Raw genomic sequence first — 70,731 nt, 5'->3', positions numbered from 1 at the left:
AACAACTCTAGTGCCAGGAATCATTGTTCCAGGGAAAAGAACAACTACTTGATGGAGAAGCGGGGACGCTGCCTTCCTCCGTTGCCTCTTTGCTTCCTTGACATGGTCGTTCTGGAAGATAATTATAAAAATGAAATGATGTTCTTTCTTCCTCCACCCCCAAGAATCAAGATGAAGAATAGATGATAGTACTTTTGTTGTGCTGTCAAAAATAAAAAAGAAGATGATCTGTGCCGTATGTTTCTCATACGGCTCTATTCTTAGAGCAAGCCGGCTTTTCCTCGTACGGTCTTCTCATTCATCAAATAGACGTTAAGATGCTTTTTCGAAGTGAAGAGTTGAATGATGAAATTTACATGGAGTAGCCAGATGGTTTTGTTGTAAATGGTCAAGAAGGATAGATGTGCAAGTTGTTGAAGTCTATATATGGTCTTAAACAAGCTTCTAAGCAGTGTCACAAGAAATTCGAAAGAACTTTGACTTAACGAAGCTCACAAATATGTATACTATTGCTATGGTGGGGCGGGCGAAGGAGTCATTCTTTGCTTGTATGTCGATCACATATTGATTTTCGGAACCAATTAAAATGTGATCAAGAAGACTACGGATTTCTTATCTCGGTGTTTTGAGATGAAGGATCTTGGGGCAACTGATGTAATCTTGAACATTAAGTTGGTGAGAGATGACAATGGTGGATTACTTTGGTTCAATCTCACTATGTAGAAAAAATCTTTAGTCGTTTTAGGTATAGCAACTGTAAGTCTTCTCCAACACCTTATGATTCTAGTATACTGCTTCGAAATAATAAAATGGTCGCTAGAGTTAAACTGAGATATTCTTAGATTAGTGGCTCTCTTATGTATTTGGCTAGCGCTACCAGCCCTGATATCTCTTTTGTTGTGAGCAAATTTAGCCGATTTGTTTCAAATCATGTTGATGATCATTGGCATGCTCTTGAAAAAGTTATGCACTATCTGAAAGCCATTACGAGATATGACATTCACTATACTGGGTATCCGAGGGTACTGGAGGGTTATAGTGACTCTAACTGATGCCGATGAGATTCAGGCTACTAGTGGATATGCATTTACACTTGGTGGTGGCACTGTTTCTTGAAAGTCTTGCAAGCATACTGTCTTAATAAGGTCAACAATGGAAGCAGATCGAACTCACATCATTAGACACAACCACTGTTAAAGCAGAGTGGGTTCCTTAACTCTTGATGAACTTACTTGTGGTTGAGAAACCAATACCCACTATCTCAATGAACCGTGACAATCATACCACGATCATCAAGATTAACAACTCTAAGGATGATATGAGGTCATGAATGTACGTGGAGAGGAGGCTAAAATTTGTGAGAAAAACGAGAAACTCTGGAGTTATTGTGTTGGCTTATATCCATGCATCTAGGAATTTGACAGACCCCTCCACACATGGTCTATCACATTACGTGATTGATAATGCATCAAAGGTGATGGGTATGAGACCCACCATATAAGTTGTTCAAAGCGGTAACCCACTCTATATGATTGGAGATCCCGTGAATTAGAATTGGAAGACAAACTATATATCAACTGAGCGGAAAGTATCCTTACTCTTTTTATGATACCACTCCGTGAAGATGCAATATTTTACTAATCTGCATGGTAGGATGATTTTATCTTAATGTGTTTTAAGTGGCTCATTTAAACACAAATGTTGTCCTGCAGAACATACCTATATGAGTTTGACTATTAAACGTCACAATCTATTAAAGTTAGGTGCTCTCAAATAAACTCATAAAAAGCCAATGAAGTATGACACATAAGGTTCACCCACGGGGAAGCCCTATTGGCTGACACGAAGAGGAGTTGTTCTTCTGGACAGTATGTGTTATTACTTTCTCCTAGCAATTTGTTTAGGATCATTGTTAGGTAATATATTGCTATTACCAAATCAGTTTAGACTTATCGCTTTTCTACTCGGCGGTGCTTTGCAGGACTAGTTTAATCTCAATCTTTTTAGTCATATTTTATCAACTATTTTTATCGATTAAATTATGGGGAAATTGCTAATTTTCCAACATGTCTCTTTGTAAACTCCTTGTACGGGCTTCCCATTCTCTCCAATATTTTGTCTATCTCCGCAGCTCCCCTATATTCTCTTCCCTATATCATATTTACCTATATTTTCACAATATTTCATACCTAACTTCCTAAATAAAAGAGCATTGAGAATCTAAGTGGGCCTTAACGGACATGGTGTTTTGGCTCATATGTCCAAATACATCTATTATGAAAAGTGCATTCTAAATGTTTTTTGAAATGTTCAAAAATTCTGAAAAAGAAACTCTGGATGTACATCTGGACATACTATATTTGCACATAAAATTTCGTAAGAATTTTTTTTGTGGGCTGTGTAAAGAAGACAACATAAATCTTGTGAGAAACTATTTTGGATTTTGGAACACTGCAAATTGTCCTTCTACACAAGTCATACATTTTTTTATTTTTCCGCGAGAGTTAATGTGTGGACACAAAATGTCCGCATATACACCTGGATTTTTTTTTCATATATATTATTATTATTATTATTTTGAAATATATTTTTTAGCGGTAGGTGCATCTACACCTATGAGCCAAAATGTATTTTCAAGCCTTAACTCTACTTGTATAGGGGAGGCCTCCACCACCCCAATGTGCTGGGGAAGAACAAGGTGTGGGTAGGGGCATATCTGGCCATGGGTAGCCGAATGTCTCAGCCCGGCCTGAAATTGCCGGGCCTAGGCCCGATTGCCAGTCATGAGTAGTGTAAAAGCTGCATTTAACGAAGAAGCCTGGCCTAACAGGCTATTGGCCATGCTAGGCCTACTTTTGTTTTGTAGTAGAGCTTTCCTCGACCTGGTCTGTCCTGGCGTATGGCCAGGTATAGGTAGGGGCAGCGGATTTGTAGGGGGCGTGGGTAGGGGTGTTGATGGAGGCTCTTTCTTTTTTTCCTATCTCACCCCTATGTTTACGATTGGGGGAGGGATGCGCTATTGTATCCTCGGGGACTTGCTCTACGTTGGAGTTACAACTTGAGTGTCTCCAAAAATGCAGCCTTGATTATCACAGAAATAAGAGTTCTTTTGTGATTAAAAATAAATAAGGAGAATCTTGTTTTTGGCTTATTTTATTTTGTTTCGCATTGACAAAGCAAGCAGGAGGAGTACACCATGCTAATGTGCCTTGGATGATCACATCTTTGGGTCATGCGCTGATGAGCACGTTGAACTATCCATCTGGCTGAGAGCCCTCATAGCCCAGGCACAGCGACAAAATTATTAGAGGCGTGCTCTACCACTAGGCAAATAGCCCGTCACACGGGCCTCCAAAAAAAAGAGAGGCATTCTACACTAAAAGCGAGAAAAACTTAATCCCTTTCCTTTTGACATCCCCATGCCGCCATGCGAGACCCTTGGCCAAAGCGAAGGATATCCAAGAAAAATTTCTGATTTGGCACAAGGTGGCATCTTTTAAATGCTTAGTGGGCTTGTGATTGTGGGCAAAGGGAGCGACAAACAGGGAGATAAGAATTAGTGGGCTTAGCATGAACAAGAACTTTGTGAGATTTAGAGAGCATGGGTGTCAGCATTTTTCTAATGATAGTATGATACACTATACCAGTTGGCTCTATATCCTTCATAATTCAATGGCAGCAGGATTATTTGCTTTTGCTAGAAAAAAAGCCCGCACAAAAAGCACATTTCTTCAATTTGATTTTGATTTTGATTTTAATTTGATTGTTCACCTTGGATCTTGCCCATAGAACAGATAACGAATTTGGTCATGGCATATCCTAAAGCCAATAAGCCATTGCCTCCAGCCAGTAGTAGTGGTAGGTAAGCATCTTAAGTTAGGGTGAATAAGAGCATCTCCAGTCGCGTCCCTCAAAAAGCGTCCGGCACAAATGATTTGGGGCACGTTTGGGACCGCGCCAGACAAAAAGAGACCAAAAATCTGTACAAAAAAGAGGCCCTTCCCAGCCGCGTCCCTCAAACAGCGTCCGGATGCATGCATTTTAATAGAAGGGACCACCCCATGTGAAAAAAGTAGGTGAGAGAAAGTGTGGGGAAAGAGACTAGCATGTGGGGACTAGGGGCTGCATGCATGCGTCCGGACGCTATTTTTGTGTCCGGCGTCCCCGGTAGAGACTCTATGTATAGAGTCTCTACCGGGGACGCCGGACACAAAATGGGACGCTAATTAGCTTTGGGGGACGCGACTGGACAGCTTTTTTCCCCATTTCTTGTCCGCGGTCCCCCAAACCTCATTTGGGGGACGCGACTGGAGATGCTCTAATAAAAGCTAAATTCACGGAGAGGAGGGGAGGATACAATAAATTAAGATTAAGTGGTAGGAATTAACGGGCTAGTATTAGGCCCGATCTAACCCTTTCAAATAAAACATCAACAATCGAAACGATTGTTTTTCTTAAGTTTCGATTAGAATTATACTTTCCAGTTGTCTATTTGGAGACGTGGTAATTGGTCACCGAACGGAGCTAGTCGTGCTACCTGGTTTCTTCTATCGAGAAAGGCAGTGCTAATGCCAGGAAAGAAAACGCAGGGCGCCAATCAAAACTCTGCCTTTTTTATAAGTAGTCCGTGGTGTGTGGTGGCTACGGAGGATTAGTGGCAGTAATCATTTCATTCGCATTTTGCGTGCGTGTACGGCTGGAGGTGAACACCGGACACACGGTTTCCTTTCAGGACGCGCCGCCGAGCCGAGCAGGTTCGCCGCCGTGAGAATCCGTCGTCGCAACTTGCAAGTGGAGGTGCGTGACTGCGTGGACCGTGATCAGGCGCGAGACCGGCCAACAGCGCGATCTAGCGAGGAGAACCATGTGTACGTTTTAGCCCGGTAGAAACACCTACACGTACACGTACGGACCCAGTCCACCACCCAACAACAACAACAACAACAACAACAACAACCGGTCATCAACTGTCAACATCTCGTTTTCTTCTCTTCTAGTAACCGGCGGAAAAAGCCTCTACTGCCAGCCTCAATATCGCAATATGTGGTCACAAGATTTTAAATTCAAATTCAATCCATGGCTTTCCAAAGAAAAAGTCAAATCAAACTACTACGTATGAATTATTGCTATCCCGGCCCAATATTGGATCATGAATTTTTAGATATCCAACTCGGCTCCCAAGAGCACATGCGTTGTTTTTTGTGTGTCCCTTAGTTGTCTGGATTTTTTTATAGAGAAAACACAAATATTGTGACATGTGTTAAAAATACAAGTTGAGTGCCGAATTTGCTTCTTATTTAGACCACCGATCTCCAGGCGAGGCATACATAGTACTAAAATTTGCACAAGACAACCCATATTAATGAAAACAAGCATTTAAATTTTCAGATTTTTTTTTTTAAATTTATTTCGAATTATTTCAAATTTCATATCATCCGCGAGCATATGCTCGTTGGAGATAAAAGTCCATGCCCCATAAACTTAGCTTATTAACATGATCAATACCTAGTTTTTAAACTATGTTTCTTTACGTATGGTTAATATTTGGAACCGATATATAGTAACATGTCAAATATGGCCAGTGCTTCCATAGACCCCCAACGTCGAACGGTTATCTTGAGCAGAACACAAGGACGACCCAGATTACTCCGCGGTGAGGGGCAGGATCGTCTTTTCAACTTCGATTCGGGTATAGAAATGCCCGCTCCAAAACCCGCAGGACCCGTTAGCCGAGGGGGTACGCGTATCACCGCGAGAATACGTACGCGCCCGTACCTCTTCCGCGTACACGTACGCCCGTACCTCTTCCGCGTACAATACCGTCCGTTTCTCTTCCGCGTACACACGGGTCCACACAAGGGTCCACGCCCACGCGCACAGTCCAAAAGAGTCACCTATTTTAACCCCACTCGGCCTCATCCCCTCCCCACCATCCCCATTTCTGGCAAAAAGCAGAGGAGAGCAAACCCTAACCCTAGTTCGACCAAAGCCTCTCTTTCCACTCCCATTTCTTAGTCGAAGCACAGATCCGGCCATGGACATGAACTTGGCCGCGGCTGCTGCTGGTTTGGACGGCGGAGAGGGAGCGGTTGTGGCAGCGGGGGCGGCTGCCGGAGCGGGAGCCGGAGCGGCAGCGGGAGCGGCTGCGGGAGCGGTTGCGGGAGCGGGAGCGGGAGCGGCTGCGCCTGCTGATGCGGTGGTGGATGGCGGAGCGGGACCGGCTGGTGCTGATCTGGGCGGTGGCGCTGATGCGGTGGCTGCTGCGGTGGCTGCTGCGGAGAGGGAGGCGGCGTACAAGGAAATCGACACCTTATAGAAGTCAGCCAGTACGTCGAGCCCTGCGAGGTAAAGCCCTGTCTCCCCTCTCAGATCTGGTAACCGCTGCTATGTCGATGTATTAGATGCTATGTCGATCTGGTAACCGCTGCTGTGTCCGCGAGTTCGTCGAGCCCTGCGAGGTAGATCTACTCCCTCTGTCCACAAATAAACGGATGCGCGTGGTTTAGAAGAGACCATAAACTTTTTGTAAAAAAAACCCTCATTCGTTCAATCATTTACCTCTCCGGAGATTGCTGAAGCTTTGGATGTTCGACAAGCGGTGCTGATAACTAGAGATAGGGGTTTTTCAAATGCGTGTTCGTCACGGATTGCTTCGCCTTGATCCAGCGACTAAACTCCACTGTGCATGATCGGTCTCAGCTAGGTGGGAGTGTTGGTAAAGGACATCAACCTAATGGCTGCAGACTTCTCTGTTGCATCTTTTAGCGTGTTAAACACTCCAATTATGAATTAATCGTCGGCACACATTTTAGCTAGATCCTGTAATCTAGCGTCTTTAGGTTTTATTTCCAATTATATGCTCCGGCTTGCATCCGGAAGACCTTTTGTATTGATATGAGTTATTAATCAATAAAGTGCCGTATTCTGTCAAAAAATTTGCTCATTAATCAAGAAGATGCTTTAATTTAGGTGCTTATAAATGTTGTGCATGCTAGTAACCAATAAACAACATTAAGAAACCACATAACAAATAAGGCTACTTATTCTGGGCTCCAGTGAAGAACTATTTGTTCCAAAACACATAACAAATAAGGCCTGCTCGCCTTCATTTAATTTGCTAATTAATCACATCCTATAATTACTACTTGCCCCAATGCATGCCTCTCTCCTATTTTTTAGGTTGGGTGAAATGCTTTCTTCACATGCAGTGAGCTAAAATGACGATCCACTTGCCCTCTTTAATAGATGCATTTAAAGGAAAAAAATCAAAACAAGCTGTTGATTGGTTAAAGCGGTTCAAAAGTGAAAGGTTTCTTTTTCTAACAATGTTTTGCAGAAATTGTCACGGCATGAAATGTATGTATAAATGAACTTTGGGAAAACAAAATTTACAAACAACGAATCATGGGGAAAAATTGGAATCTATGGGCAGAGCCAATTCGGTGTTGTGTCCCTGATCCTGCAAAGCTAATAAGGAACACACATTTGTCTGTAGTACTATGATGGGAATTGTTAGCTACCTCTCATATTATTGTTAGCTACCTCTCATTATTGGCGACCAATTGTAATAGTTCTATGTTCCAGATGAAGTATGTTCCAGGTGAGGCATATCCAATGTCTCATCGGTTCTAATTTTCTTGTACGATTATTCCTCATGTGTTGTCTGTTTTGTTCAATGAAATGAATACTGTCCTTGTATTGGTTTACTGTCCTTCCATGTATATATGAAGCACATGACTAACTAATTTTATTTGCAGTACAACACAGATGATGACGTCGACGAGGACAACTTTGAGTCCTACGTGCAGAGGCAGGTCAAGGGTTTCGAGTCTCGGATTCTGAAGACAGTGCGTAGGGGAAGGCATGCTTGCCCCTTCTGTCCCTGCAAGGTGAAGGACGGCTTGCTGAATTCCCTTGAGATGCATGCTATGGACACTCGCCACAGCGCCCCCGAGTGGCAGGGCAAGGCTGACCACGAGGCACTTGCAAGGTTTCTGCTGGGTCCGCGCCTTCCCCGTTCCGGCAGGATCCTCAAGAGGCGTCGCAACATGTGAACCTACCATGCATGCCTCAGCCCGATGCCTCGCCGCCGTATATATGTTATGTCCCTTTGAGCTTATGTCTGTCTGGTTGTAATGGATAACTAAGAACTTTTAGGTTTAATGTGTGTATGTAGAACCTTAAGTTCTACTTATGGAATGTCTTAGTAGTAAGAACTTAATTATATCTCCAGTGCTATGCATGAATGCCTTGTTTAGATAAATGCTAGTTATAACTGTTACGCATGAATGCCTTGTTTAGATAAATGCTAATTATAACTGTTATGCATGAATGCCTTGTTTAGATAAATGCTAGTTATAACTGTTATTCATGAATGCCTTGTTTGTTATTCTTTTATCTAGATAAATGCTAGTTATAACTGTTATGCATGAATGCCTTGTTTGGTATTCTCATGCATAGATTGTTTTTCACATAGACTGCTCAGTCTCCGTAGCCAATCTTGTTCAATCCCTCGATAACAAAGTCATTGCCACGTAGAGATGTTAGCTAAAATCAACAAGTTTGATTACCATAGAAGCTACGGGTAAGAAAGGAGTAAAAAATAGTCACATATTGGTAGAGTTGTGAACCCTTAACAAATAGTCACATATTTGTGTACTTGTAATTATTTCGACGTTGACTAAATAGGCCATATCCCATTCTGTGTTAAGTCTCCTAGGGTTCTCACATGAAATAACCATGCACTCAGTTGGACTCACCCTGGCAACCCCATCCACATCCACATCCATCCACTCGATTTGGCATCCCCATCCACTTGATTTGCCCCAAAAGTGCATGGTTTTGGCCTAAAACCCTATATTTGGGGTGTCTGGGTGCAACTCACTATGGTCTACCCCATATTATTCATATAGATGCTAAGGGTAGAAGTGTGGGGCATGCAATGGTGCATCCATGTGCCAAGTGTGGCCTCACCCTGCCATCCCCAGCCACTTGATTTGCCCCAAAAATGCATGTTTTGGCCTAAAACCCTATACTTGGGGTGTTTGGGTGCAACTCACCATGGTCTACCCCAGATTATTCAAGTAGATTTCAACTTTGTTTTGGCATTTTTATTTCAATTTCCACAAAGTAATATATAATTGGGAACGTGGTTTACACGAAGACATAATTAGGAACATGGTTTTCCCCAAACTAATACATAGTTTGAACCATGGTTGACACAAACAAAAAATATTGCAAAAAAACTAAACCTAACTAGGCCGTGCATCGAAGGTTTCATGTGTTCGCTGCCAAGAAAGAACACTCGAGGGCACACCCAGTCACTGAAACTGGAAAATCCAGCTGGTGACGGTGCCCCTGTTGGTTCTTGCGAGGGAGAACAGACAGAAACCTCGATGCACGTATTCGCTGCGAAGAAACAACACTCTTCATCAGTCGTCCTCCTCGTCGGTGATGTCGCCGTGGTTGTCATGCTTGTCCCGGCAGCAGCGCGTCTCGTCGAAGACCTTGACGCTCATGTCCCTGTCGCCAAAGTAGGAGAACAGGAGGATGAAGCCGGCTTCGAGGCTGTGGCGGCGCGCGAACTTCTCCCAGCCGATGTGGAGGTACATCATTCCGCGCGCGTCGTAGATCACGTCGACGATCCACCGGTAGAAGCCGGACGAAGCCTCCCGCAGATGCATCGTGCCCGGGCGGTCGTTGCCGGCGACGTAGACGGCGAAGGAGTCAGGCAGCCTCTGGATACCGCGTGGGTCGCCCTTGAGGACGAGGAGGAACTCGAACAGCACGGGCCCCTCAACGTCCATCTCCGGCGATGAAGCCGACGGTGTGGCAGGCGACGGCGAGCGTGCAGCTCTGCCGCGGCCACGACCACGACCGCGAGCTCGGCCTCCGCCTCTCCCACCCATGGCGTCGACTCTTGTTGAGATGGTGGCGGCTAGGGTTGGGCTAGGGTTTGTGTGTGAGAGGGACGATGACAGGCGGCCCTTTTTATAGGCCGGAGTGAGCCGCGGGAGCGGTGGCGCTCATTACCGCCAGCACGCAGTGCTAGGCACGATAGTTGGATAATATTCCGAACATTTAATAGGCCGGTTTGTACTAAGCCCATTAACATGGAGCATGGACGCGGGGAAGGAATACTCATGGCCCATCCAGCAGGGTTCTCTAGTTTTCTTCTGTTTTTTTTTCAACTCGAATTTAACTGAAATTTAATAGTTTGTTTTCACGGAAATTCAAAAACTGAAAAAACCTTCACACTTCGTCCTAGAATGGATACGAGAGTGTGTGCAAAAATTTCTGGAGCGTTTCTCGAAGGTCGAAAAATCCACATTCTTAGAAACGGAACCGTTTGGGTTACATCAAACCACTTTTTCTAAGCTAGTCGATTTTTCGATCTTCGAAAAACAATCCAGTTTTTTTTACCCAATATGTCACACGTTTTTGTGAACATAATCCGTTGGTTAAAACTTTTTTTGAATTTTTTGAATTTAACCAGATGTGCTGCAGATTTATTCAAATCGAAACTAAAAAACTTATCAGTTAGGCTGAAAGACATGTAACGCGGTTTCTACTAAGCCCATTAACGTGAAACATGGACGCGGGAAAGGAACACTCATGGCCCATCCATCAGGGTTCTCTAGTTTTCATTTGTTTTTTTTTTCAACTCGAATTTAACTGAAATTTAATTGTTTATTTTCACAGAAATTCAAAAATTGAAAAAACCTTCACACTTCGTCTTAGAATGGATACGAGAGTGTGTGCAAAAATTTCTGGAGCGTTTCTCGAAGGTCGAAAAATCCACATTCTTAGAAACGGAATCGTTTGGGTTACATCAAACCACTTTTCCTAAGCTAGTCGATTTTTCGACCTTCGAAAAAAAATCCAGTTTTTTTTACCCAATATGTCACACGTTTTTGTGAACATAATCCGTTGGTTAAAACTTTTTTTGAATTTTTCGAATTTAACCAGTTGATATGCTGCAGATTTATTAAATAAAAATTAAAAAAATTTCAGTTAGGCCGTCAGACATGTAACGGGCCAATACAAGCGGGGAACACTTCGGGCTTGTAATAGGCCGATTTGTACTAGGCCCAATAACATGCGACGTTGTGGATATTGGACGCGGGGATGGAACTCATGGGCCATGGCTTTATCTGTCAACTTGTTTTCGCCTGAATTTAACTGAAATTTAAAAGTTTATTATCACAAAAATTCAAATAAATATTAAACTTCACAATTTGTCAAACTTCGGAAACGAATAACTTTTACCTATTTTTTTCTCTTTTTCGTTTAAACACAGATGCGAACATTACACAAACCATTACATAGTTTAAAACAAGATTAGAACATTGCAAAATGAGGAAACCTAACTAGTGTTGTCCTCGGGTGTTTCCTGTGTTCGCTGCCAAGAAAGAACACTCCCAGGCACCCAGGATGGAAACGTACACTAGTGGTTCTATTGGTCGGTGGCCATTTTCGCTGCAAAGAAAGAACACTCGAAAATCTCTAACTGTCGCCGCTCGAGCTTGACTCAATGATGTGGTAGTGTCTGCGGCAGGATGTGCCGTCGAATACCTTGACGACCATGTCGCCATTCCCCTCGTACAAGAAGGTGAGCAGGCAGCCTGGCTTGAGATCGAGGTAGCGGGCGAACTTGTCCCAGCCGGTGTGCAGGTACATCTTGCCTTGCCCGTCGAACAATACCTCGACACGCCATCGACAAAAGTTGCTGCTGGCCTCCCGTAGCTGCAACTCGGCCGGCTCGACGCCATCGACAAACTCGGCGAACTTGTCCGGAAGCCGCTTGATGCCGAGAGGGTCATCGTCGATGCGTAGGATGAATGCGAAGCACGTCGCCTCCTCCGAAGACGACGACGGCGCTGGCGACGGCGAGCGGCTGGGTGATGCTGCTCCAGCTTGCCGTCCACGGCCACGGCGACCGCGGCCTCGATGGCCTAGCCCGTCTCGCCGGCCACCAGAACCAGCCATGGATTCCCTCGCGGGCTTGTGGGTAGCTATGCTGCGCTACGTTGCATGTTGTGCGGCAGCTAGGGTTTGTGCGCGCAGGAGATGATGTAGCCGAGCGAGCGACCCTATATAAAGCCGCAGGCAACCGTGTGGTGGGCGGCGGCCGCTGGGCACGCGAGGCGTCGCCAATAACTTCATTGGCAGAGGTGGGCGGCGGCCGCTGGGCACGCGTGGCGTCGCCAATAACTTCATTGGCATAGGTGGGCGGCGGCCGCTCGAGAGCCGAGGAATCGCCATTAACGTGGCGGTCGAAGCGACTACAGGCGGGCCCTACAATACCTAGCTCTACCCCGTTGGATGGACGCCTTCTATAGGGAGGAGACGTGGTTTGGACCGTTGGGTTGCGTCGGTGCACGGTTTTGTCCGTCGCAGACTTCGCCATGCATGCGCGCACCATGCAGGCTAGCTCCCGTCGCAGACTTTTCCATGCATGCGCCGCACCACGTCAGATGTGCATGCATATGCGAGCGCTCAGCGAGGCAGACGACGCAGCCAAGCCATTTACGGTCGCCGATTCAGAGCAATAAAGGAAGACTGATTCAGGCGCACCGCATTGACACGGATACACAAGCGCGTCGTTGGCCTTCATTGTAATTGATCGATCTGGCCTATTTGTACCCCCGTCTCTTCCTCTCCACTCGCTGCGACACACAGTCCATATAATATTCTCCACTTGAAGCAAATCCCCAGCCAACACCTTGCAACGCACCGGTAAGATGCAGTTCACCGCACCGGTATTCCGTCGGCCTCCTACCGTGCCCGAGTGGCGCTACCCGGCGGGCGTCGTTGTGGAGAACACACTCCGCGTGTGGGCCATCTCCAGGTGGAGGGCACCGGTCGAGCTCGCCCGTGCGTTCCTCACCGCCGGCTTTGCCCACCTCCCTTCGGACGCGCCGGTGATGTTTCACCTCGACGAGGCCCGTGACCACACGCGCGCCTTCCTCTTGATCCTCACGGTCACCTTCACCAACCGCTACGACGCGTACGAGCTCCTCGGCCAAGTGTTTTGGTGCGGCTGCGAGTTCATAGCATTCACTACGTTCAACGTCTACACAAACTTTGAGTGCCACTTCCCCACACACAACATGATGCACACCCTTCCCTACAACTTCGACAAGGAGGAGGAGGAGGAGTGAAGTTGACGATGGCGGTGAAGCTGCCGGGGCTAGTTGTTGAGGATGGTCATGTTTTAGTTTCCATTAGTTTTAACATGTGTTTGTTATGTTTCCCACTTTTTCCTATGTCATGTCGTGTGCTACTCGTTTGAATGTGCGAAAGGCTGAATTACTTTTCTATGGCATGTCGTGTGCTACTCGTTTGAATGTGCGAAAGGTTGAAAGTACATGAATAAACAAAGTACTTATCTCACTGTGGCACAAATAACCACAACCCCAAATAAGTTCACCCCCCAAAGTAAAAAAGTTCTACAGGTCTATCAGACCTTCTTCCGGACACAAATCCACCCTTGCATTACAACGTCAGATGTGCATGCATATCTGATACTTAATGTTTTTCAGGCACGTGCTTTCGCCGCGATATCTAGGACATCCTTCTTCGTCTTCTCGAGCAGGTTTGATTGTGCCATTATAATTTTGGCAGCTGTCCTTTTTCTATTCTTGTTTATCGTTTCCTGCAACAATTATTATATAGTTTAGAATTGCGGGAGATAAACATGTGTGTAACAAAGATACTACAGATCAGAGGTAACCTGCGAAAATTCGGCCGTCAGTTCATCTCCATCCCAGTGCTCCATACATGCTAACAGGAAGAGTCCACATGAGTTCCTGCATATAGATCAGAGGTAAACTATCAGCAATAGGCATCAATAGTAATGACATAAGATTAACGGTGTACTCACGTATCTCTTTGCTTTGGTATTGGATAGCTTTTAATTTCCCATTTCGAAACGTCTGGATACTTCTTTCTCGATAACTCATTGTTCGCAAACTCGATGTCCTTAGAGATTTCTTCTCTCTGTGAAGCATAAAATTTATGTACAGTGCACTGAGTACCAAGGTGGTCTTACATTCCGTGATCAAAAGTCATACCAGCATTTCCACAAATCCCTTGCTCTGATTAAGGCTCCATAACGAGTCTAGCACCTGAAATTCCTCCTTGTCATTGTGCATGACGACGGTGACCCGGTGGCAACCGGAGATGTTAACCGAGAAATAAGCCTACCAAAAATACAGAGATAATAATTAATGCATTAATAGTTAATTTTGAAACCTCTCAGTTAATAATGTACAAGACATCATTACCTTGTTAGTGGCAAAATATTCCAGCTCGCATCTTTCGTAGCAAGTTGACATCTCTGCAATATCCGCCGTGTCAGGGTTCTTACTGCTTTTCCAATTCTGCCTTTTAGGTTTATGTTCGACTATAGAATTTGCCCTCCATGCAGGGCAAATTGTTCTATCCTTCAATTTTAATCTAAGATCACCCAAGTAACACTCAATGACCTGCATATAATTCAAACAGTTGATCACTCCGGAGCATATATGTATTCAAGCCTAGGAGAAATAAAAGAATGACATCGGTTGTTGGACTTACAGCACCGCACAGCCATCCACTGTCAAGGATAGGTTTAAGCATTCCAGCACTCGCCCCAGCCCCGTCTGCATTCTCGTACACACTCTTACCAAATCGGCCCTTTTTTGTACTTTTCATTGATATCCGAATATACTCGACAGCTGCGTCAATTATCTCCGGTGTCAGCTGATTTGATCCATCCGTGGCATATTCGTTGTTGAACAAAGCTTCAGGACCTATAGACAACCATAGTTAATTATGTGAACATGAATACTTGATATAGTGCAAAATATTTCACAAAATATACCTTTTCTGACTGCACGTCGAATATGTTTAGGACATTTGGAGGTCATCACAATGCTTGGGGAACTTAATTTGCGAGGAGGTTTGCGTGTGCGCTTCCCACAGACATCATCCTTTCTCTCCTCTTTTTTCCCACATACATCATCCTTTCTCTCCTCTTTTTTCCCACATACATCATCCTTTCTCTCCTCCTTCTTCCCACTTGCTATCGCTTTGCGGCAGATCGTGTTCAAGCTTTCAAATTCTTCTGATGCATCTGGAGGAGTTAAATAAATAGTTGCCGAGCAGGACGATTCAGGAGTAGCCTTGTCGTCGATGATTATGGGTATTTCAGGAGTATCTTCGTGCTTAGGCGCCGGGGTCGTGTACCCAGCACTAGCAGTCTTCTTCTTGTCGGTGGGTGTCACGAAGTTCAAATCCTCCACCGGCTCACTCTTCTTACTTGCATCATCCAATTCATCGTCCTTTTGATCCTTAACGGAATTCAACCATGATGCACTGCCGTCTGAGTTGGGAACGTCTTTGTCCATGAAATCTTTAGGCGGAAGGCCTCCATGGCTAGGTGTGGAGGCCACTCCTTCCTTTTTGGCTTCCTCCTCCTGATCTTCGTCATCAGACATGTCAGCCTTGCCTGCCCTGTATGCAACTCCCTTCGAGTTAAGCATTTTTAGGAGTTTCTGCAAAACAAAATTCAGAAGGTAATTAATGATACGCTGTGTAGAGATGCATTTCAGCAAATAGAAGCATACAAAAAATAGTCCATGTCACCTGAGCAGATGCGTCTGCATATTTCTGCATATTTTTTCTTAATGTTGTGTCTATGTGATTGGTCATTTTAATCAGAACCTGCTCAAACATGACCTCCATTCTTGAATCATCCACTGGACCTGGCGTGCTCATGCTAGAAGCTGCAGCTTTAGCTCTTTTACTTTGCTTCCTCTTTGATTTTGGAACAACGTCAGGTGTGTGGATCACCTCCCTTCTGTGCTTAGCAGATATGTCGTCGTCAATCTAGAAGGCATGCACATGAAATGATGATGTAAGTCCACATGAAATGATGAACATAATAGTACATGAGTAAGAGAAAACTTACCAAGCCTACTCCTCGTCCATCATTGTAATCCATGCTGTCTCTCTTTTTAGCTTCTTCTTCTGTCCAGTTCCTCATCAACGGCCTTGATGACGTCAATTGTGAACCAATTGGGCGCACTTTTTCATAGTAAATATACTGCATATGTTGGCACAACAGTTATACACCTTTATAAATTGCTGGATTTTTTTAAGACAATGGACGTGGTGAGGAGAAATATACCTGCAGCAGGGCTAGGTTGCCGCATGGCCATTGCACCTTCTCATATTCACTTCCCAGTTTCTTTATATTGGTAATCAAAAAATCACGTGTGAAACGATTGAAGTTCAATTTTTTCAACCGTGACACGTACTTAACGATTGCCCAATACTCCAACGGAACTGTTGCCGTGGACGTTGGTGCAAGAACTGTACCAAGGGCCACAAGAGCAGCTCTGCGAAGGAAGTCATCGTCGTCTAATCCGCTCTTGATGGCGTCCGAGATCAATCCATCAATGCTGAGACTGCCGGTGCACTTGTTCAGAAAATGAGGTGGAATCTCATTTTCTGCAAATTTCCCATCCTCAAAAAGGATGGTGTCAATATCCAGCCCATCTGCAGATTTGTCCTTCAAACCAAAAATCTCCTCCACATCGACTCCTTTTATAGTAATCGAGGGTTGATCTAATTGCAAGTTGAATTTTTCTGACTCTGGGTCAAATGCCTTAATCATGAGGCTAAGTATAGACGATCGTGGACTTATACTCTTCATGTGAATCAAGCTTTGTAAATCAGCCTCGGCGAGTTTACATCGCTGAGCTGGTGTCATTCTTGTTACAAACCCCACCCAACGATCCACATTGCACACACCAATGTTCAACGTACTGTTCATAAAAACGAGTAGATAAATGTCAAAATTTGTGTGCAAGCATAATGCCATGCAACATAATTTCTAAAGTCATATGTATGTTACATATGAAAGGGATATTTTCTTAGATGATTTGCGTTCAACAAAAATTTCCACTAACAAGTGTTAAGATCTAAAATTCAAAGAACAATTGACATCGATTACTGCCTATGATCTCACCATAATCACAAAATCTATGAGGGCAACATACGTACAGAAACATCCCAAACAAAGAACACGTACTGCATACTGGCAATAATGCAATACCTCGATGTGTGCATGTCTTCTGAGCAGCTAGAGGAGGCTTCCTCTCGCCGATAAGGGATGGGGAGGGAGGCGGCGGTAGTCAGATCTCACGGCTGGCGGCGGCGTTGGGCGAGAGTGCTGGCGCCTAAAAAATGTGGAAGATGAGCTTACCCTGCCAATCTTCGTGATTATCGTGCGTAAGTTATGGTAGTTTCCTTCATCGCACGAAGGACGTGGGGTAATTGCGCGCTCGGTGCGTTGACCATTAACAGATGGGCCATTAGGTTGGATTGCTTAGCCTTTTCTGAACTAATTACGTGCGGCCCAGGCCCACAAGATAAGGACGCTTTATTAGGAAAGAACAAAGTAGAAACCCTACAGTTCCCCTTCAACGCCTCCATCTACGACTTCCTCCATCTTGTAGAACGTCGTGCCGCCGGCAAAGTGATGTCTTCCTCGAGCTCGGACACTATAATCCGCCACCCAAGTTATGGTCCCCTCCCAATGATCAAGTGCACGAGCTGCCGGTGGCGCGTCGTGGAGAGGAAAACAGCCTCCACAACGTCCAACGCCGGCGATTTCGTCAGGTGCAATAATCACAATGTAAGATGTTTTCAGTGTTGTTCAATACCCGTCTATTGTCAACAGGATCTATGCCAAAATTATACGTATCTTTAATGTTCGTTATTTCTAGCCGGTTAGAGGAGGATGCAACTTCTGGTATTGGATTGAAAAGTACGCAGATCTACTCGTGAAGAAGGGTATTGTTCCAGCAAACTCACCTATGCTGATTCCCCTAGAAGGAGAAGTGGTTGAAGAAAACGGAGGAGATGGAGAACTACAGAAGCAAGTAGCACTAAACAAGGACATGAGGCACCTGAAGAAAACAATTTTAATAAAGCTGAACGAAATTGTGTCAATGCTTCAGATTATAGCGATACTTTTGGGTATTGTAATTGTACTGTTGGGTTTTAAGAACTAATTTTGTAATATGAAATAAAGGCTTTAGAAGTTGTGTACTCTTAGCAAGATATATTGCTACAAATTTTGTACTACGTTGTTTGTTTTTTACTTAGTTTGTGGATCACATGATTAACCATGCATGTTTTCTGCGATTAACTGGCCAACACACTTCATCATTACTTAACAGGACCATGCATGTTTAAAAAACACATCCACTACCACGACAGGGACACGATAGCTGCCTTACAAGACTTAGATAATAAAACACACATAAAAACTAGATAAACCCAAGTGACAACGCCGTCATATCATCCTCCTTGCCTCCTCCTTGGAAGGCTCACTCGTCGTCCTCCGGCATCATGTAGGGGAGGCAGTGCATGTTGCCCGGGGTGGGGAAGATGGCGTAGAAGTTGGTGAAGATGTTGTAGTTGGTGAATGCGATGAACTCGCACCCGCACCAAAACACCTGCCCGAGCAGATGGTGGTCCTCCGACGACGACGAGGACGTGATATTGGGAGATGTGGAACTGAGTTACCAGGCCCAGATGCGGGCTCACGATGACCCAGCCGATACACCGGGGCTCGCCAAGGCGCTCCAGGAATCCAAGGTCGAAGCGGAGGGCGAAAAATGGTGGTCCTCCGACGAAGAGGATTAGCCGGGTGGCATGTCTTGGAGGGACAAGCAAGATGTAGAGGCCACCGATTTAGTGTTTTTTTCTTCCCTTTGCTGTTCAATCTTGTGTAAGAAACTTAGAAAGAATGAAAATCCCCTGTCGGCCCTATGTTTTAATGCCAGGTGTCTAACTTTCTTGCATTTTCTAGTTTATTAGTCCAAAAGACGTAGCTTGGTTAAGATCTAGGGTAAAAAATGAGTAAAAAATATTCACATATTGGTAGACTTGTGAACCCAAAACAAATAGTCTGTAAAAAATAGACCTCTTTTTTTTGTTCAAAATAAAATATGCCCTATATATTGTTGACTAAAGGTGCATTGGTTTCACAAAGACTCGTAGGGTTCTCACATGAAATAACCGTGTAGTCAGTTGGAATTAGTCACATGTTGGGCCTTTTGTTTCTGTTGTGCCCGGTTTTTGTTGGCCCATTTTTATAGCCCGAGGCTTTTGTGCGGAGATTGTCTGCGGTTATTGTTGAAGCGGGGACACCGAGCGGCGAGGAGCGACGGCGAACGGCGACGGCGAGAGCGAGAGCGGAGGCGCTTCTTCTTTTGGTCGTAGCCCCGGTGGTACTTTTCTGAGCCCCTGCACTACATCCTGCACGCCCCCCTCGACGACTTGCTGCCGCGCGCCGCCACTGATGTAGGGTAGCTATCTGTTAGGGTTAGTACCCAGAAATCTAGGACATCAGCAGGAGTTTGTAGTTCATTGTGAACATTGATTTAAGGGCCTTGATTTAATTCTTTGGATTTCTGTTATTGGAATGTTTCGAATGTGTTTGATATGTTATATTATTTTTGTCAGAGATGGATGAAGAATCAGGATGTCTTATTTGTGGCCAGCCTGACACTAACTACTTCCGGTCCAAGCGTCGTGCATTTTCATTTGATGTAGCGATGGTGCATTTGTTTGAAGAACTAATTGTATGTATATTTTGCATAGTACAAGCCAGATATACATTATTTCCCCGCCGTTAGTACTATTTGCATTTGTTTGTTGGATCTTTTCTAAATAAATTGTTTTTTTGTTTTCAACTCTTCAGGCCGTGCCTTGCCATGCTAGGGAGATGCTACATAGTTTAGTAGATAAGTGGGTTGTTGCTGAATGCAATCATGGTTCTGTTTATCATTTCCATGTGGAGAAGACTGAAGCAAGAACTTACCTTTGTGGACCATTCTGGAGTTCTTTTGTAGACGCTTATGTTATGGATGAAAATGACATTGTGGAGTTCACATATGATGAAACTACTTCCAAGTTTGAAGTTGTTGTATTCAATGCTGACCGTGACGAAAAACCATGGGTTCAGTTACCAGGCATGTTTCTTTGTTTCTAATTATTATTGTGATATTGTTTTCACATATTTCTAACTGTTCATTCTGTTTTTTTTGTTTGTTCAGATTGTTGGGAGGTTTTGGAGTGCTGCAGAGTTACTTTTGAGAAAACCATTTTCTCAAATTTGCTAGATATTAACTCCGCAGAGATGAATGCAGTTACATGGGCTATATTCAAAGAGCTAAATAAAGTGGAGGAAAACGAATTCCTCGATTTCTTTGAAGTACCTCAGTTCTTTGTGACGAGGTTGAATGAATCTTCTCTTACTCGTTTGGTTAGTAACTTTTTCACTTGTTTTTATTATTGGATCACTGTTTTTAAGTTTCATTCATAACATACTAACAGTGTTAACGTTTTCTTTATTTATATTTTACTTTTTTGTAGCTCATTCCATTTGATGTTGCACGTGGATACTATAGGCCGAGAGAAGGTGCTGCTATTTTTTATAGCAGATCTATTAATGGACAAATGGTTGGAGCTTATACAATCTACAAGGGGCAGCATATTGAGTTTGTAGATGGATGGAATGCGTTCTGTGTAGCAGCTCATCTTGTGATAGGTTCATTAGTATGTCTGAAGATTGAGTTCAGGGATTTGTGCATCAGGCTTGACATTGAAGATATCACATTATAAGATATGCATATGGATGAATCCTCATAGAATGAAAGGAGAAATTGTAATTCATCTTTGTATTCGGATTGTACTATTTTTATTTCAGCAAAAACTTTCGTGCATTTTGTAGTAAAAACTCATTTTTGTAATTCAGACTATTTTTAGTGTCACACGTTTTTAGGACATAATACGTTGGTTAATTCTGTTTCAACCTAAATGCACATGTGCTGCTGATATATTCGGTTAACATTCCGGACAGGTAATAATAGGCCGGTTTGTACTAAGCCCATTAACGTGGAGCATGGACGCGGGGAAGGAATACTCATGGCCCATCCAGCAGGGTTCTATAGTTTTCTTTTGTTTTTTTTCTCAACTCGAATTTAACTGAAATTTAATACTTTATTTTCACATAAATTCAAAAAATGAAAAAACCTTCACACTTAGTCTTAGAATGGATACGAGAGTGTGTGCAAAAATTTCTGGAGCGTTTCTCGAAGGTCGAAAAATCCACATTCTTAGAAACGGAACCGTTTGAGTTACATCAAACCACTTTTTGTAAGCTAGTCGATTTTTCGACCTTCGAAAATTTCCAGTTTTTTTTTACCCAATATGTCACACGTTTTTGTGAACATAATCCGTTGGTTAAAACTTTTTTTGAATTTTTTGAATTTAACCAGGTTTACTGCAGATTTATTGAAATCAAAACTAAAAAACTTATCAGTTAGGCCGAAAGACATGTAACGCGGTTTGTACTAAGCCCATTAACGTGGAGCATGAACGCGCGGAAGGAACACTCATGGCCCATCCAGCAGGGTTCTCTAGTTTTCTTCTGTTTTTTTTTTCAACTCGAATTTAACTGAAATTTAATAGTTTATTTTCACGGAAATTCAAAAACTGAAAAAACCTTCACACTTCGTCCTAGAATGGATACGAGAGTGTGTGCAAAAATTTCTGGAGCGTTTCTCGAAGGTCGAAAAATCCACATTCTTAGAAACGGAACCGTTTGGGTTACATCAAACCACTTTTTGTAAGCTAGTCGATTTTTCGACCTTCAAAAAAAAATCCAGTTTTTTTACCCAATATGTCACACGTTTTTGTGAACATAATCCGTTGGTTAAAACTTTTTTTGAATTTTTTGAATTTAACCAGATGTGCTGCAGATTTATTCAAATCGAAACTAAAAAACTTATCAGTTAGGCCGAAAGACATGTAACGCGGTTTCTACTAAGCCTATTAACGTGGAGTATGGACGCGGGGAAGGAACACTCATGGCCCATCCATCAGGGTTCTCTAGTTTTCTTTTGTTTTTTTTTTCAACTCGAATTTAACTGAAATTTAAATTGTTTATTTTCACAGAAATTCAAAAATTGAAAAAACCTTCACACTTCGTCTTAGAATGGATACGAGAGTGTGTGCAAAAATTTCTGGAGCGTTTCTCGAAGGTCGAAAAATCCACATTCTTAGAAACGGAATCGTTTGGGTTACATCAAACCACTTTTCCTAAGCTAGTCGATTTTTCGACCTTCAAAAAAAATCTAGTTTTTTTACCCAATATGTCACACGTTTTTGTGAACATAATCCATTGGTTAAAACTTTTTTTGAATTTTTCGAATTTAACCAGCTGATGTGCTGCAAATTTATTAAATAAAAATTAAAAAAATTTCAGTTAGGCCGTCAGACATGTAACAGGCCAATGTGCGCCGCCAGACCTCTAACTGCATGTTCGCCTCCCGCCCCTATATCGGCCCAATACTGTGGCAGTTCCACCGTTCTGTCCCAACCCCGGCCGTTCGTCTACCGCATCCCAGTGCTCCCTTCCTCCCACGCTGTCCATGGCATCTGCCTCTTCCTCCATCGTGGCCGGAGACGAGAAGTCCACGACGGAGAAGTACCGCATCCTTGCGCACGGGAGTACATATAGCGACGTCGTCTACACCAATGAGGCGGCGACTGTTGATAAAATTCTTCGTATGTACGAGGGTTGGCTCGACAAGGACGAGGACAGGTTCAAGTTCGTTGGTCTGGATCTCGAGTATGACTCTAGCGGACACAAGTTGGCGGTAATGCAAATCGCCATGAGGGAGCACGTTCTTGTATTCCACTACATTAGGTACAAGGATCATTGAATTTTATGTCCCTACATTGAATTTAAAGCGTCCCTATATTTTCATTACAGTACTTGTTGAATTTATTTGTGCTGCTCTTGACAAAGGTGCAAGGATCATTGTCCGCGCCTACTGACTTTTCTCAAGGACAAGCAATACACTTTTACAAGTGTTGATAAAAGAAATGACACAAAAGTTCTTCGTGCGGCCGGTCTTCCTGTTCCAGAAGAGAGACACATCGACATCCAGGACATTTTCAAGATTAATGGTCAACCGCAGGCTGGAATGGCTGATCTTGCAGCAAAGCTCATTGATCCCAAGTTTGCCAACATGAAGAAGGACTTCAAGTACAACCGGCTTCGGAAGGAAGGGCATGGTTTCTGGGAATGCAAGCCACTGTCCTGGATGAACCTCGAATACGCAGCTATTGACGGCTATCTCAGTTATGAGATATACAACAAGATCTACACGGTGAACGAGGGACAAGCTCACCTCCAGAGATCAGACCACATCTGCCCCAGATGCAAAAATCAGGATGAATCTTCATCAATGAACAAGCGTCAGAAGCAAGCCTGGGAGTGATAAGACTCAAGGGGGCAAGTACTAGTGTGTTTGTGCAGTCTGTAATTATATTTGCGATGTGTCCAAGACATAGTTGTGCTCTATGTTATTTGTGAACAAATTCTCCATATTGTTTTGTAAGTATCATACAGTGATCTGTGCAGTCTGTAATGGTATTCGCAATGTGTGCAAGACATAAGCTATGCTCTATGTCATTCGTGAACAAAATTGTCCTAGTTGTGTTGCAAGTATCAAAATTCGACCTTTGACAATCTGACCAATGTTTGTACAACAAATAATACACAAGTGCAACAATGTGTATCGATCAAGTAGTGTTGTTCATACTTCTGATGGTCCCTCATATCTGCATTGCATGAAATAACACACAAGTCAGTGGCGCATAAAATAGTAGAAGATTAGTGCAAGCAATTTAAGTAGGGCTGAACCAGACACTCACTCCTTATGTAGCCTGCACTTCATCTTGTTGTTTCTGTTATGACCTGGTTGATTGCAAGCACTGCACAACCCCTCCTTCTTCCGCTCGTCGTGTGACAGTATCCTGCCATGTTTTGATGTCTGTTGATTTGTATCCTTGTCCTTATAGTACCTCTTGTTTTGTTTAGGTGCTCCTTTGGTCTCAGCTTGATCAGGATCACCCACTACTGGTGCATCTCCTCTGTTTTGTGCGTCCTCATGGTAAGCCGTTGAATGACTGGTCTGGGCGCCTTTTCTCCTATATATTATGCCTTTCATACATTTCATAAGCTCGCTGAAAGATTCTGGGTCATGCAATGTGGCATCAAAAGCTTCTGCTCCAATGAGGGTAAGCTCGCTATGCTTTCTCCGCTCAGCTACCCCTTCCCATCCCCATCCGTACAAATCACTCTCGCGTCTCGAGGGCAAACCATACCTTGCATCCTTCGAGAACCTTCGGAGAACACAACAGTTTGGAATTTCAGAGTACCCCACATAATGCAAAACAAACAAGATGTGCTTGCAAGGTAGCCCTTTCCGATATATCCTTCGGCAGCTGCACGTTATTGTTTCCTCTTTGCTTTCAGGTCTGTAATCCACTGAAAACAAATACTTACGGTTATTCATCCATGACACAACGAAGGTTGATACCCCACCAACACATCCAAGTTGATCTACAATCTCTAGGCCCCCAATCTTTTTCAGCTCCCCTTGAACGAGGTAGAAGTTTGCAGCAGTGAATTTACGGGCAGCAGACGTCTCTATATCCTTGTACCTGGTAACTGCAACCGGTAGTGTCTGAGAGTCTATGGCGTCGTGGCGGGCCTCTTCCTCCCGGACACGGCTACTGTTATTCTCGTAGTGCACAACCATATCCACCATTGTCAGTCCAAAGTCAAGGTGGGTGTGTAGGGTGGAGTTCAAACTCTCGCTCCTCTGGTTGCTTTTCATTCCAAGGAAATATCCATTCGCTAGATAAGCGTCTGACCACAACTTCTTCCTAGCATACATCCTCTTCATCCATTCTTTGGTTAATGCCGTCTGGTGCTTCTCGACGAATGCCCTCCATCTCTCCTCGAATACTTGTTCCGAAGTGCTGTAGTACAGCAGCGACCGGAATTCATTGTGATCCAGGGGGTCTAGGTGCTTCTTCATGTTCTTCTCAATATGCCACGTACAAACACGGTACCACACGCCTGGAAAGACTTTACCAACAGCGGCGATCATTGCAGCGTCCCCATCAGTGATGATCCCTTTAGGCTTCTGCTGATACATGGCCTTCAGGAATGTTTCTAACAACCACTTATATGTCTCTTCCTTCTCGTCCGAGACAATGGCGCATGCAAAAACAGTAGTCTGGCGGTGATTGTTCATTCCCACAAAAGGTATGAACGGCATAGCATACCGATTTGTTTTGTACGTGCTGTCAAACACCAGCACGTCACCGAAGTCGGCATAGTCCTGCCGAGACTGAGAATCACACCAGAACAGGTGTAACAATTTTTCACCTTTACCAAGCTTGTAATCAAAAAAGAATTCAGGATCATCTCTCTTCCTCTTCTCCATAATGCCAATGGTTGTGTTGGCGTCACCCTTTGCAATCATCTTCCTCTTTTCACGGCAAGACATGTTGTAAAGATCCTTTCTTACAAATCCTACCCTGCTGTATTTTCCATTATCACTGATAAATATCCTCATAATGTTGAATAATCTCATCCCAGCAGCTCCCAGTGACATGATCCTAGATTTCTGATGATCCTTGATCTTTCTATGAGACCGAAGAAAAACGATTTGATCAGCTGTAGCAGGCTTATGGTTGTGATTGTCGTCAAATCTCAGAACAGTCCAAAGCTTCATTTTTCTGTTATACGACACACTGAAATGGGCACCACAGTTGCAGCGAGACTCAGGTCGTGGCCTATACGTTCGGTCTTCCATTTCTAAGTACTTTCTTTCACGTTGCCCAGCCCTGGAGCAAAGAAACCGCCTATACCGAATGGTGGATGTCCCTAATTCATCAAGGCGTTCCTTTTTCTTCTCGCGTCGAATGCTAAAACCATGTTCTTTGGCATACCTGTTGTAGAAATAATAGGCAGCCTCTTCGGAAAGAAAGGTCATGGCCCTTACAGCCTCATACTTTCACTGTCTGTTCATTTCAGCATCAATATCATATGGATCCTTATCATCTTCGTGCTTAGTATGGTCCAGCTGGGAACTTCCTGTCACCTAAACAAATATGACAAACATGGCGTTATTGTTACTGACACTTTGATTTGTTCTATTATGCATTGCAATGCATGAAAAGAAAATCTTACTTTGCTTTTGCATTCAGATTTTGACAGCTGTGAAACCCCCCCTTCTAATGATTTTGACTGCTCAGGAACATCCTCTTCATAAGAAAGTCTTCCAAATCAGAATCCCCGTAGTAGGTAAGCTCACTGTTTCTGATTACAACAACCTGCGCAATTTGTACGAAAATAGCAAACTACATGTATATTCATCTTCACCTGGAAGAAGGCAAGTAAGATAAAATAAAACATACATCACTCGTATTTTCAGAAGTGGGTTCATCATCTGTACCACTTATGCTGTCTTCATCATCGATGTCCATCTACAAAATTTGCAACAAGGAGGCAAAATTCAAGAACAAGATATTCCCATGCATACTGTACTGATAAAATATGAAAATGTGAGTGACTCACATTATCAGACTCAGATAGAAGATCACCAAAAATGGTATCATCATCATCAGATGAAGGTATTTCATATTCATCTTCTGAAGATGAAATATCAAAAGCATCCCATGTAGAGTCATCAACGTCTGTAGTTGCTTTCTCATTGCCAATCCCGGAAGCCATAGAGCCGTCCATCTGTCCAAATAAAACCAACATCACTGACCTAATCAACATAAAAACTCGGCTTGGAATTCATTGTGAAATGCTGATTAACAAAAAATATACGAAAAATTGGTAAAATTTTGAACAACAAATTAAACCCTAAGCACAAATGCGACAATACATCCTATAAAGTATACATGGAATAAGAATAGAATAACAGTGTGGCACGGGGGGCTAACCTCTTCTGTTCGTTGGTGGCAATCTAGGCAGCCACGGGAAGTTGGGCTCGGCGGTTGATACGTCTCCGACGTATCGATAATTTCTTATGTTCCATGTCACATTATTGATGATATCTACATGTTTTATGCATACTTTATGTCGTATTTATGCATTTTCCGGCACTAACCTATTAACGAGATGCCGAAGAGCCGATTCTTTGTTTTCTGCTGTTTTTGGTTTCAGAAATCCTACAAAGGAAATATTCTCGGAATTGGACGAAATCAACGCCCAGGGGCCTATTTTTACACGAAGCTTCCAGAAGACCGGAGGGGAGACGAAGTGGGGCCATGGGGCGCCGCCACACTAGGGCGGCGTGGCCAGCATAGGGCCCGCGCAGCCCTGTTGTGTGGGGCCCCTGTGACGCCCTTTGACCTACCCTTCCGCCTACTTAAAGTCTCCGTCGCGAAACCCCCAGTACCGAGAGCCACGATACGGAAAACCTTACTGAGACGCCGCCGCCGCCAATCCCATCTCGGGGGATTTAGGAGATCGCCTCCGGCACCCTGCCGGAGAGGGGAATCATCTCCCGGAGGACTCTTCACCGCCATGGTCGCCTCCGGAGTGATGAGTGAGTAGTTCACCCCTGGACTATGGGTCCATAGCAGTAGCTAGATGGTCGTCTTCTCCTTATGTGCTTCATTGTTGGATCTTGTGAGCTGCCTAACATGATCAAGATCATCTATCTGTAATACTATATGTTGTGTTTGTCGGGATCCGATGGATAGAGAATACTATGTTATGTTGATTATCAATCTATTACCTATGTGTTGTTTATGATCTTGCATGCTCTCCGTTATTAGTAGAGGCTCTGGCCAAGTTTTTACTCTTAACTCCAAGAGGGAGTATTTATGCTCGATAGTGGGTTCATGCCTCCATTAAATCTGGGACAGTGACAGAAAGTTCTAAGGTTGTGGATGTGTTGTTGCCACTAGGGATAAAACATTGATGTTATGTCCGAGGATGTAGTTATTGATTACATTACGCACCATACTTAATGCAATTGTCTGTTGTTTGCAACTTAATACTGGAAGGGGTTCGGATGATAACCTGAAGGTGGACTTTTTAGGCATAGATGCATGCTGGATAGCGGTCTATGTACTTTGTCGTAATGCCCAATTAAATCTCACTATACTTATCATATCATGTATGTGCATTGTTATGCTCTCTCTATTTGTCAATTGCCCGACTGTAATTTGTTCACCCAACATGCTATTTATCTTATGGGAGAGACACCTCTAGTGAACTGTGGACCCCGGTCCATTCTTTTACATTAAATACAATCTACTGCAATACTTGTTCTACTGTTTTCTGCAAACAATCATCATCCACACTATACATCTAATCCTTTGTTACAGCAAGCCGGTGAGATTGACAACCTCACTGTTTTGTTGGGGCAAAGTACTTTGGTTGTGTTGTGCAGGTTCCACGTTGGCGCCGGAATCCCTGGTGTTGCGCCGCACTATACTTCGCCGCCATCAACCTTCAACGTGCTTCTTGGCTCCTCCTGGTTCGATAAACCTTGGTTTCTTTCTGAGGGAAAACTTGCTACTGTCTGCATCACACCTTCCTCTTGGGGTTCCCAACGGACGTGTGTTAATTGCACGCATCAAGCATATTTTCTGGCGCCGTTGCCGGGGAGATCAAGACACGCTGCAAGGGGAGTCTCCACAATCCAATCTCTTTACTTTGTTTTTGTCTTGCTTTATTTTATTTACTACTTTGTTTGCTGCATTAAACAAAACACAAAAAAATTAGTTGCTAGCTTTACTTTATTTACTGCCTTGTTCTCTATATCAAAAACACAAAAAATTAGCTACTTGCATTTATTTTATCTAGTTTGCTTTATTTACTACTGCTAAAATGGGTACTCCTGAAAATACTAAGTTGTGTGACTTCACTAGCACAAATAATAATGATTTCTTATGCACACCTATTGCTCCACCTGCTACTACAGCAGAATTCTTTGAAATTAAACCCGCTTTACTGAATCTTGTTATGCGAGAGCAATTTTCTGGTGATAGTTCTGATGATGCTGCTGCCCATCTTAATAATTTTGTTGAATTATGTGAAATGCAAAAGTATAAGGATGTAGATGGTGACATTATAAAATTAAAATTGTTTCCTTTCTCATTAAGAGGAAGAGCTAAAGATTGGTTGCTATCTCTGCCTAGAAATAGTATTGATTCATGGACTAAATGTAAGGATGCTTTTATTGGTAGATATTATCCTCCCGCTAAAATTATATATTTGAGGAGTAGCATAATGAATTTTAAACAATTAGATAATGAACATGTTGCTCAAGCATGGTAGAGAATGAAATCTTTGGTAAAGAATTGCCCAACCCATGGACTGACTACTTGGATGATCATCCAAACCTTCTATGCAGGACTGAACTTTTCTTCGCGGAACCTATTGGATTCAGCTGCTGGAGGTACCTTTATATCCATCACTCTTGGTGAAGCAACAAAGCTTCTTGATAATATGATGATTAATTACTCTGAATGACACACGGAAAGAGCTCCACAAGGTAAGAAGGTAAATTCTGTCGAAGAAACCTCTTCCTTGAGTGATAAGATTGATGCTATTATGTCTATGCTTGTCAATGATAGGACTAATGTTGATCCTAATAATGTTCCGTTAGCTTCATTGGTTGCTCAAGAAGAACATGTTGATGTAAACTTCATTAAAAATAATAATTTCAACAACAATGCTTATCGGAACAATTCTAGTAATAACTATAGGCCATATCCTTATAATAATGGTAACGGTTATGGTAATTCTTATGGGAATTCTTACAACAATAATAGGAACACACCCCCTGGACTTGAAGCTATGCTTAAAGAATTTATTAGTACACAAACTACTTTTAACAAATCTGTTGAGGAAAAGCTTGATAAAATTGATATTCTTACTTCTAAGGTTGATAGACTTGCCTCTGATGTTGATCTTTTAAAATTGAAAGTTATGCCTAATAAGGATATTGAAAATAAAATTGTTACTACAGCAAATGCCATCCAAGTTAGAATTAATGAGAATATAAGATTGATGGCTGAATTGCATGCTAGATGGGAAAGAGAAGAAAATGAAAAACTAGCTAAAGAGAATAATGTAGCTAAAGTTTGGACTATTACCACCAATAGTAATGTTAATGCTCCACATGTTGCTGCACCTCCTACTAATAATGGTGAAAGAATTGGTGTTGGCAATATTTCTACTTCTAATGCAAAGCCTGCAAAACTGCCGGAAACTGCTAAAACTGCTGAAACTGCCTGTGATAAAACTGCTGAAATTTTTTCCAACATTGGGGATGATGATCCCATTGCTGTAGATCATAATGGTTTAGACTTTGATGATTGCCACATCTCTGAAGTTATAAAGTTCTTACAAAAGCTTGCTAAAAGTCCCAATGCTAGTGCTATAAATTTGGCTTTCACAAAACATATTACGAATGCTCTCATAAAAGCTAGAGAAGAGAAACTAAAACTTGAAACTTCTATTCCTAGAAAGCTAGAGGATGGCTGGGAGCCCATCATTAAGATGAAGGTCAATGACTTTGATTGTAATGCTTTATGTGATCTTGGTGCAAGTATTTCTGTTATGCCTAAGAAAATTTATGATATGCTTGACTTGCCACCATTGAAAAATTGTTATTTGGATGTTAATCTTGTTGATAATGCTACAAAGAAACCTTTGGGGAGAGTTGATAATGTTCGCATTACCGTTAACAATAACCTTGTCCCCGTTGATTTTGTTGTCTTGGATATTGAATGCAATGCATCTTGTCCCATTATATTGGGAAGACCTTTTCTTCGAACTGTTGGAGCTATCATTGATATGAAGGAAGGTAATATTAAATATCAATTTCCTCTCAAAAAAGGTATGGAACACTTCCCTAGAAAGAGAATGAAGTTACCTTTTGATTCTATTATTAGAACAAATTATGATGTTGATGCTTCATCTCTCGATAACACTTGATATACACTTTCTGCGCCTAGCTGAAAGGCGTTAAAGAAAAGCGCTTATGGGAGACAACCCATGTTTTTACTACAGTACTTTTATTTTATATTTGAGTCTTGGAAGTTGTTACTACTGTATCAACCTCTCCTTATCTTAGTTTTGTGCATTGTTGTGCCAAGTAAAGTCGTTGATAGTAAGGTTCATACTAGATTTGGATTACTGCGCAGAAACAGATTTCTTTGCTGTCACTAATCTGGGCCTAATTCTCTGTAGGTAACTCATAAAATTATGCCAATTTACGTGAGTGATCCTCAGATATGTACGCAACTTTCATTCAATTTGGGCATTTTCATCTGAGCAAGTCTGGTGCCACTTTAAAATTCGTCTTTACGAACTGTTCTGTTTTGACAGATTCTACCTTTTATTTCGCATTGCCTCTTTTGCTATGTTGGATGAATTTCTTTGATCCATTAATGTCCAGTAGCTTTGTGCAATATCCAGAAGTGTTAAGAATGATTATGTCACCTCTGAACATGTAAATCTTTATTGTGCACTAACCCTCTAATGAGTTGTTTCGAGTTTGGTGTGGAGGAAGTTTTCAAGGATCAAGAGAGGGAGATGATATAATATGATCAAGGAGAGTGAAAGCTCTAAGCTTGGGGATGCCCCGGTGGTTCACCCCTGCATATTTTAAGAAGACTCAAGCGTCTAAGCTTGGGGATGCCCAAGGCATCCCCTTCTTCATCGACAACATTATCAGGTTCCTCCCCTGAAACTATATTTTTATTCCATCACATCTTATGTGCTTTGCTTGGAGCGTCGGTTTGTTTTTGTTTGAATAAAATGGATCCTAGCATTCATTGTGTGGGAGAGAGACACGCTCCGCTGTTGCATATGGACAAATATGTCCTTAGGCTTTACTCATAGTATTCATGGCGAAGGTTGAATCTTCTTCGTTAAATTGTTATATGGTTGGAATCGGGAAATGCTACATGTAGTAATTCTAAAATGTCTTGAATAATTTGATACTTGGAAATTGTTGTGCTCATGTTTAAGCTCTTGCATCATATACTTTGCACCCATTAATGAAGAAATACATAGAGCTTGCTAAAATTTGGTTTGCATAATTGGTCTCTCTAAAGTCTAGATAATTTCTAGTATTGAGTTTTGAACAACAAGGAAGACGGTGTAGAGTCTTATAATGTTTACAATATGTCTTTTATGTGAGTTTTGCTGCACCGGTTCATCCTTGTGTTTGTTTCAAATAACCTTGCTAGCCTAAACCTTGTATCGAGAGGGAATACTTCTCATGCATCCAAAATCCTTGAGCCAACCACTATGCCATTTGTGTCCACCATACCTACCTACTACATGGTATTTCTCCGCCATTCCAAAGTAAATTGCTTGAGTGCTACCTTTAAATTTCCATCATTCGCCTTTGCAATATATAGCTCATGGGACAAAATAGCCTTAAAAACTATTGTGGTATTGAATATGTACTTATGCACTTTATCTCTTATTAAGTTGCTTGTTGTGCGATAACCATGCTCCCCGGGGACGCCATCAACTCTTTGTTGAATATCATGTGAGTTGCTATGCATGTTCGTCTTGTCAAGTAAGGGCGGTTTTCACAATCAAATGGTTTGAGTATGCATACTGTTAGAGAAGAACATTGGGCCGCTAACTAAAGCCATGAATCATGGTGGAAGTTTCAGTTTGGACATAAAACCTCAATCTCTTATGAGAATATTAACTGTTGAATGCTTAAGCATTAAAAGAGGAGTCCATTATCTGTTGTCTATGTTGTCCCGGTATGGGTGTCTAAGTTGAAGAATGATCAAAAGCGAGAAATCCAATGCGAACTTTCTCCTTAGACCCTTGTACAGGCGGCATAGAGGTACCCCTTTGTGACACTTGGTTGAAACATATGTCATGCAATGATAATCCGTGTTAATCCGAGCTAATTAGGACAAGGTGCGGGCACTACTAGTATACTATGCATGAGGCTTGCAACTTGTAAGATATAATTTACATGATACATATGCTTTATTACTACCGTTGACAAAATTGTTTCATGTTTTCAAAATAAAAGCTCTAGCACAAATATAGCAATCGATGCTTTTCCTCTTTGAAGGACCTTTCTTTTACTTTTATGTTGAGTCAGTTCACCTATTTCTCTCCACCTCAAGAAGCAAACACTTGTGTGAACTGTGCATCGATTCCTACATACTTGCATATTGCACTTGTTATATTACTTTACATTGACACTATCCATGAGATATACATGTTATAAGTTGAAAGCAACCGCTGAAACTTAATCTTCCTTTGTGTTGCTTCAATACCTTTACTTTGATTTATTGCTTTATGAGTTAACTCTTATGCAAGACTTATTGATGCTTGTCTTGAAGTACTATTCATGAAAAGTCTTTGCTTTATGATTCAGTTGTTTACTCATGTCATTACCATTGTTTTGATCGCTGCATTCATTACATATGCTTACAATAGTATGATCAAGGTTATGATGGCATGTCACTCCAGAAATTATCTTTGTTATCGTTTACCTGCTCGAGACGAGCAGGAACTAAGCTTGGGGATGCTGATACGTCTCCGACGTATCGATAATTTCTTATGTTCCATGCCACATTATTGATGATATCTACATGTTTTATGCATACTTTATGTCGTATTTATGCATTTTCCGGCACTAACCTATTAACGAGATGCCGAAGAGCCAGTTGCTGTTTTCTGCTGTTTTTGGTTTCAGAAATCCTACAAAGGAAATATTCTCAGAATTGGACGAAATCAACGCCCAGGGGCCTATTTTTACACGAAGCTTCCAAAAGACCGGAGGGGAGACGAAGTGGGGCCACGGGGCGCCGCCACACTAGGGCGGCGCGGCCAGCATAGGGCCCGCGCGGCCCTGTTGTGTGGGGCCCCCGTGACGCCCTTTGACCTGCCCTTCCGCCTACTTAAAGCCTCCGTCGTGAAACCCCCAGTACCGAGAGCCACGATACGGAAAACCTTACTGAGACGCCGCCGCCACCAATCCCATCTCGGGGGATTCAGGAGATCGCCTCCGGCACCCTGCCGGAGAGGGGAATCATCTCCCGGAGGACTCTTCACCACCATGGTCGCCTCCGGAGTGATGAGTGAGTAGTTCACCCCTGGACTATGGGTCCATAGCAGTAGCTAGATGGTCGTCTTCTCCTTATGTGCTTCATTGTTGGATCTTGTGAGCTGCCTAACATGATCAAGATCATCTATCTGTAATACTATATGTTGTGTTTGTCGGGATCCGATGGATAGAGAATACTATGTTATGTTGATTATCAATCTATTACCTATGTGTTGTTTATGATCTTGCATGCTCTCCGTTATTAGTGGAGGCTCTGGCCAAGTTTTTACTCTTAACTCCAAGAGGGAGTATTTATGCTCGATAGTGGGTTCATGCCTCCATTAAATGCTGGGGATGTGACAGAAAGTTCTAAGGTTGTGGATGTGCTGTTGCCACTAGGGATAAAACATTGATGCTATGTCCGAGGATGTAGTTATTGATTACATTACGCACCATACTTAATGCAATTATCTGTTGTTTGCAACTTAATACTGGAAGGGGTTCGGATGATAACCTGAAGGTGTACTTTTTAGGCATAGATGCATGCTGGATAGCGGTCTATGTACTTTGTCGTAATGCCCAATTAAATCTCACTATACTTATCATATCATGTATGTGCATTGTCATGCTCTCTCTATTTGTCAATTGCCCGACTGTAATTTGTTCACCCAACATGCTATTTATCTTATGGGAGAGACACCTCTAGTGAACTGTGGACCCCGGTCCATTCTTTTACATTAAATACAATCTACTGCAATACTTGTTCTACTGTTTTCTGCAAACAATCATCATCCACACTATACATCTAATCCTTTGTTATAGCAAGCCGGTGAGATTGACAACCTCACTGTTTCGTTGGGGCAAAGTACTTTGGTTGTGTTGTGCAGGTTCCACGTTGGCGCCGGAATCCCTGGTGTTGCGCCGCACTATACTTCGCCGCCATCAACCTTCAACGTGCTTCTTGGCTCCTCCTGGTTCGATAAACCTTGGTTTTTTTCTGAGGGAAAACTTGCTACTGTCTGCATCACACCTTCCTCTTGGGGTTCCCAACGGACGTGTGTTAATTTCACGCATCAGCGGTGCTCTGCCTTGCAATGGAACGACCTATATGTCGATCGTGGGGAGGCGGAGGGTGGATGACTCAGACGTTCGCCGCCATATTATCGGCCAACCGATCCACCGGATGCGGGAAGGATAGGAGATCTCCGAGGTAACCAGCCAGGCCTGCTACGATTCACCGGGGTATGTGCAAATGGCGGTGGTGAGGGATCGACCGGCTACAACAAGACGGAGGGATCAAAACCCTAGGTATGAATGGCGGCCGTGGGAGGGGAGGGGTGGAGTTGGGCCAAGGTTGGACGCCGGATCCTTGTCGCGATCGGCGGACAAGCAGTATTCACCGGAGAAGATCTAGATCGGAGATCGCCGGGCTGGCGGCTGCGACGAGCTGATCAAGGTACGTGAGAATGGAAAGTGACAACCGACGATGATCACCAAGCAGTATCCATCGGACGTATACACCGACACGTACATACACCGAAACGTACATACAACGTATACCCTTTCAACGAGTACAAGGGTACACCGTATACCCTTTCAACGAGTACACGGGTACAATCGATATGGATCTTCGGAGGCTAACCTAGCCCGACCCGTTAGCGCCGGCGGAAGGAGCATGTGCATAATGGTACGTTTATGCAATTGTTGGTTTGGGGGTCTATGAAAGCAGTCGCCGTCAAATATATATCGTATCCCCATACTCAATTATCATACCAGGCCGGTGTAAAGGGGGTGAGCCAACGAGTCCAAGATCTCCACCGCATCATCGTCTTTGCCAAAAAAAAGCTCGACGCAGAGAGCGCTCTCAGATCTCCAAGAATGGTAGGACATCTCTTAAACCCACCGCTTGACTTTGTTCCAATTCCATTGAATTGTTTCTCACCCTTGAAGTAACATAACCAAAAAATATATTCGTAAAGAGCAAAAGAACACTCTGTGAAGAATAGTTGCCCCCCCCCCCCCCCCCCCCCCACCACAAAGTTTGGGCCAAAGTGTGTTGACATCCACGTGATCCATGTGTTTAGTGTTTCTGTGTGGGGGTGGGTATACCTCTATGGACATGTATCAAAAGGAAGATCTCATATAGCTCATGGGAGGATGATGTCAAGCAGTGGTCGACCCAAAAATTGAGTTTTGTCAGGGCGAACATATTAAGAATTTTTTAAAAAGCTGAAATGTAAGTGTACATAATAAAATGAGCGGTTTTCAAAAGATATAGCTTTCAATATGGATAAGATTGAACATGAAAAACATAAAAAAATACTACTGGAAAATATAAACAAGCACTTTTGCTGATTGAATACTCATTGGCTTTCACAATATGACTCTAAAACTCCATCCAAGACCTATAAAATGTCTATCAAAAACAGTATGTATGTAAATCTCAGTACAAGTGTGATAACAATTATAGCTATTTACAAGATAGGATTGTACCATTAAGTTGAAGTTGTAGAAGGAACACCATCAAGGATAGCATACTCTTCGGTCTGTCTCCAAATACGAGGACCGGATTTCGTCATACAGATTGAATGCATCAGCCAGTAGAATGTCCTATACAATACTCCCTCTCTCACAGTTTATTAGGCGTGCACGTACCTCTAGGTCACAAATTTGATCAAGTTAACATTAGTTATATGTTATAAAAATTATATCATTAAAAAGTTTAGATGTTCTATTTACTAATGATATAATTTTTGCATTATATAGGTCAAACTGACGACCTAGATATACGGGAAAGACTAGTAAACTGAGACGGAGGGAGTAATGACAGAATTGAGTGCTCTACTTATTATTGATATTGTACTGAGGAAACATGGCACCAAAATCAGCAACAAGTGGATAGATTACATGCGCAATCTCGTGCGTCTGCACCGAAGTTGCTGCTGCCTCTTCCTTATCGGCCTCCTCATCCGAGTCCATCGGGTTGGGGCGGCCAAATCAGGTGGTCAGGCATTCAGCGCTAAATACCTCAGGGCGGGCGGCGACGTGTGCAGGCGTGCAGGTGGGCAGTCGGCAGTCGAGAGAGCGAGCTAGGGAGTAGGGATGGGATATGGAACGAAGTGGGGATTTTTCTGGCTAGAACGATGGTGAGTCAATCGTGTGCATGGTGTTTGGGCAGCAAAAAAATTACAAACGGGCCATTCATTGCTCACTTAAGCCCAATAGTGGAGGCCCATCTTCCTTTCTTCATCCTTTGAACTTACCCCATCGACAGGGAACAAAAATCAGCGATGTTCGTCAATTGCGGCCACCCCTGCAGGCTGCTGGGTGCCCTGCTCCGCTCCAGGAGACCCGGGGCGGCCGCCCCTGCTGGCCCAGCGGGTCCGCCACTGATGTCAAGTGGTGATCGTGATGAATTTTGAGATGAATTTTGGGTAGCGCAAGTTCAAAATGAGCATCTTGAAGAGATCAGAGATCATATGTTTGAATCTTATCGTCCATTTGGTCAAAATGCAAGCGCCACACAATTACCCCCTCCCGTAATGTGTTGTCCTTAGTCACTCGCGCATCACCCAAGGCGTCACTTCCCATTCACCGCCTGGCTGGGCGGTGGCGTGCTTGACAAATCCGCAGCCTTACAAGACTACACAGTAAAAAAGATGCATGACATCTGTCACGGCCGCGCCCCTTCGTGAGCCGACAAGGCCACCGCGGTTAGTCGGATGTACAAGGGGAAAATCTCCAACAACATGGACTCCATCAACGTTCACAAGTATCAAGCTCGACCCGCTTTCCTAGCTGTGAGCCTAAGAGCATCCCCACTCGTCTCCCCGATGAGGCCCCCGAGCGACGATTTTCCCATCCGGACGGCGTAATTCGGCCCAGTCGCGCCCCCGGTTCCTCGATTTCGTCCGGATTTGGGCCTAAATACATCCGGCGAATTAATTTCGTCCAATCCGGCGGTTGTTTCGTCCGGATTTCAGCGTGGGGAGGCCAAACGAGTGGAGATGCTCTAACCAAGAGACTCGGCCGCTGCAAGCCAACATTGGCACTTAGGAACTATTTTGGCACTTTGCGCATCTCTTTGATCGAGCTACCCAAAGGCTAGAGAGGGGGCTACCGATGAGCTCATGGTATACACAACACCCACCGACTTACATACTATGAGCTCGCCAACGTTGAGCACCTCACAAACTTGATTTACACCAGTGTGTAAAGTAGGGTGGTTACCAGCTATCATTCCCGGAGTCTAAACATGTATATGTCCTTATGCGTCTGATTAAGTTAGCCCATCGCATCGTGGTCATAAACTATACATACGTACAAATTTATTGCGGGGTACAATACACCGACAAGAGCTCATACATTTGTATTGTTGGCATCATTTTTCTTGGCTGTTAGTTGATATTTATTATTTTTAAGATTTTAATGTTTGTGGTTATTTTCGTGACAAGCTCAAGTTTGCCGAAAACAAATTTACATATGAGAAACTTGTTACAGGTTTTTGTTGTTGGATTACAGAAAGTCGGACTAGAAGTGGGCGGAAAAATGTATACTCTGAGACTGAACGAGATTAAGGGCGCGTTTGGTTGCATGGGCCTAATTCGTGACTCACTGGCGCAGCGGTGCAAGCGCACTTGCGCGTCCTGAACGAGCCACGGACGAAATTGGCCTGTTGTTTGGTAGGTCGGGCTACACCGGCTAGGCCAAAAACGACTTTCTGTTTGTTTGCCTGTAGCCAAGCCAAAATCTCGATGGAGATGATATTAGGCCTGTTTGGTACCATCCAGGCATGCCTAATGTTACCTCTTCTCTACGACGGGTAGCCTTACCATGCTCTCACCTCCCATCACACATAAATCACAGTTCATGATAGTTACAAACTTACGAAGCATAGCTGTTCACGAAATCATCCCTAGCTACTACGAATTGCAGTTTATCATAACGGGGTCGTTCAACATACGGGGATCGAAAAGGGGTTCGAGAAACAGGGGATCATAGGGGGTTCTTCTTCTTCACTTCTTCACTTCTTATTCACTTTTTCTTCACTTCTTCACTTCTTCTTAGATGGTGGTGTTGCCTCTGGCTTTCCACATTGCGTCTGCCCACTCTTGCCTCTTCACCTTCCAGGCATCATTGTCGCTTTCTTTCACGCCATGGCCGGTCTCTACTTCATCAAAACTGACAACCTCTTCGAAGAACTCATCCTCGCCCCAACCTAGGATCCAGTTGTGAAGAATGCAGCAAGCAAAGACCAGCTTTACCTGAGTGTCAAACGTGTGGAACGGTTTCTGGTCAAGGACCTTGAACCTGTTATTCAATGCAGCAAAGGCCCTCTCAATGGTGACTCTAAGGCTTGAGTGTATGAGATTGAACAACTCTCTCGCATTCAGAGGTCGGTGCTTCGCAGAGAACTCGTTGAGGTGGTACCTTGTTTTCCTGAAGGGAGGTAGAATTCCAGGTCGGCATGCATATCCAGCATCTCCAAGGTAGAACTTACCGTCAGGGATTTGCAACCCATCAGGCCTTGACAAGCTATCGGCCAGGATGCTCGCATCATGAGCTGAACCCTCATACCCAGCAAGCACGTAGGTGAACCTTGATGTCTACGCACGCTTCTATTCCTGTAGACACTGTTGGGCCTCCAAGAGCAGAGGTTTGTAGAACAGCAGCAAGTTTCCCTTAAGTGAATCACCCAAGATTTATCGAACTCAGGGAGGTAGAGGTCAGAGATATCCCTCTCAAGCAACCCTGCAATTAAGATACAAGAAGTCTCTTGTGTCCCCAACACACCTAATACACTTGTCAGATGTATAGGTGCACTAGTTCGGCGAAGAGATAGTGAAATACACGTGATATAGATGAATATGAGTGGTAATAACAATCTGAACTAAATATGGCAGCAAGTAAACATGTAGCAGAACTTGTTGGAAACGGTGCCAGAAAATAGCTTGCTGGCGTGGGAGGCAATTCTCTGTGGTGTAACTTTTCTATTCGAAAACAAGGCCTAGGGATCCTACTTTCACTAGTGGACACTCTCAACAATGATCACATAAATAAATAACTTCTCTTCCTTTGTGCTACATACACTCTCTTGTTTGATAACAAACACCATTCATTGTGTAGGGCTACAAGAGCTCCCTCAAGCCGGAGTTAACAAGCTCCACAACATTCAGTGTTCATATTTAAGTAACCTCTAGAGCATAATAGACCGTTGTAATTTAGGCCGAGTACTAACATAGCATACACACTGTCACCTTTAAGCTATGAAAGGGGGAATAGATCACATCAATACTATCATAGTAATAGTTAACTCCATAATCTACAAGAGATTACAATCATAACCTACACCAAGAACTACATGATGCACACACCGTCACCTTTACATCATGAAGGAGGAATAGACTACTTTAATAACATCACTAGATTAGCACATAGATTAATAGTGATACAAAGCTCATCATATAGATCTCAATCGTGCAAGGCAGTTCATGAGATCATTGTATTGAGGTACATGAGAGAGAGATTAACCACATAGCTACCGGTAGAGCCCTTAGCCTCGATGGAGAACTGCTCCCTCCTCATCATAGGAGACAGCAACGGCGATGAAGATGGCGGTGATGTCGATGGAGATGCCTTCCGGGGGCAATTCCCCGTCCCGGCGGCGTGCCGGAACAGAGACTTCTGTCCCCCGAATCTTGGCTTCGCGATGGTGGCGGCTGCGTAACTTTTCTCGTCCCGTGGCTTATTCTCTTAGGGTTTTCGCGACGGAGGCTTTAAGTAGGCGGAAGGGCAGCCTCGGAGGAGTCCTGGTGGGGCCACTCCATAGGGGGCGCCCCCCCTTGGCCACGCCGCCTTGTGGGGTGGGGCCCCCATGGCTCCCCTCTGGCCCCTCTTCGGTGCTCTGGAAGCTTCCGGGAAAAATAAGATACTGGGCGTTGATTTCGTCCAATTCCGAGAATATTTCCTTTGTAGGATCTCTGAAACCAAAAACAGCAGAAAACAGGAACTGGCACTTCGGCATCTCGTTAATAGGTTAGTTCCGGAAAATGCATCGAAACGATATAAAGTGTGAACAAAACATGTAGGTATTGTCATAAAACTAGCATGGAACATCAGAAATTATAGATACATTGGAGACGTATCAAGCATCCCCAAGCTTAGTTCCTACTCGCCCTCGAGTAGGTAAACGATAACAAGGATAATTTCTGAAGTGACATGCTACCAACATGATCTTGATCAATACTATTGTAAAGCATATGAGATGAATGAAGTGATTCAAAGCAATGGTAAATATAATGACTAAACAATTGAATCATACAGCAAAGACTTTTCATGAATAGTACTTTCAAGACAAGCATCAATAAGTCTTGCATAAGAGTTAACTCATAAAGCAATAAATTCTTAGTAGAAAGTTTTGAAGCAACACAAAGGAAGATATAAGTTTCAGCAATTGCTTTCAACTTGTAACATGTATATCTCATGGATAGTTGTCAACATAAAGCAATATAACAAGTGCAATAAGTAAACATGTAAGAATCAATGCACACAGTTGACACAAGTCTTTGCTTCTAAGATAGAAAGAAGTAGGTAAACTGACTCAACATAAAGTAAAAGAATGGCCCTTCGCAGAGGGAAGCATCGATTACTATTTTTGTGCTAGAGCTTTTCATTTTGAAAACATAAAAACAATTTTGTGAACGGTAGTAATAAATCATATGTGTTATGTATAATACATCCTATAAGTTGCAAGCCTCATGCATAGAATACCAATAGTGCTCGCACCTTGTCCTAATTAGCTTGGATTTACATGGATTATCATTGCATAACATATGTTTCAACCAAGTGCCACAAAGGGGTACCTCTATGCCGCCTGTACAAAGGTCTAAGGAGAAAGTTCGCATTGGATTTCTCGCTTTTGATTATTCTCAACTTAGACATCCATACCGGGACAACATAGAAAACAGATAATGGACTCCTCTTTAATGCATAAGCATTCAACACCAGATAATATTCTCATAAGAGATTGAGGATTAGTGTCCAAACTGAAATTTCCACCATGATTCATGACTTTAGTTAGCGGCCCAATGTTCCTCTCTAACAATATGCATACTCAAACCATTTGATCATGATAAATCGCCCTTACTTCAGACAAGACGAACATGCATAGCAACACACATGATATTCAACAAAGGTGTAATAGTTGATGGCGTCCCCAGAAACATGGTTACCGCTCAACAAGCAACTTATAAGAAATAAGATACATAAGCTACATATTCTTTACCACAATAGTTTTTAAGGCTATTTTCCCATGAGCTATATATTGCAAAGACAAGGAATGAAATTTTAAAGGTAGCACTCAAGTAATTTACTTTGGAATGGCAGAGAAATACCACATAGTAGGTAGGTATGGTGGACACAAATGGCATAGGTTTTGGCTCAAGGTTTTGGATGCACGAGAAGAATTCCCTCTCAGTACAAGGCTTTGGCTAGCAATGTTGTTTGAAGCAAACACAAGTATGAACCAGTACAGCAAAACTTACATAAGAACATATTGCAAGCATTATACGACTCTACACTGTCTTCCTTGTTGTTCAAACACTTCACCAGAAAATATCTAGACTCTAGAGAGACCAATCATGCAAACCAAATTTCAACAAGCTCTATGGTAGTTCTTCATTAATAGGTGCAAAGTACATGATGCAAGAGCTTAAACATGATCTAAGAGAGCTTAAAACAATTGCCAAGTATCAAATTATTCAAGACCATATACCAATTACCACATGAAGCATTTTCTGTTTCCAACCAAATAACAATGAACGAAGCAGTTTCAACCTTCGCCATGAACATTAAATGTAAAAGCGAAGAACACTAGTGCTCATATGAAAAATCGGAGCGTGTCTCTCTCCCACACAAGCATGAATTTATTCAGAGAATGAAAATAACAAAACGAAAATAAAAGCACACAGACGCTCCAAGTAAAGTACATAAGATGTGACTGAATAAAAATATAGTTTCACTAGAGGTGACCTGATAAGTTGTCGATGAAGAAGGGGATGCCTTGGGCATCCCCAAGCTTAGATGCTTGAGTCTTCTTGAAATATGCAGGGATGAACCACGGGGGCATCCCCAAGCTTAGACTTTTCACTCTTCTTGATCATATTGTATCATCCTCCTCTCTTGACCCTTGAAAACTTCCTCCACACCAAACTCGAAACAAACTCATTAGAGGGTTAGTGCATAATTCATATATTCAGAGGTGACATAATCATTCTTAACACTTCTGGACATTGCACAAAGCTACTGAAAGTTAATGGAACAAAGAAATCCATCAAACATAGCAAAACAGGCAGTGCGAAATAAAAGGCAGAATATGTCAAAACAGAACAGTCCGTAAAGACGAATTTTTCTGGGGCACTTAACTTGCTCAAATTGAATGAAAGTTGCGTACATATCTGAGGATCACGCACGTAAATTGGCAGATTTTTCTGAGTTACCTACAGATGGGGCTGCTCAATTTCGTGACAGTAAGAAATCTGTTTCTGCGCAGTAATCCAAATCTAGTATCAACCCTACTATCAAAGACTTTACTTGGTACAACAATGCAATAAAATAAAGATAAGGAGAGGTTGCTACAGTAGTAACAACTTCCAAGACACAACAAAACAGTAGCAAAATAAAACATGGGTTATCTCCCAAGAAGTGCTTTCTTTATAGCCATTAAGATGGGCTCAGTAATTTTAATGATGCTCGCGCAAGGAATAAGAGTTGAAGCAAAAGAGAGCATCAAGAAGCAAATTACAAACACTTTTAAGCCTAACCCACTTCCTATGAAAAGGAATCTTGTAAATAAAGTCATGTAAGTATAATGCAACAAGCATAAAAAGGCAACACAAGCGCAACTTCAAGATTCTCAACATAAAGAGGGGAAACTTAATATTATTAAGATGCATATAACCATGTTTCCCTCTCTCATAATAACTTTCAGTGGCATCATGAACAAACTCAACAATATAAGTATCACATAAAGCATTCTTATTCACATGCATAAAAGTATCATTACTCTCCACATAAGCATAATCAATTTTATTAGTAATAGTGGGAGTAAAACTACCATAACCATCATTGTAATCATCATAAATTGCAGGCATGGTATAATCATAATAACCTTTATCCTCCATAGTAGGTGGCACCAAAATACCACTATCATTATAATCATCATAAATAGCAGGTAAAGTATCATCAAAGAAAATTTTCTCCTCAAAACTTGGGGGACTAAAAATATCATGCTCATCAAAACCAGCTTCCCCAAGCTTAGAATTTCCCATAGCATTAGCAACAATGGTGTTCAAAGCATTCATACTAATAACATTCCCATTAGCATGCATATAAAGTTCCATGGGTTTTTTAATTCTCTCTTCAAACACATCATGTCCTAATTCAAGATAAAGTTCATAAAGATCTCTCATTTTGTTGTTGTTTTCCATTAAGCCTAACTAGTGAAAACAAGAAACAAAAAGATATAATTGCAGGATCTAAAGGAAATACCTTCGAGCACTCACACACCGGCAACAGTGCTAGGAAATAGCTTAGTAGTCGGAGGATGTGAATACCTTTTACCTTACCTCCCCGGCAATGGCGCCAAAAAATAGCTTGATGTCTACGCACGCTTCTATTCCTGTAGACAGTGTTGGGCCTCCAAGAGCAGAGGTTTGTAGAACAGCAGCAAGTTTCCCTTAAGTGAATCACCCAAGGTTTATCGAACTCAGGGAGGTAGAGGTCAGAGATATCCCTCTCAAGCAACCCTGCAATTAAGATACAAGAAGTCTCTTGTGTCCCCAACACACCTAATACACTTGTCAGATGTATAGGTGCACTAGTTCGGCGAAGAGATAGTGAAATACAAGTGATATAGATGAATATGAGTGGTAATAACAATCTAAATAAATATGGCAGCAAGTAAACATGTAGCAGAACTTGTTGGAAACGGTGCCAGAAAATAGCTTGCTGGCGTGGGAGGCAATTCTCTGTGGTGTAACTTTTCTATTCGGAAACAAGGCCTAGGGATCCTACTTTCACTAGTGGACACTCTCAACAATGATCACATAAATAAATAACTTCTCTTCCTTTGTGCTCCATACACTCTCTTGTTTGATAACAAACACCATTCATTGTGTAGGGCTACAAGAGCTCCCTCAAGCCGGAGTTAACAAGCTCCACAACATTCAGTGTTCATATTTAAGTAACCTCTAGAGCATAATAGACCATTGCAATTTAGACCGAGTACTAACATAGCATACACACTGTCACCTTTAAGCTATGAAAGGGGGAATAGATCACATCAATACTATCATAGTAATAGTTAACTCCATAATCTACAAGAGATTACAATCATAACCTACGCCAAGAACTACATGATGCACACACCGTCACCTTTACATCATGAAGGAGGAATAGACTACTTTAATAACATCACTAGAGTAGCACATAGATTAATAGTGATACAAAGCTCATCATATAGATCTCAATCGTGCAAGGCAGTTCATGAGATCATTGTATTGAGGTACATGAGAGAGAGATTAACCACATAGCTACCGGTAGAGCCCTTAGCCTCAATGGAGAACTACTCCCTCCTCATCATAGGAGACAGCAGCGGCGATGAAGATGGCAGTGATGTCGATGGAGATGCCTTCCGGGGGCAATTCCCCGTCCCGGCGGCGTGCCGGAACAGAGACTTCTGTCCCCCGAATCTTGGCTTCGCGATGGCGGCGGCTGCGTAACTTTTCTCGTCCTGTGGCTTATTCTCTTAGGGTTTTCGCGATGGAGGCTTTAAGTAGGCGGAAGGGCAGCCTCGGAGGAGTCCTGGTGGGGCCACACCATAGGGGGGCGCCCCCCCTTGGCCGCGCCGCCTTGTGGGGTGGGGCCCCCCTGGCTCCCCTCTGGCCCCTCTTCGGTGCTCTGGAAGCTTCCGGGGAAAATAAGATATTGGGCGTTGATTTCGTCCAATTCCGAGAATATTTCCTTTGTAGGATTTCTGAAACCAAAAACAGCATAAAACAGGAACTGGCACTTCGGCATCTCGTTAATAGGTTAGTTCCGGAAAATGCATCGAAACGTTATAAAGTGTGAACAAAACATGTAGGTATTGTCATAAAACTAGCATGGAACATCAGAAATTATAGATACGTTGGAGACGTATAAAACCTCATACCGAAATCCACAGCGGCTAGAACGTTCTGGCTGGTGTAGTGCTTCCTCCCGCGGAATGCTGTAGCCATTGATCTCCGCACCTTTGTAGTGACATGAGTACCATCAATAGCCCCAATGCAATCCTGTAAAAATATTAGCACACAATCATGTTTCTGACAGTAGCACACATCTGATAGGTAGAAGGAACATGATTTTGTACTCACCCTGAAATAGGGGAACCACCTGTAGCTGTTCCTGATCTTGGTTGGTGTGTTCATTGATGTTGACTTGATCATTTCACCTCTGAGCTCCCCAATTGCGAACAACACCTGCTGGAAGTACTGAGAGATAGTCTCCGTGGATCGCCTGAATGTGTTATGGATGACTCTGAACCTCTGGTTATGACCGACGACATGAAGAAACATTGTGACTTGTTCTTCGACAGAGGTGTGGATGCTATCAGTTAGCAGTCATCTTTCCCTGAACGTTTTCACAAGTGCATAGAAAGGGGCTCTTCTCATCCGTAGCATCTGGATGGCCTCTACGTCATTGCAGTTGTAGATGTTGTTTAGGTTGGCAATCCTCTCCTGATCTCGGGGTAACATAGGTCCGTAAGTCACACGAGGAAAATCAGTATGCCTAACTGCTCTCTTGTGCACCATGAGGATCCAGGCTTCTTGTACGCAAATGATGAGTGCTGCGGCGTGATGCACAAGCTGGAGCTGGTCGGTCTACTCAAACAAGATCTATGCATTACGAGGTCTTATCGAACCCAACTAGTTCTACCAACATGAATCTAACACTACAGTAGATCAGAAGAGTTTCCACTTACCTCCGTCATGGTGGACACGGCCGAAAGCCGCTGAAGATGTGCGCAGCCTCCGCCGCGGCTGGAGAAGAGGACCCCGGTCGGACGCCGGAGACCGAAGCGAGATGTGCTCTACCAGATCTGGGTCGCCGCCGCCGGTGCGAAATTTGGGGGAAGGGAAATTTTGGGAGGAGGCTAATGGAGAGGGTAACCGAAGAGGGAGGTTACCCCTACCTTTGCCGCAACGCCGCTGGAATTTCGGCTTCTCCCGCCATGCCGAGGCAGAGCTCCAGCGCGAACGACGTTGTCGATTTTCGTCTCGCCATGGCCGCCCTGGAGAAACTATCAAACCGGGCGTTCATCCTGGGCCTGTCCCAGGGGTGCTTTAAAACCCGTGCTATGCAAGAACGCGAGTGCGTCCAGGAAACCAAACGGCCCGAAAAATGCTGGGCCGATGCGAGCCAAGGAACGCCCAAGCTACCAAACACGCCCTAAGCAAGTTTGATAGGTGCTACTTGTACGTACTTCCAGCTGCGCGCGCGGGACGAAGAAAACAGCGAAATGTAGCGAGGAGAAGGTACCAACCACACGAGGCAAACTGTTGCACAGACCAGCACGTACTCCAGCCTCCAGGTGTTCCAACGCACGCAGACGGAACCGGGGAAGCTAGTTCCGGTTGCTGACTGGCGATCGAGGGCGTGGCCCTGAGCCGGGTCCACGCTAGCTCGCTCCTCCAGTGGGGTACTGGTACGAGTACGACCAGTTCAGTTGTCCCTTGGCGCCATCAACCTCACGCTGTCCACGTCCCGCCATTTCGTCTTCTCCGATATAAGTACATGAGCTCGCACGATCGCCTAACGCCAAGCAAGAGCACACACAGCCGGGAGATCGAGGAAATCGGTCTAGCTAGCTAGCTACATGGGGAACTGCTTCGGATGCCGCGACGAATCTCCGGCTCCCCCGGTCACAGGTACGTACGCGCGCTGATCAGCCTCCGATCATCGTCTTCTTCCTTCGGAGTTCAGATTCGAATTGTGCCCTGATTCGAGCTCGTTTTCTTTTCTCTCCGTGCCGCGTGTTCAGGCAAGTCGCCGTCGTCGTCGTCGTCGTGGCCCAACAAGGAGATGAGCGCCGGGAGCAGCAGCGGGACCAGCGGCGCCGGGACCAGCGGCGGGATCAGCGGATCCATGAGCGGCGTGAGCAGCGGGAGCGAAGACTACCGGCAGTGGCCGAGCACCGGCGCGGAGGTGGGCGGGCGGGTCCTGGACGCGCCCAAGCTGCGGGTGTTCACGCTGGCGGAGCTGCGGGCGGTGACGCGCGGGTTCAAGCCGGAGATGGTGCTGGGCGAGGGTGGGTTCGGGCGGGTGTACAAGGGCTGGGCCGACGAGCGCAGCCTCAACCCGGCCAAGAGCTCCGCCGGCGTCGTCGTCGCCGTCAAGAAGCTCAACCACGAGAGCGTCCAGGGACTCCAGGAATGGCAGGTGCGTGCTTGTCTGCTCCATCCATCCATCGATCCATCGCTCGCAGAATTTCTTCCTTCCAGTTCTGTTGCTTGCGCAGCTTGAGTTGATCCAGTCAGTCGTAAGGCCAAGTGACAGCCCCGGCCGCCGGCCGGCCTCTCCATTTTTCCTGGTCAAATCACGCTGGAGTAGGAAGGGAAGACAAGTCCATGCATCCCTTTATGTTACGTGATAAGGAACAATATTCATTCCTCCTAGCTAGTCAATTCTCGCCACGATAATAACAAAATCTGTTTTCTTCTAGCCACCGGAAACTACTAGTCGCAGCTCTAATACAAGTCAACCCTTGATGCAACCTTTGGCTGATAAGCTCCAACTTTTCAACTGAGACAACTTGGTCCGCTTCCAATCGCAGTACGTTGCATGAAGCTTCGCCATGATTCAGACAATGCAGCGGATTGCGCCATCACTAATTTGCTTGTTCGGCTGGCAGTCTGGACTTGTTTTGGACTTTTAGTAGTCCTAGCTGTCCACGTTCACCTCAGTACATTGTGCTCTTTGGTCAATTTGCATTTCATTAATTCGGTCCAAATTGCACTGGAGTACTCCCTCCATATCGGTTTACAGGCGTATTACGTATTTCGAGACAAAACTTTAACTACTAATTTAGTCAACGAAATGTAAGATATATATCACAAAAATTATACTATTGGAAACTTCTTTTGAATATGAATCCAATGGTATCATTTTTGTGACATATATTTTGTTGACCAAATTTATAGTCAAACTTTCTCCTCGAAATGCGTAATACCCCTGTAAACTGGTATGGAGGTAGTAGGAAAGATAACTTCATCCCTAAGTATCAACTTTATCTAGATACGGATATATATTTATAACTAAAATATTTCTAGATTTATTCAAATACACTTGCTTTGAAACGGAGGTGTTAAGAAACTTGTTCACACTTAATCTAGCCACCTTCTAGTACTAGTCTTTGCTCTAGTCATTTTCTAGGGCTATTGAAGCAGTACAAGCCAACCCTTGATGCAACCTTGCTTGGCTCAGAAGCTCCAAATTTCCAACTCGGATAATTTGGTCCGTCTCCAATCATACCTTCCATGAAGCTTGGCTATGATTTAGACAGCGCAGTGCGCATTAGAGAAACGATCTTGTCTGGTGCACGAAATTGTTCAATTTCATCGAGTTTCTGTGTGTTTTCCCACATGTATTCCTAACTATCCAAATGAAACATAAACATGATCATACACGTACGCACGATTCTCAAAGCCCCAGATCGACGGTTAAAACATGTACGAGACCTGCCGTGCTTGGCATGATCGCCACTCTCGCATTGCATTGCAATCAGTGATTTGCTTGTTCGGCTGGCAATCTGGACTTGTTTTTCTATTCCTACCGAGCTCTCCATGTTCTACGTTGTGCTCTCTGGTCAGTGATGAACTTCCGTACGTCGGCGTGCTGACGTGGCTTTTAAAAATTGCAGTCGGAGGTGGACTTCCTGGGCAGGCTGCAGCACCCGAACCTGGTGAAGCTGCTGGGCTACTGCGGCGAGGACAGGGAGCTCCTCCTCGTCTACGAGTTCATGCCCAAGGGCAGCCTCGAGAACCACCTCTTCAGGCGGGGCGCGGCGTTCGAGCCGCTGACGTGGGAGACGCGGCTGAAGATCGCCATCGGCGCCGCCCGTGGCCTCGCCTTCCTGCACTCGCCGGAGACGCAGATCATCTACCGGGACTTCAAGGCCTCCAACATCCTCCTCGACGCCGACTTCGGGCCCAAGCTCTCCGACTTCGGCCTCGCCAAGAGCGGTCCCGCGGCTGGGCGGTCGCACGTCACCACCAGGATCATCGGCACCTACGGCTACGCCGCGCCGGAGTACGTCGCCACGGGCCACCTCTACGTCAAGAGCGACGTGTACGGCTTCGGCGTCGTCCTCCTCGAGCTGCTCACGGGGCTCCGGGCGCACGACAGCAACCGGCCCAGCCACCAGGTGAACCTCGTGGAGTGGGCGCGGCCCTACATCGCCTCGGGCGGCAGGAAGCTCACCGGCCTCATGGACCAACGGCTCGCCGGCCAGTACCCTTCCAAGGCGGCGGCCAATGCGGCCAGGCTCGCGTACAACTGCCTCTGCGGCGACCCCAAGTCCAGGCCCTCCATGGACGAAGTCCTCGCCAAGCTCGAGGAGATCGAGGCCAGGGCGTCGGCGCAAGGGAGCCGGGATGCGCTGCCGCCAAGGCCTGCCCCGTCGGCGCGCCGGTCGCCATACCGTGGTTCTTCCAGGCCCTGACGGACAGTATCCGTCTTGTTTGTAACGTTTTCTTAATTTTTGTTAGGGAGAAATTTAGTGGCAGAGGTCAATTGTACTCCAGAGAGGGCATCAGGACGTATACTCCTGATAACACAGGTAAAACTTTAGAGTGATTACACTGCACATTGCCTCTTAAAACTCTAGAATTTCAAATTTACCTGATCGACGTCCTCGCCAAGCTCGAGGCCAGCCTGGACTTGCTGCCGCCGAGGCCTGTCCCGGCGGCAGCAGCGGCTCGACGGTCGCCTTACCGAGGTTCCTCCAACACCTGACCGGGCAACAGTTGATCGGCTGATCCATGCGAGTAGCCGAGTAGCTCTATATGTGTTTGTAATGTTCATGATTCTTTTTGCTCACGTTAGCTTTTTTTGACCTTTTTTGTTGGATGAATTAAATACAGTAGTATAGAGGACATAAACAGGACATGCACACACGCTGTGATTTCTGACGCGAACTGTACATATGTAAACTTGATAGGGATTATACAGAAGATTACATCTATAAGATTCCATTATGCTGAATGAAAAACGAGGAGCACTGCCGAAAATATCCAACTCCAACACATGAACTAGATTCCATGCTAACGCGGATCCAGAACAAGCAGGATTTCACTTTCAGCATCTGAGAAGAGCTTGATGTTCATCTCATGTACCCTTCTTCGCTAATGTGGATGTAAGCAAGATGTGTGTTCGAGAGGGCAAAAACCATCAGGCCGTAGGTGCCTTACCAAACAAACACACGCATGCTGTTACACACAGACTGTGATTTTTAAATGAAACTGTACTATACATAAAGTTGGGAGCAATTATACAACAGATTGCATCTAAAACCCATAGCATTCCATTGTCCTCAATGAAAAATAAGGAAAAGAAAACAGCTCCTCTACACCACTGTCAGGCAGAAGCTGTCTAGGAGTCTAGACAGGCCCTGACTCACTACCAAAAATATCCAACTCCAACATATAAACCAGATTCGATGCCAACACTGATCTAGAACAAGCAGGATTGCAGTTTCGACCTTGAGAAAAGCTTGATGCATGCATTCTTGCCTTGACAACAATTCGAGTGCTCATCTTATGTACCCTTCTGCACTAATGTGGATGCAAGTAAAGATCAGTTAACCGTGCCAGCAAGCATTAAAGGGGAAATGAAATATATATTTCTCAAAGGAAAAAAACTAGTTCAGCAATACTTACACAGGTGAGAAGACATTTCAGCATTATAAGAACGTATCTTCGTGGAGCTCAAACTGACAAGTGAAGGCACGGAGCATAATTCTCTCCTTACAGCTCATGCGATCAAGCAAGCAAGCGTTGAAATCTTGAAGATAATTCTTCATAACTACCGAGACAGAACAAGCCCAGGAAGAACATACATTTGTTATGCAACTAGATTGAGAGTTCTAAACCTAACGCAAAGCTTCATTTCGGCAAATTCCTATCCTTTCCTATTCTGTACACTAGTTTGGTAACTGCAACAAACTATTTTCCCTATGCCTGAACAAAAACTAGTCTAGAAGTACAGAGTTCCATCTTCAGTCATAACAGACAAGGTTGGTGATAATTCACCGAGCATCTGACCACTGGATGGTACCTCATCCCCAAATATTTACAAATGTGGCCTGTGCATATCACCATGACTGAAAACTGAGGGCAGGGTCGATGCCCTGTCTACTTGCAAGACGGGATATTTGCTTTCGATGCAGGAAAAGCATTCTCAGGATACACCAGCAAGACCAAAGGAACCACCAAGCACCGGTCTAACTGTCGCATTCACTGATATCCTTACTGTTTTAGGAATCGATGACTTGTATACATCAACACACTCCTCCAGGTCTGCATCACATGTTAGAAGAACCCACTCTGACTCATCATCCAAGTACTTCAGTTCACATGTTTCCTGCGAAATGCCGAACCGCTTTGCAATTTCTTCTTTTAGCTTTTCAAAGCCCCAATCTGGCTGGAGCCGGAATATGCATCTTTCCTCGCCATACATTGCTTTTATCTTGAGAATATCAGGCTTAGCTTCTTGCACGCCGGGCTTGTTCTCCATTGGCTTTTGTTCACTTATAACCATGGGACTCTGAGACCTACAAAGGGTGACAGGTCTTTCTTCACTTAATATCTGCACTTCAGCATGGCTCACATCTGTCATCTGTGTGGAACTCTGATTCTCCTCCATAGAAGTTTCTTGCTTAATTGCAAGCTCAGGAGCACTGCTTTGCTGTTGTTGAGGCTTCGGATCACTGGAACAACCAAGGCTAGAATTTGAGCTCTGGCTGTAGGTAGGGGAGAGGGAATTAGAGCCAGAGGTGCGTGAACTGAATCTGCTCTCGCACAGCCGCTCAGGAACTGAAGGCTCCAGGTGAAACTTTTGTTCTGATGCTGGACAACTGAGATCTCCCTGTAGCTCTCTTTCTGACCATGTGGTCTTGGTGAAATTTTCATAGAGTGAAGTCAGCTGAACAGTTCCGTCAGCTCCATGTACCGAATCAATGACCATTTGCAGTTTCTTTAGGGAGTGCCCAACTTTCTTGATCTTCCTTGATGGCCAACGATTAATTCCGTGCTGCCTGCATATTCTCTTCAATGTAGTAGGGCACACTGAAATGAATGGTAGAAAGACAACAGCTATAGTCAACCATAGATATTGCAGTTTATATGTATGTGAAAAGTCAATGCATAATCAAGACTATTATGCCTTTCAAGTTGCAAACTGTTGCGAGAAAACAGCAGCTGAACTAAATTAAATTTTATCAAGGAAGTTTGTTTACACGTATGTATCACTGCCTGATTACCTGGTTCACATCCATTTTACATACTAACACTTAGTTAGCAGGATTACATGAATTATAAAACAGTATATTACAATATGAAATTATTCCATTTCTATCTGAGCCTTGCAAGTAAACAGACTGATATCATGCTTCTAGCGAGTTACCTAAAATCTACTGACAACTCATCGAAAGAGATAAATTTCAAGTCAAAGTAACAAAAGGAAGGAAACCTCCTAAATTCTTTTTAGAGCATGAGTCATAAGTTACCTCCTAAATTCTTTGCAGCTTCTTTCAAGCTGCCAGCAAAATGCTTCCGGAGATCTTGCAGGCTAACAGTTTTCTCCATCTTAGTCCGCCGCTTTTCTACTGCTTTATCTGAGTTCGTAAGGCTTGGATCACTCGTACAGCTTGCTTCCTTGGCCTCGTATTCTTCATGTTTCTTAAACCCTGGAAAGAAGCTGCTATCTTCAGGTATCAGTACAGGTGAAGTTGCCCAGCCAGCTGTAACACTGAAGCCTTCATCCTCTTGTTTTCTGAATCCAAATGGTAGGTCAGAATTTATTTCTCCCTTCACCCCCTTATTTTGAACATCCACAAGGCTTGCAATCCACGAGGATACCTCCTCAGTCGCTTCCGGTGATGTTATCCTTGCAGGAACATTAATGCCACAAGAGAGCACATCCAAGTTTTCAGGCTTGCCACAAAATTCTGGTGTGACTGGAGGGCTCGATTCAGGTGATCCATCATTTGCCAGTTCTTTCACACCGACAACCCGTAACGTAGAGCAGACTTGCTCTAGGGTATTGGACAAAGAATTAAGCATGTCCCCTTGATCTTCACTCTTTACGCAGTTCATTGGCAAGAAAAATTCCAGGATAAGGTCCATACTCCCAGTCCTGACACTTCGCAGCCGAATGGCCACCGCAGCCCTCAAGCTGAAGAACTTTGCAGAATGCGAGAGAGGGTACTCGACCTTGCTGCAGGTAGTGATATCCGGGGAGAAACATGGCTCGTGTGTCCCGAGGGCCTTGCCGACAACACCCTCACCTCTGAACAGATGATGCTCAGAGCAAGCCTGGTGAAAGCCCATGACGGATGGGTCGCGGACATAGCACGCCTCGTCCACGGTAGAGACGCAGCACTTGTAAGTCTCATCGGAGTGGCGGCTCGCCTTCTTGGCCTGGCAGACGCACGATATCCATGTCTGCGCCAGCGGCAACTGATGGGTCTCGCAAACCGCTCTGAGGACATGCATGATCTCTGGTACAATTGCTTGGTAGGAAGAACCAAACACCTGACAGCAAGAAAGCAGCAAATCTCAGTGATCAACAAGAGTTTGGCATATACTACTCATAATAAGAGCATGATGTTGTTACCTGTGCGCGAGGACTAGCTGAAACATCGGAGCTTCTGAGATCAACCTCCTGCAATTTTTTAGAGAAAGAAGATTTAGTAAGACAGGGATATGATCAAAGAAAGAGGGGCGGAGAGGCTGATTACTTCGGGGATTGGCGTGCCCGGTAGTTACCAATCACATCCTTCCCTAAGGGCATTCCATCGAACAGGTTAAGCGCATAACAACATATACGCGGCACACAGGTATACAATAGAAGTAGCGATTTGGAGAATCGAAAGCAGCAACAACAAGGGGGTTATTGCGAGAGAATTCAGTATGTGTACCTGGAGCGCGTTGCATATGTTTTCGATCTCCGCATTGTAATTGATCTTCTGCGTGGTCATGACGAGCTCGACGACGGCGAGGCATGCCCCGGAGCGTCGCTCGAAGACGGGCATGGCGACGCTGCCTCGGATGTCGAAGTACTGCGCGTGTCGCACGCGCGGGTACTCCTGGTCGGTGAAGTATCGCACGTCGGGCGTCCACTCGGGCACGCGGCCGACGAAGACGCGGCCGGGCAGCCCCAGCGCGTCGCGCGCGAGCTCGTCGGCGGAGAACTGGTACTTGACGGAGACGCCGCGGTAGCTCTCGAGGCGGCCGCTGGGGCGGTCGAGCCAGAAGGGCTGGCCGCAGGTGGTGAGCATCTGGCGGTCCCCGATGCGCGTGGGCACCCAGGCCTGGACGAGCAGCTCCCCGCCGCACCCGCGCTGCGCCTGCCAGCGCTGCGCGATGCCCTGCAGCGCCCGCTGCAGCCGCTCCTTGACGTGGGCCTGCGGCGGGAGCAGCCAGGTGCTGGTGGCGGCCGGAGCGGGAGCGGGCGAGGGTGGAGCTGCGGCGGTGGTGATGCAGCTGCCGACGTCGAAGAGCGGGGAGAAGGGGGCGGGGGACTCGGGGGGCAGGAAGTCCGGGTAGTCGAAGCCTGGTGAGGCGAGCAGTAACTCCTCCATGAGATCCAGCTCGTCGGCGACGGCCATGTCTCCCCGCGTGCAGCCTCGGTAGCCGGGTTCGTCGCTCCGAGACGGCGGCTGCTCCATGACCACACACACCCACAAGCAGTTCACCCAGCAGATCGACCTCAAATTCTCCACATACCGGAGACGGGACGGAGCCGCAACCAGTGTGGAGCAACGCGAGCCACGAGCCTGGGATTACCTAGAAAAGAGAAGGAAAAAACAAAAAATGAAGAGAAATTCTCGTCAGGGAAGAATCCAAGGAATCCAGCGGGCAAGAAAGAAAGGATTTGACGGGCATGGCCGCCGCGACGGACGCCACTAGCCCGCTCTAGCCGTCGCCGCAACGTACCCCGCACCACGCAACGGGGAGAGAGAGGTGGGGAAGCGGAGGAGACATCGACATCCCCATCATGGGAGGGAAAGCTAAGACACATCGCCGTCAAGCCCCGGCCGGCGGCCCCCACGGGAAGAAAGTAGAAAAGAGAGACAAGACCACACACGAACGCACAACCCGGGTAGTAGCCCCACCCCCCCCGACGTCGTGCGCGCAGTCGGCAGCTGCAACTAGCCGCCGGCAAGTGCCGGTGCTGTTCTGGTGGCTAACTATTGGTTCTGTTCTCCGCAGGAGCGGTAATGAAGAAGAAGAAGAAGAAGAAGCAGAAGAAGAAGAAGAAGCAGAAGCAGAAGAAAACGCGTGAGATCAGATCGGACGCCATGAATGAATGAACCCACCTACCTCAGCGGAGCGGAAGGCAAACAGGTGAATTGAGCGGCTCCGGATCAGTATCCAGTACCGTCTCTCTCTCTCTCTCTCTCTCTCTCTCCCCCAGTCTGAGGACCGCGCGCGGAGCAACCAGACGGATTCTGCCGCCGCCGCCCGTCGTCCGCCGCCAGGAATAAAGAGTCCAGCCGCGCGCGCGAGCTAGTGGTGGTGCGGTGGTGGGGGATGGGGCGAGGTGGGTTGGTGGTGGTGGTGGTGGAGGCGGAGGCGGATTTGTACTTGCGCAAGTAGCTAGCTAGCCACCTCGGAGTGCGCTCTCTCACCCTTTTGGCGGGGCGTCCTCCCAACCAAGTTGCTGCTGTGGCTGGGTCGGATGCATCTTTCTTTGTTTGTGCTGCACGATGGATGACGACGGAATCTCCATTCCTCCATCCGACGTGGGGCCCACGGAGCAGGAGAGTATCTGCGGGAGCGGGGGAAATGGCGGGACTGGATCTCGGTGGGCGGTGGACGTCAGCTGTTCGATAGGGGCAGGACGGGGATTTCGTGCGGGGGGCTGACGTGGTCTGGACGTGCATCTGACGGGGCCCACTGGCCGCCCCCGCCCGTGGTGTGCACCCGTGGGTTTCAGTCGACGCTCATGGATCGCCCGGCAAAACAGATTCTCTCCCAAACCTATTCCCTTCTTTTTCTTTGTATGCTACATAAAACTAACATTTATTTTCCAGAGGATGTGTCATCTACCCCTAACATTTTTCAGCGCATCGCTAACATTCTTGTTCCTATAGCCTGTCAAGTCGCGAAGCTATGGTGTGAAAAAAAAAAAGCTGCCAATGATATAAAATAATTCCAAATGTAACATCTTTCCCTGCACTTGTAACATTTTTTGAAAATGTTACATTGTTTTGTAACATTTCTCTGCAGTATATCCAACTTATCTAACATTGTAGGAACATGTGTGCAATCTCTTTGTATCATATATATCATTGTATCACTTTGAATGTATTCACACAACAAAAGTACGAACGCATGTATCAAACTGCAACATCGGAAAAAATCACCGAAATCTATCTCCATCGTCGACCATGGCCGATTCGAGCTCCCCGGGGATGAATTCGCCATGCTGATGCCATCGACGAGGCTCCTGCACGCCGGGTGCCACCGCCGCTGCTCCTTCTCATCCTAGCAAGTGGCGGCCGCCAGTTGGTGGTGCTGGAGCGGGGCAAGCCATGCGTGGGAGGGACGCGACGTCCGGGAGGAGGTCATGGCTTGGATTGACCCTAGGGAGACCGGTGTGGATGGCGCGTAGAATGAGGGGGGGGGGGGGAAGAGGAGAGGTTGTGCCTAGGTTGGCCGTCGGTGGAGGAAGATAAAAATCGCGGTGGAGTTTCTCCGCCTGCTGGCCGGAGAGGGGGTGATGCATGTAGAGCTTCATGGAATGTCAGACTTGGAGGATGTCATAAGCCACCGCGTTGAGCGGCCAGCTCACCATGGATCTTCGGGACCGTGGGAGCGATCGATTTAGACCGGGAGTGACAAGGGCGAGAGTTGTGTGAGATAAAGCATCAGAGGTGAATGGATAAGGACGTGGGATTGGACTGTACTCACCACACATTTATAAATTTGGTAGGCCCCATGACCTGCGTCGCGTATGGCTCAACCCGGCTGATTCTACATCCGGTTGACATCAAGAGTTTTCCTTCAATATATAACCGATCGCGGTAATGAGTCTTCCTTTGTGGTGATAAATTGCCTACTTAACCCAGCGGATACAGTATAGCTTAACTCGGGAGTCTTCCCTCTGTGGTGATACCCCCTCTCCCCCCGCGCCCGAGCCAAGTGGAGTATTCATGAAAGAGTTAGATGGTTATTTTTCTATTCTTTTCACTGGAGCCTGCACATACATCATTGTATCTACGATCCAACCAATTGGAAGAGAATCGGTACACTCCTTTCCGGGAGCGATTCATCCTTTCCTTCAATGCAGCATACAACTCCTAGTTGTATTGCGCTCTTTAAGTCTGCCTTTTGGCCCTTCTCCCTCTTACCATAGCAAGTCATTGGGAAATAACTTCGATGGGGAGCCAAATTAAGGCGTTAAGATACCCTCCTAGCCCAACCCTAAACACTCTATGATCCCTTGTCAAACATGCTTTGCTCCTGATCCAATTTCACTCTCCGTTAAAATTTACGGCACATGTATAGGATGCACTCAATGTGTACGAGCTTGTCCAATAGATGTATTAGAAATGATACTTTCGGATGGATCTAAAGTCAAGCAAATAGCTTCTGCTTCCGAGAACTGAAGATTGTGTGGGTTGTAAGAGATGCAAATCCGCTGGCCCAAAAGAGTTTTTAAGTGTACACGTTTATTTAGGGCTTGAAACAACCCGTAGCATTGTTTTACTTATTGGTATGTGATACGTCTCAAACGTATCTATAATTTCTTATGTTCCATGCTAGTTTTAAGACAATACCTACATGTTTTATTCATACTTTATATTATTTTGATGCATTTTCCGGCACTAACCTATTAACAAGATGCCGAAGCGCCAGTTCCTGTTTTCTGCTGTTTTTGGTTTCAGAAATTCTACACAGGAAATATTCTCGGAATTGGACGAAACAAAAGCCAAACCTCCTATTTTTCCGAGGGACACACGGAGCCAGAAGGGCAAGCCAGGGGGAGGCCCACGGCCTCCACACCATAGGTTGGGGCGGCCAAGAAGGGGGGCGCGCCGCCCTATGGCGTGGGCCCCTCGGGACTCCACCTACATCGCCCTTCCGCCTATATATTCCTCAGTCTCCAAAAACCCTAAAACAATCGACGATATTCCACGAAGAGTTCCGTAGCCGCCGCCATCGCGAAGACAAGTTTCGGGGGACAGAAGTCTCTGTTCCGGCACGCCTCCGGGACGGGGAATTGCCCCCGGAGTCATCTCCATCGACACCACCGCCATCTTCATCGCCATTGTTGTCTCCCATGATGAGGAGGGAGTAGTTCTCCCCCGAGGCTGAGGGCTCTACCGGTAGCTATGTGGTTCATCTCTCTCTCCCATGGTGTGATCTTTATGTGCTTTGTATCACTATTAATCTATGTGCTACTCTAGTGGTGTTATTAAAGTAGTCTATTCCTCCTCCATGATGTAAAGTTGACAGTGTGTGCATCATGTAGTACTTGGCGTAGGTTATGATTGTAATCTCTTGTAGATTATGAAGTTAACTATTACTATGATAGTATTGATGTGATCTATTCTCCCTTTCATAGCTATTGGTGACAGTGTGTATGCTATGTTAGTACTCGGTCTAAATTGCAACGGCCTATTATGCACTCTAGAGGTTACTTTAATATGAACTCCGGGCGTTGTGGAGCTTGTTTACTCCGGCTTGAGGTGTGCTTTTGTAGCCCTACACAATGAATGGTGTTTGTTATCCAACAAGAGAGTGTTTGAGAGTAGAATTTATTTATTCAGTTATGTGATCATTGTTGAGAGTGTCCACTAGTGAAAGTATGATCCCTAGGCCTTGTTTCTAAGCATTGAAACACCGTTTCCAACAAGTTCTGTTACATATTCGCTTGCTGCCATTTTTATTTCAGATTGCAATTACTACTTACAATCATCCATATTACTTGTATTTCACTATCTCTTCGCCGAACTAGTGCACCTATACATCTTACAAGTGTATTAGGTGTGTTGGGGACACAAGAGACTTCTTGTATCTTAATTGCAGGATTGTTTGAGAGGGATATCTTTGACCTCTACCTCCCTGAGTTCGATAAACCTTGGGTGATTCACTTAAGGGAAACTTGCTGATGTTCTACAAACCTCTGCTCTTGGAGGCCCAACACTGTCTACAGGAAAAGAAGCGTGCGTAGACATCAAGCTATTTTCTGGCGCCGTTGCCGGGGAGGTAAGGTAAAAGGTATTCACATCCTCCGACTACTAAGCTATTTCCTAGCACTGTTGCCGGTGTGTGAGTGCTCGAAGCTATTTCCTTTAGACTCTGCAAGTATATCTTTTTGTTTCTTGTTTTTATTTCACTAGTTAGGCTTAATGGAAAACAACAAAAATATTAGAGATCTTTATAGTATTTATCTGGAGTTAGGACATGAGGTGTTTGAAGAGAAAATTAAAAAACCTATGGAACTTTATATGCATGCTAATGGCAATGTTATTAGTATGAATGCTTTGAACACCATTGTTGCTAATGCTATGGAAAATTCTAAGCTTGGGGAAGCTGGTTTTGATGAGCATGATATTTTTAGTCCCCCAAGCATGGAGGAGAAAATTTTCTTTGATGATACTTTGCCTCCCATTTATGATGATTATAATGATAGTTGTATTTTGGTGCCACCTACTATGGAGGATAAAGTTTATTATGATTATACCATGCCTGCAATTTATGATGATTACAATGATGGTTGTGATAGTTTTACTCCCACTATTACTAATAAAATTGATTATGCTTACGTGGAGAGTAATGATACTTTTATGCATGTGAATAAGAATGCTTTATGTGATAGTTATATTGTTGAGTTTGTTCATGATGCTATTGGAAATTATTATGAGAGAAGAAATATGGTTGTAGAAATTTTCATGGTACTAAAACACCTCTCTACATGCTGAAAATTTTGAAGTTACTCGTGTTTTATCTTCCTATGCTTGTCACTTTGTTCTTCATGAATTTATTTGTGTACAAGATTCCTATGCATAGGAAGCGGGTTAGGCTTAAATTTGTTTTGAATTTGCTTCTTGATGCTCCTTTTGCTTCAACTCTTATTTCTTGCGAGAGCATCATTAAAATTATTGAGCCCATCTTAATGGCTATAAAGAAAGCACTTCTTGGGAGATAACCCATGTTTTTATTTTACTACTGTTTTGTTGTGTCTTGGAAGTTGTTACTACTGTAGCAACCTCTCCTTATCATATTTTATTGCATTGTTGTGCCAAGTAAAGTCTCTAATAAAAAGTTGATGCTAGATTTGGATTTCTGCGCAGAAAGAGATTTTTAGCTGTCACGAATTTGAGCTGTTCTCTCTGTAGGAGAATCTAATATTCTGTAAAAATTCATGAGTGATCCTCAGATATGTACGCAACTTTCATTAGTTTTGAGTTTTCTGATTTGAGCAAGTCAAGTGCCTCGAAAAAAATCGTCTTTTCGGACTGTTCTGTTTTGACAGATTCTGCCTTTTATTTCGCATTGCCTCTTTTACTGTGTTTGAGTGGATTTCTTTGCTCCATTAAATTTCAGTAGCCTTGGGTAATGTCCAGAAGTGTTGAGAATGATTGTGTCCTTGCTGAACATGTGAATTTTTGATTATGCACTAACCCTCTAATGAGATTGTTTTGAGTTTGGTGTGAAGGAAGTTTTCAAGGGTCAAGAGAGGAGGATGATATAATGTGATCAAGAAGAGTGAAAAGTCTAAGCTTGGGGATGCCCCCGTGGTTCATCCCTGCATATTTCAAGAAGACTCAAGCATCTAAGCTTGGGGATACCCAAGACATCCCCTTCTTCATCAATAACTTATCAGGTCACCTCTAGTGAAACTATATTTTTATTCCGTCACATCTTATGTGCTTTACTTGGAGCGTCTGTGTGTTTTATTTTCGTTTTGTTATTTTCATTCTCTGAATAAATTGGATCCTAGCAATCCTTGTGTGGGAGAGAGACACGCTCCTCTTTTTCATATGAACACTTGTGTTCTTAGTTTTACTTTTAATGTTCATGGCGAAAGTTGAAAGCCGCTTCATTTATTGCTATTTGGTTGGAAACATAAAATGCTGCATGTGGTAGTTGGTATACTGTCTTGAATAATTTGATACTTTGCAATTGTTTTGAGCTCTCAAGTAGATCATGTTTAAGCTCTTGCATCATGTGGTTTAAACCTATTAGTGGAGAATTACTGTAGAGCTTGTTGAAATTTGGTTTGCATGATTGGTCTCTCTAAAGTCTAGATATTTTCTAGTAAAAGTGTTTGAACAACAAGGAAGATAGTGTAGAGTCTTATAATCCTTGCAATATGTTCTTATGTAAGTTTTGCTGTACCGGTTCATACTTGTGTTTGCTTCAAACAACCTTGCTAGCCAAAGCCTTGTACTGAGAGGGAATGCTTCTCGTGCATCCAAAACCTTGAGCCAAAACCTATGCCATTTGTGTCCACCATAACTACCTACTATGTGGTATTTTTCTGCCATTCCAAAGTAAATTGCTTGCGTGCTACCTTTAAAAATTTCATTCCTTGTCTTTGCAATACATAGCTCATGGGAAAGTATCCTAAAAACTATTGTGGTGATGAATATGTCGCTTATGTATCTTAGTTCTTATAAGTTGGTTGTTGAGGGGTAACCATGTTTCTGGGGACGCCATCAACCTGTCACACCTTTGTTGAATATCATGTGAGTTGCTATGCATGTTCGTCTTGTCTGAAGTAAGGGAGATTTTCCATGAGTTGAATGGTTTGAGTATGCATATTGTTAGAGAAGAACATTGGGCCGCTAACCAAAGCCATGTATCATGGTGGAAGTTTCAGCTTGGACATTAATCCTCAATCTCTTATGAGAATATTATCTGTTGTTGAATGCTTAAGCATTAAAGAGGAGTCCATTATCTGTTTTCTATGTTGTCCCGGTATGGATGTCCTCAAGTTGAGATCTATCAAAAATGAGAAATCAAATGCGATCTATCTCCTTGGACCTTTGTACAGGTGACATAGAGGTACCCCTTTGTGACACTTGGTTGAAACATATGTAATGCAATGATAATCCATGGAAATCCGAGCTAATTAGGACAAGGTGCGAGCAATATTGGTATTCGATGCATGAGGCTTGCAACTTATAGGACGTTTTATGCATAACACATATGAATTATTACAGCCGTTGACAAAATTATTTCCATGTTTTCAAAATAAAAATCTCTAGCACATGAGTAATCCCTGCTTCCCTCTGCGAAGTGCCTTTCTTTTATTTTATGTTGAGTCAGTTTACCTACTTCTTTCTATCTTAGAAGCAAACACTTGTGTCAACTGTGTGCATTTATTCTTATATACTTGCTTATTTGCATTCATCATATTATTTTGTGTTGACAATTATCCATGAGATATAAATGTTGAAAGTTGAAAGCAACTGCTGAAACTTATATCTTCCTTTGTGTTGCTTCAAAACCTTCTATTAAGAATTTATTGCTTTATGAGTTAACTCTTATGCAAGTCTTATTGATGCTTGTCTTGAAAGTACTATTCATGAATAGTCTTTGCTATATGATTCAGTTGTTTAGTCATTATCTTTACCATTGCTTTGAATCACTTCATTCATCTCATATGCTTTACAGTAGTATTGATCAAGATCATGTTGGTAGCATGTCATTTCAGAAATTATCCTTTTTATCGTTTTCCTACTCGAGGGCGAGTAGAAACTAAGCTTGGGGATGCTTGATACATCTCAAACGTATCTATAATTTCTTATGTTCCATGCTAGTTTTATGACAATACCTACATGTTTTATTCATACATTATATCATTTTGATGCATTTTACGGAACTAACCTATTAACAAGATGCCGAAGCGCCAGTTCCTGTTTTCTGCTGTTTTTGGTTTCAAAAATTCTACACAGGAAATATTCTCGGAATTGGACGAAACAAAAGCCAAACCTCATATTTTTTCGAGGGACACATGGAGCCAGAAGGGCAAGCCAGGGGGAGGCCCACGGCCTCCACACCATAGGCTGGGGCGGCCAAGAAGGGGGGCGTGCCGCCCTATCGGGTGGGCCCCTCGGGACTCCACCGACATCGCCCTTCCGCCTATATATTCCTCCGTCTCCGAAAACCCTAAAACAATCGACGATATTCCACGAAGAGTTCCGTAGCCGCCGCCATCGCGAAGACAAGTTTCGGGGGACAGAGGTCTCTGTTCCGGCACGTTGCCGGGACGGGGAATTGCCCCCGGAGTCATCTCCATCGACACCACCTCCATCTTCATCGCCATTGCTGTCTCCCATGATGAGGAGGGAGTAGTTCTCCCCCGAGGCTGAGAGCTCTACCGGTAGCTATGTGGTTCATCTCTCTCTCCCATGGTGTGATCTTTATGTGATCATGAGCTTTGTATCACTATTAATCTATGTGCTACTGTAGTGATGTTATTAAAGTAGTATATTCCTCCTCCATGATGGAAAGTTGACAGTGTGTGCACCATGTAGTACTTGGCATAGGTTATGATTGTAATCTCTTGTAGATTATGAAGTTAACTATTACTATGATAGTATTGATGTGATCTATTCCCCATTTCGTAGCTATTGGTGACAGTGTGTATGCTATGTTAGTACTCGGTCTAAATTGCAACGGTCTATTATGCACTCTAGAGGTTACTTTAATATGAACTCCGGACGTTGTGGAGCTTGTTTACTCTGGCTTGAGGTGTGCTTTTGTAGCCCTACACAATGAATGGTGTTTGTTATCCAACAAAAGAGTGTTTGAGAGTAGCATTTATTTATTCAGTTATGTGATCATTGTTGAGAGTGTCCACTAGTGAAAGTATGATCCCTAGGCCTTGTTGCTAAGCATTGAAACACCGTTTCCAACAAGTTCTGTTACATGTTCGCTTGCTACCATTTTTATTTCAGATTGCAATTACTACTTACAATCATCCATATTACTTGTATTTCACTATCTCTTCACCGAACTAGTGCAACTATACATCTGACAAGTGTATTAGATGTGTTGGGGACACAAGAGACTTCTTGTATCTTAATTGCAGGATTGCTTGAGAGGGATATCTTTGACCTCTACCTCCCTGAGTTCGATAAACCTTGGGTGATTCACTTAAGGTAAACCTGTTGCTGTTCTACAAACCTCAACTCTTGGAGGCCCAACAGTGTCTACAGGAAAAGAAGCGTGCGTAGACATCAGTATGTTAAAAAAAACCTCATTTGAATCGTCAGATTCCTCGTTGCCGAGGAAGCATGTGCTCGAAATAATCTTGAATGGGATTTTCATGTCAAAATGTATCTTGTCTTTATTACTTTATCATGAGTTATTTTCCTTGGTCGACAATACTTGTTGTTTTGCCGATATTTGGAGGGTTGTCATGATATTCCCTTTCTGGGAAAGAACTACGACCACGGCAGCGGGAAAGGAACTCCATGAAGTTCTCACAACCCGTAATGACTAACAGACATAGTTTTCATAATCTAAAATTTAGCTTTTCTAAAATTCGTTTGAAATGACCTGTGTGTGCCTAAGATCCCCTAGTCTACGACTATACATTAGACACCCACATAGCTGAGCTTGTTGAGATGTTTGTACTAAATCTATTCTCTCATCCCTTGGTGGACCCTCGAAGGAATAGGGATATCCGCCCTAACCCAATAGGACGACGAGGAGGGCCACTATGAGGAGTGGAGGTCAGACACGAGGAATGACGTTGTCAAAAACTGAGTTTGGAGATAGTGAAAACAACACAATAGAATAGGTGGGGACAAATCCCGAAACCTTAGAACATATTTTGTAGAGTGTTGATTAGCAACAATCATCATCCAAGTAGTACTAGATATAGGTCTCGTTGTGGAGTAGCCGACGAGTTGCTTCTTCTGGATCTTAGTTCAAACAGGAACTTACTTAGCAAGTTCACTGTGCCATGGAGATTCCAGAGATCTTATGTAAAGGATCTTTTGAGATGAAATATTGTAGTCAGATGCCTTTGGACCTATGATGTTTCTGTTGAGCTACTCTATTGGGTGTAGTATTTGGTACGGTGTTCCGTGTGCACTACAACATGCAGTGTTGTGTTGGCCACTACATGCCATGATACATTTTATCCTCTTATAGGATACATGTTGGCCCTAGGGAGAAGCGAATAATATATGGAACAATTTTTGTGGGGTGAGGGGGGATAAGAAAAAATACCACCTTGTTAATTGGCAGACAATTTGCTTGCCAAAAGAACATGGGGTTGGGCATTTTTGACTTGGATGTTATGAACATCTCTCTATTGTCTAAATGGTTTTGGAAGTTGTTTAATGAAACTAGTTTATGGCAACATATTTTAACTACCCAAATACCCACATCAACAATAATGGCCATGCTGCAAAATGAAAATTGGAAAACGGCAAAGAACCAGTTTCTGGGAGGACGATTGGCATGTTGATGGCAACATTGCTCAAAACTTTCGCAGACTCTTCAACGTAGCTCTAAACGAAAAAGCTATTGTGGCGAATGTTACTAATATATAGAGGTATAGGTGCACTCCGATTTAGAAGAGTTGACGGTGCTTGGAACCCTGAGAGAGAAGTGGCTGTAGTTGCAACAGTCCCTCAATATGGCGACTTTGAAAGATGAGCCAAATAGGTTACCATGGAAAACCATCTTTGGAAAATTCTTCAAATACTTTATCTAGTGATGTCTTACAAGAGAATTGTTACCTACAATTTCATGTCGAAGATCCTGTTAAGGGTGAAAACCCTCCTCTGGTTGGTGCTTAAAGGGAGAATCCTAATCAGGGACCTTCTTCTTCATTGAGGCAGAAAATGTGAACATAAATGTTGCTTTGTGGTTAAAATGAATCAATATGTCAACTCTTTTACCTTTTACACTACATTTGGAACGTCGGCGGCTACGCCTTTGGCTTTACCTGTCAATTTGTGTCTGATGAATACTACAGTTCTAATTGGTTAAGAATATTTGGGAAGGGACAAAGAGGGTTGGCTTTGGTGCCATATCTGTTGTAATTTGGGACATTTGGAAAACTCTAAACTTGACTTGTTTTCAAAATAAATGGCCTTATGAACCTTGCTCTATAATTTCCAAATTTTATTATTGGATTCAATGGTGGAGTTCCTTGCATGTGACGCAAAACGCAAATCATCGACTCATCTTCCATGGTAAGCATCTACAGAAGCCAGCGATGGTGGTGTTCAACACGAGGAAAGGCTGGGCATGAATATGGAGTTCTGCAAGGGGTTGTCTTAAGATGCTTTCTCTATAGGCCAGTTTACCTTTCCTTCTCTCCTTTCTCATGTTGCTTCGATCTGGATCAGTGCACTAGTGGAAAAAGGGCCAACAATACCGGTTCCAGAGGGCCTTTTGTACCGGAAATGCAACCGGTACAAAAGATTCGGGACAAAAGCCCCCCTTTTGGTACCGGTTCCTTACGAACCGGTATTAAAGGGGCCTCCATGTGGGCACCCAGGAGACCGTAGGGCTAGGGACCTTTGGTACCGGTTTGTAACATGAACCGGTACAAAATGTTGGCTACCGCGGCAGAGAAAGTGCATAAATCTCTGTCGCGGCAGAGAATTCAGGGTTTAGGGTTTTAGGAGGGGTTTAGGGGTATCAAACCGTTTCATCATACGAGGATCACGTCGATGCGCTAGAAACGCGTTTGGGTTTAGGTAGTACGTGAAGATCAAGGTGATGCATATCAACTTGGTGCATATAATATAACACATGTAATTGCATAAGATCGCAAATTAAGTAGTACATGCATGAAGATCGATCTTCACGCATAATGGTACTCTCAGAGGCATACTACCTTGTACATGTAGCATAGTGGTACTCTCCGAGTCAAACTATATATTACATGTATATCTTCATTCATAGTGGTACTCTAGGAAGTTAGGTATGACGTCCCGAAGGAAAAATCCTGCTAATTCCTCGCCAATTGCTTTGAAGCGGTGCTCGATTGAGATCTTGTCCCGCTTTCTTGCCAACTGTAAAAGAATGACATACAAATGAATACATGAGCTATGTGTGTGTGTATGTGTATATATATATCAAATCACAATCAAACAGTTATGACTGAAACTCAGCACAAGTTATGGTAACAAAATAAATTTGTGAATATTGTTTTCGTACCTCTCTATTTCTTTGATTATTCATTCTCTCGCTAACAATCTTGTGGATGTGCTCGCAAACGTAGTATCCACATAGAATAGTCCCCTCTGGTTATTTCGCGCATTTCTGTACAAGAATATAATTCAATCGAACAATAATCAAATATGATAAATGTGTGTGGACCTAGGTAGTACTACTTATTTCGTTCGCATGCCATATCAGCTTCGGTTTCCATCCACCGGTTGGATCTTCCTGGATGAACGTTCCCCATACGCTGCCCGACAAAAGAAAATACATAAAAAAGTTATCAATTTGTTGATATCAGGAAATTAATGAAAAAACCGATAAGAATTAAAATTACTTTTTGAGCATATCAAAAGCCGTCTTGTATAGTATAGGCTCTTTGGTTAGTGATTCAAAGACTTCAACATCTCCATTGTACATTTTAATGACGATAAGAATAAAGTGGAGCCTGCGCACGTTTAAATATGCAGTGTCATAGATATAAGTCATTATTTAAAATATGGTGAGCAAAATAGAATGTGTTATAAGACAGTAACACTCACTTGAAGTTGTAAGGCCAAAGTATTATCTTTTTGTCACGTTGTTGCATCAAAAACCTTAGCAAAGTATCTGGTGTATCATTGTTATAGACGGGATCTTCTATGGTTCTTTCATGCATTGTATCTGGGGTCAATGAACCCAATGTCCGTGATTTAATCCCTTTTGCATTCGAGTTTCTTCGATCTGCATAATATGGCGCATAAAAGATTAAATTAAGGATAATTTGCAGACAATGAACGAGCTGAGCTAAAGACTTCTCAAATTATATTAATAAATCACTTACATACAATATCAACTGATGATAGATTTGTCGAGGGCCCGGTGACGTGGGCATTACCCTTCGGGTAACCAACATTGCCCTATCATGTATTGACTAATCGGAGGCCCATGAAGACACCTGGAGGCAAGATGGGCCACCTGGACGGTGCACCAGAGGAATCCTTGATGGGCAAGACAAGGAAGCAGCCGAACAAGGAAAGATTAGATCTAAAACTACTGTAAACCTAGTCGTACTCGGTTAGACCTCTTGAGACCTGGCCTCCTATATAAAGGCCAGGAGAGGGGCTGCCGAGGGACAGAACCAATCGTAGCAATACTAGCCACCATAAAGTCCAGAGCTAGGTCACCGTAGCACTTAGCCTCTCGACGAGATCTCAGCCAAACTATTCGGCACCCCATTGTAACCCATTATCATCATAATCAAGAACAGACAGGCAGGACGTAAGGGTTTTACCTCATCGAGGGCCCCGAACCTGGGTAAATCGCTCTCCCCGCTTGTCTGTAACCAATGTCTCGTGTCAGCTTGCAGGATTCCGCTAACCCTAAGCCCCAAACGGAGGGCATTGCCGAGGAGTACCCTCGACAATTGGCGCCGTCTGTGGGAAACCTGTCAGCACCAGGCAATTCATCGGCAGTACTAGTCACGTCCGCAGCGTTCGTGCTCGAGTCGCCAACGCCAGCGGAACCAAGGGATCCAATCCGCTGCGGATCTTTCGAATTCGTGCCGCACCGCGAAGTACCTCACTTGATCCCTGCAGGATCGACTGGCGATATGGATGCTACTTTCGGTGGTGTTCACTTCATCATCGACTCTGAAGGTTTCCTTCGCCTCCCCGGGGCCAGCGTATCCGGTCTGAAGGCCGCAGCCCCAGAAAGCATCCCTCCAGTGGCAACCCTAAGGATTCCATCTAGGAGCGTACAAGAAAATCACCAAGGAGGTCTCGATGTCGCAGCAGGGCGAAGGAAAAGACGTAGGGACTCGAACCATGGGGAGGAAAGACGAACAGTACCTCACCTTCGGCAGGTCGAGCAAGGATACCACGATACATTATCAATCAAGGGACGCACCCGTTCGCCGTATCTATCGGCTACAGAGCAGCTCGAGGCACCATGTTACCTCCATTCTTACATTGATCCGAAGGACGGTCGAGAGAAGTCTAGCCACCTGTTAAGGAACTGTCGACATTTTCTGGAGATTCGGCAGTTCTGCGATGATCTCAGAGCCGAGGCCATATCAAGAGTTCATGTAATGGAGAGAAGGGAAAGATCTTACAGTTATGCACCGGAGCCGTACGTACCAGAGCCATACGTACCAGTAGGAGAAGACGAGCTTCGGGATGGGCGCACCGCAGAGGTGTTCCCGGAACCATGCATGCAAGTTAATATGATCCACAAAACCAGCTTTTCAAAGAGAGAGATCAAGAAATTCTCTCGAGAAGTAAAGTACACGG

At 44.1% G+C, this 70,731-nt stretch overlaps 5 protein-coding genes and 1 pseudogene across 7 annotated transcripts; 2 read left to right on the top strand and 4 right to left on the bottom strand.

Moving 5' to 3' along the window:
* Positions 1–13,540: 13,540 nt before the first annotated feature.
* On the bottom strand, positions 13,541–16,663 carry LOC127348083 (uncharacterized). The gene is made up of 10 exons (XM_051374184.1): positions 16,175–16,663; positions 15,956–16,090; positions 15,631–15,873; positions 14,867–15,539; positions 14,581–14,795; positions 14,289–14,489; positions 14,076–14,204; positions 13,886–14,001; positions 13,736–13,811; positions 13,541–13,657 (listed from the first exon to the last, which is right to left on the bottom strand). The coding sequence occupies exons 1-10, from the start codon at positions 16,661–16,663 to the stop codon at positions 13,541–13,543; spliced, it is 2,394 nt and encodes a 797-aa protein (XP_051230144.1).
* A 5,833-nt stretch (positions 16,664–22,496) lies between these two features.
* LOC139830340 (3'-5' exonuclease-like) lies at positions 22,497–23,351 on the top strand. The gene is made up of 2 exons (XM_071818344.1): positions 22,497–22,774; positions 22,877–23,351. The coding sequence occupies exons 1-2, from the start codon at positions 22,497–22,499 to the stop codon at positions 23,349–23,351; spliced, it is 753 nt and encodes a 250-aa protein (XP_071674445.1).
* A 432-nt stretch (positions 23,352–23,783) lies between these two features.
* LOC127348082 (protein FAR1-RELATED SEQUENCE 5-like) lies at positions 23,784–26,674 on the bottom strand. Its single transcript, XM_051374183.1, has 4 exons — positions 26,507–26,674; positions 26,347–26,415; positions 25,948–26,030; positions 23,784–25,572 (listed from the first exon to the last, which is right to left on the bottom strand). The coding sequence occupies exons 1-4, from the start codon at positions 26,672–26,674 to the stop codon at positions 23,784–23,786; spliced, it is 2,109 nt and encodes a 702-aa protein (XP_051230143.1).
* Positions 26,675–39,055: 12,381 nt separating this feature from the next.
* LOC139830339 (protein ALP1-like) lies at positions 39,056–47,022 on the bottom strand (annotated as a pseudogene).
* Positions 47,023–47,780: 758 nt separating this feature from the next.
* Positions 47,781–51,152, top strand: LOC127297204 (probable serine/threonine-protein kinase PIX13). Its single transcript, XM_051327504.2, has 3 exons — positions 47,781–47,959; positions 48,073–48,470; positions 49,951–51,152. The coding sequence occupies exons 1-3, from the start codon at positions 47,908–47,910 to the stop codon at positions 50,749–50,751; spliced, it is 1,251 nt and encodes a 416-aa protein (XP_051183464.1). The 5' UTR covers positions 47,781–47,907; the 3' UTR covers positions 50,752–51,152.
* Positions 51,153–51,518: 366 nt separating this feature from the next.
* Positions 51,519–56,977, bottom strand: LOC127297203 (protein NLP1). 3 transcript variants are annotated; one of them, XM_051327501.2, is made up of 6 exons: positions 56,629–56,977; positions 55,228–56,095; positions 54,924–54,971; positions 53,815–54,841; positions 51,968–53,374; positions 51,519–51,862 (listed from the first exon to the last, which is right to left on the bottom strand). In XM_051327501.2, exons 2-5 carry the CDS (start codon positions 55,975–55,977, stop codon positions 52,488–52,490), a joined length of 2,712 nt encoding a protein of 903 aa, XP_051183461.1. In that variant the 5' UTR covers positions 55,978–56,095; positions 56,629–56,977; the 3' UTR covers positions 51,519–51,862; positions 51,968–52,487. The 3 variants fall into 3 exon arrangements, with proteins under 3 accessions (XP_051183461.1, XP_051183462.1, XP_051183463.1); XM_051327502.2 differs by having other exon boundaries at positions 51,519–51,857; XM_051327503.2 differs by having other exon boundaries at positions 56,633–56,977.
* Positions 56,978–70,731: the final 13,754 nt, after the last annotated feature.

The sequence above is a fragment of the Lolium perenne genome, chromosome 4 (assembly GCF_019359855.2).
Source record: "Lolium perenne isolate Kyuss_39 chromosome 4, Kyuss_2.0, whole genome shotgun sequence".
NCBI lineage: Eukaryota > Viridiplantae > Streptophyta > Magnoliopsida > Poales > Poaceae > Lolium > Lolium perenne.
Note: the sequence above shows the minus strand (reverse complement) of the source record. Positions and strands in the feature narration are given on the sequence as shown.

Coding starts and splice junctions, on each gene's coding strand:
- LOC127348083 (XM_051374184.1), bottom strand. CDS start 16,663: ATGATTAAGGCATTTGACCCAGAGTCAGAAAAATTCAACTTGCAATTA. Junction 14,002..14,075: donor AGGGATTTGTGGAAATGCTG/GTATGACTTTTG, acceptor TATGCTTCACAG/AGAGAAGAAATCTCTAAGGA. Junction 13,812..13,885: donor ATACCAAAGCAAAGAGATAC/GTGAGTACACCG, acceptor ATCTATATGCAG/GAACTCATGTGGACTCTTCC.
- LOC139830340 (XM_071818344.1), top strand. CDS start 22,497: ATGGCATCTGCCTCTTCCTCCATCGTGGCCGGAGACGAGAAGTCCACG. Junction 22,775..22,876: donor CTTGTATTCCACTACATTAG/GTACAAGGATCA, acceptor CTCTTGACAAAG/GTGCAAGGATCATTGTCCGC.
- LOC127348082 (XM_051374183.1), bottom strand. CDS start 26,674: ATGGACGGCTCTATGGCTTCCGGGATTGGCAATGAGAAAGCAACTACA. Junction 26,416..26,506: donor TTCTATCTGAGTCTGATAAT/GTGAGTCACTCA, acceptor CAAATTTTGTAG/ATGGACATCGATGATGAAGA. Junction 25,573..25,947: donor GATGCTGAAATGAACAGACA/GTGAAAGTATGA, acceptor TCGGTCTCATAG/AAAGATCAAGGATCATCAGA.
- LOC127297204 (XM_051327504.2), top strand. CDS start 47,908: ATGGGGAACTGCTTCGGATGCCGCGACGAATCTCCGGCTCCCCCGGTC. Junction 47,960..48,072: donor TCCGGCTCCCCCGGTCACAG/GTACGTACGCGC, acceptor CCGCGTGTTCAG/GCAAGTCGCCGTCGTCGTCG. Junction 48,471..49,950: donor AGGGACTCCAGGAATGGCAG/GTGCGTGCTTGT, acceptor TAAAAATTGCAG/TCGGAGGTGGACTTCCTGGG.
- LOC127297203 (XM_051327501.2), bottom strand. CDS start 55,977: ATGGAGCAGCCGCCGTCTCGGAGCGACGAACCCGGCTACCGAGGCTGC. Junction 54,972..55,227: donor ACATATGCAACGCGCTCCAG/GTACACATACTG, acceptor AAAAAATTGCAG/GAGGTTGATCTCAGAAGCTC. Junction 53,375..53,814: donor AGCTGCAAAGAATTTAGGAG/GTAACTTATGAC, acceptor CATTCATTTCAG/TGTGCCCTACTACATTGAAG.